Source organism: Pan paniscus, chromosome 3 (genome assembly GCF_029289425.2).
Source record: "Pan paniscus chromosome 3, NHGRI_mPanPan1-v2.0_pri, whole genome shotgun sequence".
NCBI classification, from domain to species: Eukaryota; Metazoa; Chordata; class Mammalia; order Primates; family Hominidae; genus Pan; species Pan paniscus.
Genome location: NC_073252.2, coordinates 184243771 through 184315859, shown reverse-complemented (window position 1 = coordinate 184315859; position 72089 = coordinate 184243771). Strand labels below are relative to the sequence as shown.

The following is a 72089-nucleotide window of genomic DNA, read 5'->3' as shown; positions in this document are numbered from 1 at the left end:
TCACTATGTTGACCAGGTGGGTCTTGAACTCCTGACCTTGGGTGATTCGCCTGCCTCGGCCTCACAAAGTGTTGAGATTACAGGTGTGAGCCACTGCGCCCAGGCCTGTGAATTTTTTCCATGAAAAACAAAGTCTAAACCAGAATGGAATCGTCTTTGTGAAATTTGCTCTAATATGGATTCAATTTTCAGTGACTGGGGTAAATGTAAGGCTTAGGTTTGCTGTCCATCAGGCCCACTGGAAAACCCTCCCGCCCCCCACGCGCCACCTCCCGTCCTCTTCTGGTTGATGGGCTCCCCTGTCGCCACAATCCCCACTTTGACTCAAGTCTACTGCATTGGGTCAGTAGCTTTCTGAAGGTCAACGCGGCTGCTCTTTCTCTTTGGCCGACTGGCGTTCCCTATACATTCTGACAGCTCTTCGTGAAAGGCATTAGGCTCCATTTCAATTAGTGCACCGGCGGGGGGAGAGCTGTTTGTCAGAATCTAATTTCCTCGCTAGCAGTTTACTGCCTCTACCGCAAACAGAACGAGCCACTTGAATAGAATGGCAAGTACTTTTTTTTTCCCCAAGCGAATCTCTGCTCGTGTGAACACTTAGGCAATTACTGCACTTGTCACTGTGCCGTTAAAGTGTGGGTGTGTAGGAGCTGCATTTTCCAGTGATGCCAGACTTGAGGAGAAAGAGCGTGTGTGACACATTTGAATGAAAATGTCATCACACCAAGTATATCCTGTAGGGAGCTAACAGTGCAGGTCTCTATAGAAGAGATGTTAAATATGAGCTCAGGCCTGGCTCAGTGGCTCATGCCTGTAATCCCAGCACTTTGGGAGGCCGAGGCGGGCGGATCACCTGAGGTTGGGAGTTCAAGACCAGCCTGGCCAACATGGGGAAACCCCGTGTCTACCAAAAATACAAAAATTAGCTGGGCGTGATGACGCATGCCTGAAATCCCAACTACTTGGGAGGCTGAGGCAGGAGAATCACTTGAACCTGGGAGGCAGAGGTTGTAGTGAGCCAAGATAGTGCCTCTACCCTCCAGCCTGGGTTACAGAGTAAGACTCTGTCTCAAAACAAACAAACAAAAAAGATAAATATGAGCTCAGATTCCTAAATTCCAAGCATTATCCAATTATCTCAAGGGATAAAATAAAATTCTCAAAATGTCTAATGACTATCACTTTGCTTCATTTTTTTGTTTGTTTGTTTCTTTGTTTTGAGACAGAGTCTCACTCTGTCACCCAGGCTGGAGTGCAGTGGCATGATCTCGGCTCAGTGCAGCCTCTGCCTCCCGGGTTCAAGCAATTCTCCTGTCTCCTCCCTAGTAGCTGGGACTACAGGCACGCACCGCCATGCCCGGCTAATTTTTTGTATTTTTTTTTTTTTAGTAGAGACAGGGTTTCACCATCTTGGACAGGATGGTCTTGATCTCCTGACCTCATGATCCACCTGCCTCAGCCTCCCAAAGTGCTGGGATTACAGGCGTGAGCCACCGCGCCCGGCCACTTTGCTTTGTTTTAATGTTCATGAGCTCTACCTAAGTTTCAGCATAAGGGGAGAATATGGAGAGAGGAACAAGGGCTGGCCCCGGAGGCTGTGTGGGCTCTTCCTGCCTGTCAGCCTTGGAAGCACAGTTCCATGTCTTTGTCAAGTTCGAAATGTTAGCCCACCTGCCAAGTAGGTTTACAAACGCATTTTTAGATGATGCTCTTGTTTTGTGATTGGTGTTCTTAAAATTTTAATTTGAAATGAGTATTTTTCTCTTCTTTTGAAAGAAGAGAAAGTATACTTTTTAAAATTATACCTATTTAAGGTATACGTGATGTTTATTTACATATACACACAAACACGTAGAAGTTTACTTCAGTCAAGCAAATGACATGTGCACCGTTTCACATAGTTACCCTTTTTGGTGTGTGTGGTGAAAGTACATAAATTCTACTCTCTTACTAAATTTCCAGCATACATGATGATTTGGATGTGTGTCCCCACCAAACCTCACATTAAATTGTACACTTCATCGTTGGAGGTGGGGCCTGGTAGGTCACTGGACCGTGGGGGTGGAGTTCTCGTGACTGCTTCAGCACCGTCCGCCCCACAGGCCACCCCCGGGTACTGCACAGTGAGTTCTCTCAACATCTGGCTGTTTAGGTGTGTGTAGCACTTCCCCCCTCTCTGTATTCCTCCTGCTCCAGCCGTGTGAGAAGCCTGCTCCCCCTTCCCCTTCCACCATGACTGGAAGCTTCCTGAGGCCTCCCAAGAAGCAGAAGCTGCCATCTTCCTGTACAGCCGGCAGAACCATAAACCTGCTAAACCTCTTTTCTTTATCAATCACCCAGTGCGAGGTTTCTTTAGAGCAATGCAACAACTGACTGATACACATGACGATATTATTCACTGCAGTCTTCATTCTTCACATCTCCAGGCTTATTCATCCTACATAGTGGACACTTTCTACACTTCAACCTCCATCTCCTCAATTCCCGCCACCACCCCCCACCCCACCACCGCACCCAGTGGTCCCTGGTAGCCACGGTTCTGCTCTTGGCTTCTGTATGTTTGACTTGTTGTTTGTTTAAATTTCACATAGAAGAGGGATGATGCAGTGTCTTTCTTTCTGTGTCTGGCTTATTTTGCTTATTTTGCAAAATGTCCTCAGGTTAATTATAAATTATATTATAAATCACAGAATCTCCTTTTGTATAGCTGAAAAAAAATATTCTAGTGTGTACACATACCACAGTTTCTTTGTCCATTCATCCATCAATGGCCCCACGGGTTGTTTACATATCTTGGCTCTTAGGAATCCTGCTGTGATAAACAGGGGTACCGATATTTTCATGAGGTGGTGATGTCATTTTGCAAAGAGGGATTTCTGGGTCGGGGCCGCATACTGTTTTCCTTAATGGCCACACCAATCTACAGTCTCACCAGCAGCGAACCAGGGTTCCCCTTTCTACCCACCCTCACCGACATTTGTGATCTCCTCTTTTTTATCATAGCCATTCTGCCAAGTGCTCATGTGGTTGTAATTTGCATTTCCTTCATGATTAGTGCTGTTGAGTACCTTTATCATATACCCATTGGCTGTTTTTATTTCTTCTTTGGAGAAATGTCTATTTAGGTTCTTTGCCTTTTTTTTTTTTTTTTTTTGAGATGGAGCCTCGCTGTTGTCGGCAGGGGCTGGAGTGCAGTGGTGCGGTCTCGGCTCACTGCAACCCCCACCTCCCGGGTTCCAGCAATTCTCCCACCTCAGCCTCCTGAGTAGCTGAGATTACAGGCACCCACCACCTCACCTGGCTAATTTTTGTATTTTTAGTAGACACAGGGTTTCACCATTTTGGCCAGGCTGGGCTCGAACTCCTGACCTCATGTGATCCACCCCCACCACCTTGGCCTCCCATAGTGCTGGGATTACAGGTGTGAGCCACCGCACCCGGCCCTTTGCCCATTTTTAATTGGGTTATTTGGTATTTTGCTACTGAATTGTATGAGTTCCTTATATTTTTCAGATATTAACCCCTTATCCAATATGTGGTTTGCAAATATTTCCTCCCAATCTGTTCGCTGGGTTTTCATTTTGTTGGTTATTTTCTTTGCTGTGCAGAAGCTTTTCAGTTTGATGTAGCCCTACTTACTTAAATATTTTCTCTTTTATTGCCTGTGCTTTTGGTGAGATATCCAAAAAATCCTTGCCAAGTTCAATCTCAAGAAGCTTTCTAGCTATGTTTTCTTCCAGGAGTTTTATGATTTCAGGTCTTACATTTAGGTCCTTAATCCATTTTGAGTTGATTTCGTATATGGTGTAAGATAAGGATGCATTTTCATTCTTTTGCATGTGGATATCCAGTTTTGCCAATACCATTTATTGAAGAGACTATCTTTTTTCCATTGTGTCTTCTTGATTGCTTAAGTATACTTTAAAATAGATACTTCAAATTAGTATGCACAAAAGAAAATGTTATTCATAAGCCTTATTAAAAACAAATTGTTCTAATTAAATAAACAATGATCAAGATGCAAAAACTTCTCCAACTAAAAGCTCTTATTGGATAGAAATGGTTTTTAATAATAATTTCTTAAAAATGCTGAGTTTTAACTTCTAGTGGGGAATTTCACAAAATTTAAAAATACACAGAGGTCCTTGAAAACAGGTCATACATACCATGTGCTTGGAGCTGTTACCGCTCACACTGAACGCAGGGCGGGCTCTGTGCTTTTTACCAAAATATCAGCGAACTCTGCTGAGTCTGTGCACAGGCTCTGTTCAGTAAGCTTTAGCTGCAGTTCATCCTTGGGCTCTGGTGGCTGAGCCCACGCCAAGTCCCTCTGCTGCACCTGGTGGGGTTCCAGTTTCACCGCTGAGTGACTGTGACCACACCTATGGCTGGGTAGCTGCACAGTCTCTGGGTTTGATTTATTTAATGGATCAAAGTTCAGTCCATTCTCTCTGTTGGTCAGAGTTTTGCATTTTAAAACCACGTACCCTCAGGGTGCACTTTCAAACTCCCAGGCCTTTGGGCACCAGTGGCAGGCAGGGACGGCCGGCTTCCGAGCACACACCTAAGTTCAAAATTGTTGAACTCTGCAGTCTTTTTTTTTTTTTTTTTTTTTTTTGAGACAGAGTCTCGCTCTGTCTTCAGGCTGGAGTGCAGTGGCGCGATCTCGGCTCAGTGTGACCTCCACCTCCCGGGTTCAAGCAATTCTCCTGCCTCAGCCTCCTGAGTAGCTGGGACTACAGACATGCACCACCACCACCACGCCCGGCTAATTTTTTTTTTTTTTTTTTTTTTTAGTAGACACGGGGTTTCACCATGTTGATCAGGATGGTCTCGATCATCTGGACCTCGTGATCCACCCGCCTTGGCCACGCAAAGTGCTGGGATTCCAGGCGTGAGCCACTGCGCCCGGCCCGCAGTGATTTCTTAGCTGGAGGATGTTGAACCAACTGCTTACCTTCTAGTTAACTTAGTTTCCGCAGCTGAAAGGAATATGACTGACACCTCACAGCAGTTTTGTGAGGAATCAATACTAACAATCTCATTGAGAGCTGTTCTCTCTCTCTCTGTTTTTTGTGGTTTTGTTTGTTTTGTTTTGTTTTTTGAGACAGAGTCTCGCTGTGTCGCCCAGGCTGAAGTGCAATGGTGGGATCTTGGCTTACTGCAACCTCCACCTCCTGGATTCAAGCAATTCTCCTGCCTCAGCCTCCCGAGTAGCTGGAATTACAGGCGCCCGCCACCACTACCATGCCGGGCTAATTTTTTGTATTTCTTTCCTTTCTTTCTTTTTTTTTTTTTTTTTAAAAAGAGAGACGGGGTCTCACTCTGTGGAGCAGGCTGGTGTGCAGTGGTGCGATCACGGCTCACTGCAGCCTCAAACTCCAGGCCTCAAGCAATCCTCTCACCTCAGCCTGCCAAAGAGTAACTGGGACTACAGGCATGCACCACCATGCCCAGCTAATTTTTTTAAGTTTTTTTGTAGAGACAGAGGTCTCGCTCTCTTCCCGAGGCTGGTCTCAAACTCCTGCCCTGAAGTGATCCTCCCACCTATGCTTTCCAAAGTGAGCACACTTTGGGAATACAGGCATGAGCCACTGTGCCTGGCCGTAAGAGAAGTGTTCTTATTGAATGCTCCTTACATACTAAGCATTCTACAATTACTAACTTCATCCATCCAGCAACCCTCCTCAATATCCCCATTTCCCAGATCAGGAAATCGAGGCACAGAGAGGATAAGACTTTTTTGAAGGTCACACCAGAGGTCAGTGTTGACACTGAAACTCAAAGCCCTGGCTCTGGCCTCAAAGCCTGTCCCCTCGGGCCTCCTCCCCGGACAGTCCCTTGTGGAGTGAGCCAAAGGGCACAAAGGTAGAGCCCCTCACACCGGGGCTTTTGGCACAAAGTAGATGGGCAATAAATGTTTTATTGTTTTGTCACTGTTTCCCCCCATCCCATCCCAATCTTCAAACATGCATTTCAATGAATTTCAATATTGAAATTTCAATATTTCAATAGTTAAATATTATTAAAGTGCGTCCTAAGAACATTTAGTTTTGTAAGCGCCCTTTGAGAACACGCCGCATGTCAGCATTTTCTAAATGGCTAGTTTAGGTCATTTGAGGAATCATTCGCTAGTCCGGAGGAGCCCTGGCGTCGAATGCTTGTTATTTTCACCCATTCGGTGCGTCCAACACTGGAGACTAGACAGGGTGTGGGGTGCGATGAAGGCTCAGGGGTCTGTTCACAAATGACTGTTCGCAAGTGACTCTTGCTGTTCATTTATTCAAATATTCTTTCTGAGTATGTGAAGCATTCTGTTTGCCATTAGTGAAGGAGGAACCAGGTCATCCCTGCTCCTTTTTTTTTTTTTGAGTCGGAGTCTCGCTCTGTTGCCCAGGCTGGGGTGCAGTGGCACGATCTCAGCTCATTGCAAACCCCTGCCTCCCGGGTGCAAGCAATTCTCTGCCTCAGCCTCCTGAGTAGCTGGGATTACAGGCGCCCGCCACCACGCCCGGCTATTTTTTTTTTTTTTTCTGTATTTTTAGTAGAGACGGGGCTTCACCATCTTGGCCAAGCTGATCTTGAACTCCTGACCTCATGATCCACCTGCCTCAGCCTCCCAAAGTGCTGGGATTACAGGCCTGAGCCACCGCACCTGGCCTGTCCCTGCTCTTTATGAGGACTAAGATAAAGATGTACAGGGTCAAACTCACCACTTCCTAGGATAACAGTGAAAAGGAGGCTGGGCATGACCAACTCCATTTTGCTCCTCACCCACCCCGTCCCGCCCCGCAGTGATACCATTTAGGTTAACTGCTTTTGCTGATCCCTGCACATAGGCCAAGCTCACTATGGGAGAAACTGAGTGTACAGTTTAACTTTAAGGCAAGGATGATAGCAGTCCCTTCCCCTAACTAACCCACGCAGAGATAAGGAAGGCCACACAAGTAGCAATGTTATGTTAAGGATTTACAGGTGCACTGTGGCCTGACCAGGGACAAAGAGGCTTCACAACCCCCTTGGACTCTTGCTAGTGTCCAGATGTCTGTGGTCATCAGTCACCTCTTGACCTCAACTCCCTCCCTCTTCTCCCTTGCCCTAACATAAAAGGAGCCTGAAAATTTGCATTCCCACCAGATGGTTCTTTAGGACACTAATCTGTCGACTTCTTGGTTTGCTGGCTCTTCCAAATAAAGTTGCCTTCTGTGCCCCAGTACCTTGCCTTCCAACTTATTGGCTGTCATGCAGACAGCAGTGCCACAGCCTGGACTCGACTCCACTAGCCCATGCCCTCATTTTCTCACCAGCTTCATTTCACAAAATAAAAATCTCTCTCCCTGCCTGGCGTGGTGGCTCACGCCTGTAATCCCAGCACTTTGGGAGGCCGAGGCGGGTGGATCACAAGGTGAGGAGATTGAGACCATCCTGACTGACACAGTGAAACCCCGTCTCTACTAAAAATACAAAAAATTAGCTGGGCATGGTGGCACGGGCCTGTAGTCCAGCTACTTGAGAAGCTGAGGCAGGAGAATCACTTGAACCCAGGAGGTGGAGGTTGCAGTGAGCCAAGATCGTGCCACTATGCTCCAGCCTGGGTGACAGAGCCAGACTCCATCTCAAAACAAAACAAAACAACCACCACCACAACAAATCGCACTCTCCTCTTGGCTCAAAGCACTGGTGCTGCTGAGGCTCACGCACTCTTCCTCCCTCTGCGTCTTGTCTCTTCCATTCATTCTTTCATTCACCCAGTTCAGTTTACTTGGTGGGTTGCATTGATAAGGTATTAGTTTAGTCTGTGCCCTTTGTTATGCCCTGTGCACATAAAAGTGAACAAAACTTGCTTAGTAGCAGTCATGGCCTTTAACTGAGAAAGAATCGTTTGCTATGGTCAGGGAGTTATGTGCTGTGAAGCAACAGGTTTAATAAAAACTGAACTGTGGTGTTTATGGCTTTTTTCTCCCAACTCCTAAAAAGCCCTCACATACGTAAGTGCTGAAGTAACAGTTGCATGTTTGGAGTAGCAGAGAGTAAATCAAAACCGGAAAGTTTTCCTAATCACTTACGAATTTCCTATATGTTAACTCGAAATGAAAGCAGCATGATGCTCATTCAGCCCTGCATTGCTGCAGAACCTCAGGCGGGACAGTAATTGGGGGCAACAGGAATATTTGTAAGTAATTTGCAGTTCCAGATAGAGTAACAGACACAACGTCTGCTCTCACGGATTGCTGATGCTCTCATGCCTTCACAGAAAGGAAATATGAACACAGAGCGAAACCACTCCTCCTTCAGTCAACATGTATAATAGAGGCGAGGTTGATGGGCTTGGAATGTTAACGCGTCGTGGGAGAGGCGGACAGGGAAGTGCTTTTCCGTGGGAACTCTGCCGGTAGCGCTGTGCAGGCATCTGTAGCTTGTGCTGAATTTGCATGTGCCGAGCTCCAGATAATGAGTCTCCTTCCCCAGCACAGACACACACATCGCGATTCAGTTGCTTCTCTGTGTGGGAAACCCCCTAATCCACACACTCGCACTTCCTGGGTCACTAACGTTCAGACGGACTGAAATTTCCCAGAAGTGCCCAGTTTATACTTGATATGAAATCGCTCACAGAAGGCGGCTTGGGGCCCTAATGCAAGCTGTGGACCGACGTCCCTCACTAGGGGTTGAAGATGAGGCCTGAGCCTCTGGGGTTGAACTCGCGGCTCACAGTCAAAGTTACTCCGCGGAGGACGCAGCTGCTCTAACCTTGGACAAGTCTCTGCTGCTTTGGCGCAGGGAAATCCCTGATGGCTCTGGGCCGTGGGGGTTCGCTTGTGTGCTGTGTGCACTGCACTTTATCATTTGAGACAGTGAGCAACCCTCACATTTGATTGTGGCACCTTCTCCCTAGATTACAGAAAAAAAAAGTGTCTTGATGTATTTAACTCTTGTGTTCAGTAATGTCTTTGAGGAGCAGCAAATCCATTTGTAAAGAAATTAATGAGCCCATTTTCCACCTCTACTTGAAAAACAGATCCCTATCTACTGGTGACAGTGACAGATGAGCTCCTTCTCCTGCTGGGACCAGCTTATTCCTTTCCCTGCACTTAAAAAAAAATTTTTTTTTGTAAAGGTGGGGTCTTGCTATGTTGCCCAGAGTGGTCTTAAACTCAGGCTCAAGCAATCCTCCCACCTCAGCCTCCTGAGTAGCTAGGAGGACCACCACACCCAGCTAATTTTTAAATTTTTTGTAGAGACAAGGGCCTTGCGATGTTGCTCAGGGTGGTCTCAAACTCCGAGGCTCAAGTGATCCTCCTACCTTGGCCTTCCAAAGTATTGGGTTTACAAGCATGAGTCATCGTGCCCAACCTCCCTGCACCTTTGACGATGGCACACTTCTCTGTTTGAAATAGCACCCACATCCATTTTTTTCTGCCTGTCCAAAACTTTATATATTCTTACAATTTAGGAAAAACTTTCCTCAATTTTTTTTTCAGTTTTAAGTACCTATCCAGTTCATCTTTGCTATCAGAAATATGATTATAATACAAACTTTGAAACTTGATAATAAGTTCACTGGCATTCTTTTCTATGTGCTCAAATTGCCTCCCCAGAATCACCAAAAGGCATAAATAGACCCTGCGGTGCCTTCAACTGCCACTGTTCTTGAGCGGCGAGTAGGAGAGACTTTGAATCAGGCGGCCGGTCCTAGGACCTTCTCACCAAACCAGCCCTAACTTGCCAATTCCTATTCCAGGCAGTCTGTTTTTACACAAGAATTATGGGCACCTGTATTTCATAACCACCATCATAGTGCACAGAGTAGGCATGGTACCGAGCTGCTTTGGGCCTGTATTTTTACGTATGTCAGTGGGAAAACTTGAATTATTTCTAAGTCACTTTTTTCTGCAGGCAGTGTTTTACTTGGGTTAGTATGAAATGAAACCTTATGAATAACATTAACTATTATTAAAAGATTATTTGTTTTATGGTATATTTAGGTCTTGAAATTAGGGTACATGTATATTTAGTGAAAATATATGTACTTTAAATAAAATTGAAATTCTCATGTTGTTTTATGTCTTCCAGAGGACTTAATGTAGTTCTCTCTTTATAGCAGGCAAGGAAATAAAATCCATATTAGCTCACTTTGTAATGGAACAAAAAAATTCTTTGGGCCGGGCGCGGTGGCTCATGCCTGTAATCCCAGCACTTTAGGAGGCCAAGGCAGGTGGATCACCTGAGGTCAGGGAGTTCGAGACCAGCCTGGCCAACATGGTGAAACCCTGTCTCTCCTAAAAATACAAAAATTTGTCAGGCGTGGTGGCATGTGCCTGTAATTCCAGCTACTCAGGAGTCTGAGGCACGAGAATGGCTTGAACCTGGGAGGCAGAGGTTGCAGTGAGCTGAGATCACACCACTGCACTTCAACCTGGGCGACAGAGCAAGACTGTGTCTCAAAAAAATACAAAAAACAAACAACAAAAAAATTCTTTGAGTGAAAAATGCATGTTCTCCTTCCTGCTATTGACTGGAGAAATAAACATGCGGAAAGTGTCTCCAGACTTGAGAGTGACAAACACATTAAAAATCCATGTGCCTGTCAAATAGTATCTTTTTCTGATAAATTAGAAGTTTCCAAATATGATGAAAGACATAATTTCATGAATATTTTGTTATTTTATAGCCACCAGCCAATAATGGATTCATGTATTCTCTCATTTTATTCAACAAGTACTTGTTGGCCAGGCATGGTGGCTCACACCTGTAATCCCAGCACTTTGGGAGGCTGAGGTGAGCAGATCACTTGAGCCCAGGAGTTTGAGCCTAGCCCGGGCAAGATGGCAAAGCCCTATCTCTGCAAAAAAATACACAAATTAGCTGGGGATGGTGATGCATACGTGTACCCTCAGGTACTTGTGAGGCTGAGGCAGGAGGATCACTTGAGCCCAGGAGGTTGAGGCTGCAGTGAGCTGTGATTACACGACCACACTTCAGCCTGAGTGACAGAGCAAGACCCTGTCTCAAAAATAGAAAAGAAAAGAAAAAAAAATGTAGACCGGGCACAGTGGCGTACGCCTGTAATCCTAGCAATTTGGGAGGCAGAGGTGGGCGGATCGCCTGAGGTCAGGAGTTCAAAACCAGCCTGGCCAACATGGTGAAACCCCATCTCTACTAAAAATACAAAAATTAGCCAGGCATGGTGGTGGGCGCCTGTAATCTCAGCTACTCAGGAGGCTGAGGCAGGAGAATCACTTGAACCCAGGAGACGGAGGTTGCTGTGAGCTGAGATCGCACCACTGCATTCCAGCCTGGGTGATGAGAAACTCCGTCTCAATAAAAAAGAAAAGAAAAGTAAAAATAAATTAATAGATTTACTATCAATATTTAGAGATAGAGAAACTATATAAAGATAGCAACAAGAGACAGTATGACCTTCAAACCTTCGAAGTTTATGATTAAAAGCAGGTACTTACAGCTACTTGCGAGGCTGAGGCAGGAAAATCGCTTGAGCCTGGGAGTCCAAGGCTGCAGTGAGCTGTGATCCCACCACTGCACTCCAGCCTAGGCGATAGAGTGAGACCCTGTCTCTAAAAAAATAAAAAATTAAAAGTACTTAAACAGTAGAGTAGTGAGATTTTAGTAAGTTAGGAAATATTTACGATTAAAGAGTTTTATAATAAGTTTTTAAAATGTTAATCCTGTCTCTAGCAAACGCTGGATTTTATAGACTGCAAATTCTCATCCTGTAACATTGTCGGAAGTACTGGGGTGAGGAATGCACACCTGCACGCACAAGAAAGTAAGAACATTTTGGCCGGGCGCGGTGGCTCACGCCTGTAATCCCAGCACTTTGGGAGGCCGAGGCGGGCGGATCACAAGGTCAGGAGATCGAGACCATCCTGGCTAACACGGTGAAACCCCATCTCTACTAAAAATACAAAAAATTAGCCGGGCGTGGTGGTGGTGCCTGTAGTCCCAGCTACTCGGGAGGCTGAGGCAGGAGAATGGCGTGAACCCGGGAGGCGGAGCTTGCAGTGAGCCGAGATCGCGCCACTGCACTCCAGCCTGGGCAACAGAGCGAGACTCCGTCTCAAAAAATAAAATAAAATAAAAAGAACATTTTCCAGGAGCCTAAAACAAAGAATAAATTGAAATACGAGAGCTGAGCCTGTGATAAGCCTGAGGAGCTTGTCCCTCAAAGGAAGCAAGGGACCTGAGTTTTAGTGCCCGTGTGCAACTAGGGGGTGAGTCAGTCCACGGTGATGCAGACAGCTGGAACCAAGTCCTCGCCCTCTGCCGCGTTCCCAAGGCCAGCATCCTCAAATAGCCACACACAGTGAAAAAATGGACCTGGTGAGGGGGGCTTGGTTAGGGGGAAATCTGCCTAGCCAAGGAAATTTGCTTGTTTCAGTTTTGAACGGAGGTAAATAAAAAACTCAGAAACGTCTTCTCTGAATTTCTGAGTGGCAAGAGTTCCACATTTATTTTATTTGCATGCTGGGGAACCTTCAACCCAAGACATTTACATAAAAATAATCCCTGCTAGGTGATAGTATGGAGTGTTTTGTAGAAGCAGCACATAAATAAAAGACAAAATGTACACCTAGAGGCTTGTGAAACAATAGGACACTAAAGAATAAGAAAAAAAATCTTGCAAGTAACAAGAGGGAAAACTGGATCACCTTTGAAGCCATGACAATTAGACTGTCAGCTGATTTTCCATAGAGCAATAGAATCCCTGAGGGAGTAATCCAATAATATTCTGTAAGTGCTGAGAAAATAGTAACTGTCAACTCAGAATTCTTTTTTCTTTTCTTTTCTTTTCTTTTTTTTTTTGTTTTTTTTGAGATGGAGTCTCGTTCTGTTGCTCAGGCTGGGGCGCAGTGGGAAGGTCTTGGTTTACTGCAAACTCCGCCTCCAGGGTTCAAGCAATTCTCCTGCCTCAGCCTCCCCAGTACCTGGGATTACAGGCACCCACCATCACGCCCAGCTAATTTTTGTATTTTTAGTAGAGACGGGGTTTCACCATGTTGGCCAGGCTGATCTCGAACTCCTGACCTCAAGTGATCTGCCCGCCTCGGCCTCCCAAAGTGCTGGTATTACAGGCGTGAGCCGCCACGCCCAGCAATTTAGAATTCTATACTCAGCTAAGCTGTCATTCAAAAACATGGGTGAAATCAATATGTATTCATTCACATAGAAATTTTTTAAAGAATTTATTATCAATAGATGCACTGTGATGATACTTTAGGTAAAAGGAAAAGTGAAATGTACAGAAAAACAGTGAATTAAGAAGAAAAACATGAAGGATGAGGAGGAGGGAAACACAATAAAGGGATCAATAAAAAGCCCAAAATTAAATGTTAGAAATAAGTTTCAGTACCTTAGTAGTCACAAAAAATGTAAAGGAGCTAAAGTCTCTAGTTAAAAGATATTCAGATAAAGTAGAGATAAAGAAGCTGTATGCTATTTACATGAAACTCACCCAAAACATTAGAGACAGACATTTGGGAATAAAAAGTAGGAAGGAGAGATAATCAGACAAATATAAAGCAAAAGGAAGAGGCCGGGCATGGTGACTCATGCCTGTAATCCCAGCACTTTGGGAGGCCGAGGTGGGCAGATCACCTGAGGTCAGGGGTTCGAGACCAGCCTGGCTAACATGGTGAAACCCCCTCTTTACTAAAAATACAAAAATTAGCCAGGCGTGGTGGCAGGAGCTTGTAATCCCAGCTACTCAGAAGGCTGAGGCAGGAGAATCCTTGAACCCAAGAGGCGGAGGTTGCAGTGAGCCGAGATGGCACCACTGTACTCCAGCTTGGGCAACAAGAGCGAAACTCTGTCTCAAAAAAAAAAAAAAAAAAAAGAGGAAGACTGATGCAGCTACATTTATGCCTCTGACAAAATAGACTGTAAGACAAAAAGTCTTATTACAAATTAAGAGGGATGCTACAAAATGATATGTTTAAAATCACCGGAAGACATAATAATTCTAAATTTATTTTTACTCCATAACATTGTCTTATGTGAAACAAACACCAACAGAATTACAAGAAAATTAAGAATCTACATTCAAAATTGACATTTTAACTCATTATTTTGAACATGTCAAATTAATTTATGTGTTATGCAATATCAATCAAAATTCCAAATGGGGGTTTTATGAAACTTGACAGGCTGAATTTAAAAAGAAGTTATTTGGAAGTGCAAAGAACCAAGGATAATAGGTATTACACATCAGGCCAAGGGGATAGGAAACCTGGGCTGAAGCATAAACAGGGTTGTTCCAGGTTAGCCAATCATTACCAACTCCCTGGGAAGCAGAACATTTTGGTGAAATAATTAACTCATGCTCTTATAGATTCCTTACAGTGACAAAATGATCTCTAATTAATTACAGATAATAATGTACTTCCTAGATCATGTTCTTCGGGGATGTTAAATATGATCTCTTGTCTTACAGTTTTGGCTGCAAATTTAAAAACCAAGAAAAATCCAACAGACTCTCCATTATTTTAACCTCCTAAAGCAAATTTTAAAGGCCACTTCTGTATGACATCTTAACACTCGTTCTGCCAGCATCAGCCCCTCAGCCACACTGTGGGCACAAACATGGAGAGGGAGGGAGAGAGAGAGAGAGAGATTGCATCCTGCACAGTTGGACATGCGGCATTTTCATTATCGTTCCATGATTACTATCATTATCATTTCAATAACAGAATATTATCAAGATATTTTCTAATTTCTGTTGCATTTATTCTCTGACACAACAATTATTTAGAAGTGTGTTGTTTAATTTCCAAATGGTTTGGATTTTTCTGGTTATCACATCTTTATTATTTCTAATTTAATTCCACATAGTCAGAGACTATATTCTCTATTATAATTTATTTATTTTCTTTTCTTTTCTTTTTTCTTCAGACAGGGTCTCACTCTGTCACCCAGGCTGGAGTGCAGTGGTGCAATCCTAGCTCACACAGCCTCAACCTCCTGGGCTCAAGCAATCCTCCCTCAACCTCCTGAGTACCCAGGACTACAGGTGCAAAACACACTGCCTGGCTAATTTTTAAATTTTTTTTGTAGAGACGGGGATGGGTCTCCCTATGTTGCCCAGGCTAATCTTGAACCCCTGGGCTCAAGCAATCCTCCCACCTTGGCCTCTCAAGGTGTTGGAATTACAGATGTGATCCACTGTGTCTAGCCTGATTTCCATTGAAAATTTTTTATTTTTATTTTTTGTAGAGACAGGGTCTCACTATGTCATGTTGCCCAGGCTGCTCTTAAACTCCTAGCCTCAAGCAATCCTCTAACATTGGCCTCCCAAAGTACTGGGCTTATGGGCATGAACCAACATATCTGGCCCATTTAAAAATTTTTATTGAGGCATTTTTTTTTATAGCCCGGCATATGTTTCTTTTTATTTTTTTATTTTTTTATTTTTTATTTTTTATTGATCATTCTTGGGTGTTTCTCGCAGAGGGGGATTTGGCAGGGTCACAGGACAATAGTGGAGGGAAGGTCAGCAGACAAACAAGTGAACAAAGTTCTCTGGTTTTCCCAGGCAGAGGACCCTGCGGCCTTCCGCAGTGTTTGTGTCCCTGGGTACTTGAGATTAGGGAGTGGTGATGACTCTCAACGAACATGCTGCCTTCAAGCATCTGTTCAACAAAGCACATCTTGCACCGCCCTTAATCCATTCAACCCTGAGTGGATACAGCACATGTTTCAGAGAGCACAGGGTTGGGGGTAAGGTCACAGATCAACAGGATCCCAAGGCAGAAGAATTTCTCTTAGTACAGAACAAAATGAAAAGTCTCCCATGTCTACCTCCCTCCACACAGACACGGCAACCATCCGATTTCTCAATCCCCTCCCCACCTTTCCCCCCTTTCCACTCCACAAAACCGCCATTGTCTTCATGGCCCGCTCTCAATGAGCCATTGGGTACACCTCCCAGATGGGGCGGTGGCCGGGCAGAGGGGCTCCTCACTTCCCAGTAGGGGCGGCCGGGCAGAGGCGCCCCTCACCTCCCGGACGGGGTGGCTGGCCGGGCGGGGGGCTGACCCCCCCCACCTCCCTCCCGGACGGGGCAGCTGGCCGGGCGGGGGGCTGACCCCCCACCTCCCTCCCGGACGGGGCAGCTGGCCGGGCGGGGGGCTGACCCCCCACCTCCCTCCTGGACAGGGCAGCTGGCCGGGCAGAGGGGCTCCTCACTTCCCGGTAGGGGCGGCCGGGCAGAGGCGCCCCTCACCTCCCAGACGGGGCGGCTGGCCGGGCGGGGGGCTGATCCCCCCACCTCCCTCCCGGACGGGGTGGCTGGCCGGGCGGGGGGCTGACCCCCCCACCTCCCTCCCGGACGGGGCGGCTGGCCGGGCAGAGGGGCTCCTCACTTCCCAGTAGGGGCGGCTGGGCAGAGGTGCCCCTCACTTCCCGGACGGGGCGGCTGGCCAGGTGGGGGGCTAACCCCCCCACCTCCCTCCCGGACGGGGCGGCTGGCCGGGCGGGGGGCTGACCCCCCCACCTCCCTCCCGGACGGGGCGGCTGGCCGGGCAGAGGGGCTCCTCACTTCCCAGTAGGGGCGGCCGGGCAGAGGCGCCCCTCACTTCCCGGACGGGGTGGCTGGCCAGGCGGGGGGCTAACCCCCCCACCTCCCTCCCGGACGGGGCGGCTGGCCGGGCGGGGGGCTGACCCCCCCACCTCCCTCCCGGACAGAGCGGCTGGCCGGGCAGAGGGGCTCCTCACTTCCCAGTAGGGGCGGCCGGGCAGAGGCGCCCCTCACCTCCCGGACAGGGCGGCTGGGCGGGCGGGGGGCTGATCCCTCCACCTCCCTCCCGGACGGGGCGGCTGGCCAGGCGGGGGGCTGACCCCCCCACCTCCCTCCCGGATGGGGCGGCTGGCCGGGCGGGGGGCTGACCCCCCCACCTCCCTCCCGGACGGGGCGGCTGGCCGGGCGGGGGGCTGACCCCCCCACCTCCCTCCCGGATGAGGAGGGAGGACGCTCCTCACTTCTCAGATGGGGTGGCTGCCGGGTGGAGGGGCTCCTCACTTCTCAGACGGGGCGGTTGCCAGGCAGAGGGTCTCCTCACTTCTCAGACGGGGCGGCCGGGCAGAGACGCTCCTCACATCCCGGACAGGACGGCAGGGCAGAGGTGCTCCCCACATCTCAGACGATGGGCGGCCGGGCAGAGACGCTCCTCACTTCCCAGATGTGATGGCGGCCGGGCAGAGACGCTCCTCACTTTCCAGACTGGGCAGCCAGGCAGAGGGGCTCCTCACATCCCAGACGATGGGCGGTCAGGCGGAGACGCTCCTCACTTCCCAGACGGGGTGGCTGCCAGGCAGAGGCTGCAATCTCGGCACTTAGGGAGGCCAAGGCAGGCGGCTGGGAGGTGGTTGTAGCGAGCCGAGATCACGCCGCTGCACTCCAGCCTGGGCGCCATTGAGCACAGGTAAATATTCCTGGTAAATATTCCATGTACAATTGAAAAGTCACGCTTGTTGATAGCATTGCTCAGATCTTCTATGTCTACTGACTTTTTGTCTAGTTTTCTATCATTGCTAGGGCAGGGATGTTATAATTTCCATTTATGATTGTGAAATTGTCTATTTCTACCTTATATTCTGGCCATCTTTGCTTTATGTATTTGAAAACTATGTTATTGAGTACATACAATTTTTAAAATTATTGTTGTTTCCTGTTGAATTGACCCTTTCATCGTTATGATGTGTCTCTCTTTATCTCTGGTAATACATTTTGATTTAAAATCTATTTTACATCAAGATCCATTTTAAATCTGATATTGATATAGCCACTCTGGCCTTTTTGTGCTTACTGTTTGCTTTATGTGTCTTTCATATGGTTGGAATTTGTGTCGCCGCCCAAATTTCATGTCGAATTGTAATCCCCAGTGTTGGAGGTGGTCTTGGAGGGAGGTCATTGGATCATGGAGGTGGATTTCTCCCTTTGGTTTTGTTATTGTGATAGAGTTGTCACAAGATCTGGTTGTTTATAAGTGTGTAGCACCTCCCTCCTCTCTCTCTTCCTCTTGCTCTGGCCATGTAAGATATTCCTGCTTCCTTTCGCTTTCCACCCTGATTGTAAGTCTCCCAAGACTTACCTAGAAGTCGAGCAGAAGCAGCCATGCCTCCTGTACAGCCTGTGAAACCGTGAGCCAATTCAACCTCTTTTCCTTGTAAATTACTCAGTCTTGGGTATTTCATCCACCATGGGATTACACAACGAGAAGGCTTTCACAAGGTGCAGCCCCTTGATCTTGGATTGCCCAGCCTCCAGAGCTGTAAGAAATACATTCCTTTTCTTTGTAAATTACCCAGTCTGTGGTCTTCTGTTATAGCAACACAATGAGGGGTAAGACCAATGGCAAAAGGGACTTTCAGATATAATTAAGGCTATGGAATTTCAGATAGAAAAATTAGCCTGGGTTGTCTAGTTGGGCCCAATCTAAATCCACATGCCCTTAAAATAGAGAACTTTCTCCAGCTAACAGCAGGGGAGATGAAGCAGAATATAAAGTTAGAGAAATTTGAAGTGTGAGTGGGACTCTGCCCACCATTGTTGGCTTCAAAGATGAGAGAAGGGACCATGAGTCAAGGAATGCAGCCAACCTCTAGAAGCTGAGAATGACCTCAACCTTACAACCATATGAAACTGGATTCTGCCAGCAACTTGAATGAGCTCAGAAGTGGATTTACCCTGAGAACCTCCAGAAAGAAACAGCTCTACTTCTTTGTGGTTTTATCCTCATAAGACCCTAAGCAGAGGGCTCAGCTGAGTCACTTTGTACCTGGACTTCTGGTCTGTTTAACTGTGACATAATACATGGATGTTGTTTTAAGTCTCCAAATTAATTTAATTAAGGTAATTTGTTAGGACAGTAATAGAAAATTAGCACAGTTTCTGAAGAGAAATCAGCCGTTAGTTGGATTAATTGCTAACCAGTACGTAATATGTAACTTGACTTTAATTGCTTTTTATCTTTGGCTTTTAGCAGTTTGACTATGCTGTGCCTTAGTATGCTTGTTTTTGTTTATTCTGCTTAGTATTCATTTTGCATGTACAAATTTATGTCTTTCCTAAAATTCAGGAAAATTTCAATCATGATGTCTTCTAATATTTTTTCTGCACCATTTTATTTCTACAGCTAGTATTCTAATTAATATAATCTATAAGAATTGTAAGCTTTGTTCATTTTAAAATATATCTTTTCTCTGTGTTGGACAATTTCTGTTGGTTTATCTTTAAGTATACTTACTCTGTCATGTCCATTTGGCTAGTAAGTCCATTGAGTAAAGAATTAATTTCAGAAATTGTATTTTTCAGTTCTAGAATTTCCCCTTCGTTCTTTTTTACTGTTTCTATTTCTTTCATGGGAGTTCCTATTTCTTTGCTGAGATTGTTAGTTACAACATTTGGCTCATTTAGGGACTGGATTTGATTGATCTTATTGTATCTTAAAGAATGTGTTTAGATAGATGATAGGTAGATAGATAGATAGATAGATAGATAGATAGATAGACAGACAGACAATGTTTTCATACGTTAAATAATTTTGAATGTACCATGGACATACGAATCTTACACTGTGGGTATTCTAGATGCTATTATTTTTCTCTGTTGAGTTTTCTTTGTCTCAGTAGGCAGTGTTCTTGGCTAGGCTGGAACTGGAACTGTTTTCTTGTGTGGCAGCTCCAACCTCAGTTCAGGCCTTTTGCTCCAGTTGCTTCCTTTGGGTCTATTCCTCACGTGCTGGGTTCAGGGATGCTGGCAGTCAGAGTCTGGGCATTCCCTCTCTGGGTCTTTGTTTTCCGGGATTTCACCATCATTTTCAGTGCTCATGGTTTCCCAGCTTCACCTTTCTCATTCCCCAGGGAAGAAAGTTCATGAATGTTGTTATGTGCACCCCACCATTATGTATGCCACCCCTTTTGGGGGAGAGTTAGCCATCTATGCCTTTGTATTTCATCTGTTGATTTCACAAATTTGTGTATCAAAACACCAAGTATAGGAGTTTTACCTGTGACAAACAATGCAGGGAGAAATAACTGTGTGTCCTGACACATGTGGACACTGTTCAATTGTTTTCTATTAGTAAAACGACTAGCACCATCTATGCAGTTTGAAGACGTTCATATCTGGTGCACAGGAATGCTTTTTCTCCACGTGTTTCAAACCACACTTGGTACTACCAATATAATGTTTTCTAAAGTGATCGCTGGAATGGAAGCTTTCTCTTTTTTTTTTAACTTTTTTGCTAAAAGAAGTTACACATACATTTTTAGTTTTTATCTAATTATGACCTTTAAATATATTTCTATTTTTTTCCTTAGCTCTTTATATAATTGTCTTAGTCTGTTTTCCATCACTATTAAAGAATACTGCAATACCTGGGACTGGATAATTTTTTTTTTTTTTTTTTTTCTGAAGCAGAGTCTCTCTCTGTCGCCCAGGCTGGAGTGGTAATTTTTTAACAACCCACTCTCACTGTAACTAATCCAGTCCCAGGAGAGCAAGAACTGACTCATGCCTGCAGGATTAACCCAGTCAGACAGAGTGCCATAACCCTCTTGACCTGATCGCCTCTTGAAGGCCCCGCCTTCCCCTGGGGACCAAATTTTCCACACACAAATTCTGGGGACATACTGAAACCATAACAATAATGAAGACCATTAATGCTTCATCTCTTAGATATGTCACAAATCATTTCCCCAGTTTCTCTAGCTTTCACTTGTGTGTGGTATTTTTTGAATATAGGACTTTTAACTTTTCTGTAGTCAAATCTGTCACGACTGAGAAACACTATCACTTAGTAACGAGGCTCCTTGCTTGGCAGTCAGAGAGACCTGAGTTCCAATCCTGCCTCTACTTGTTACCAACTGTGTGACTTTGGTACATTGCTTAACCTCTCAGCACCAGAGGTTTCTCGTCCATAAAATGGTCGCAGCAGTGCCAGACCTTCTGGAATTGTTAACACATTGTGCAAACAATGGTTGTAAGATACTGATGCCAGAGATGGGAAGTGACACACGCTGTCCATGGCAGCTGCTACCTGTTCTATGGTTAGGATTATTTCCTGCCTATCTTTTTTCCAGGCTTACAGAGTGCTTCTCCACCTCAAGTGATATGTATATTTACCTACATTTTCTTTAAATGCATTTTTGTTTTTGTGATCTATCCCAGCCCTACTGATTTGAACTGTTCACTTTATAAAATCTTTATTTTATATGCTTTTTCAAATTGTTTATGAACTCAATACTGTTTTAGTTTAGTTTTTTTTTTTTTTTGAAACGGAGTCTCATTCTTTTTGGCCCAGGTTGGAGGGCAGTGGCGTGATCTCAGCTCACTACAACCTCCGCCTCCCGGGTTCAAGCGATTCTCCTGCCTCAGGCTCCTGAGATTACAGGCACCCACCACAATACTTGGCTAATTTTTGTATTTTTAGTAGAGACGAGGTTTCACCATGTTGGCCAGGCCAGCCTCAAACTCCTGACCTCAGGTGATCCACCTGCCTCAGCCTCCCAAAGTGCTGGGATTACAGGTGTGAGCCACCGCGCCTGGCCTTTTTTTTTTTTTTTTTGACAAGATTTTGCTCTGTCACCAGGCTGGAGTGCACTGGTGCACTCATAGCTCACCGAGCCTCAAACTTCTGAGCTAAAGAGATGCTCCCATTTTGGCTTCCCAAAGTGCTAGGATTACAGGTGTGAGCAGCCGTGCCTGGCATACTTATTGTAATTTTTTTTTTTTTTTTTTTTTGAGACAGAGTCTTGCTCTGTCGGCCAGACTGGAGTGCAGTGGCACAATCTCGGCTCACTGCAATCTCCGCCTCCCGGGCTCAAGCGATTCTCCTGCCTCAGCCTCCCGAATAGCTGGGATCATAGGCCTGTGCCACCATGCCCGGCTAATTTTTGTATTTTTAGTAGAGACGGGGTTTCACCATGTTGGCTAGGCTGGTCTTGAACTCCTGACCTCAGGTAATCCGCCCACCTCGGCCTCCCAAAGTGCTGGGATTGCAGGCGTGAGCCACCGCGCCTGTAATCCCAGGCGCCACTTAATTGTAATTTTTAATGAACATTTTGATACTGGTAGGTCATACTTCTCTCCTATTCATCTTATTCAAATCCTTTTCCTACACTTTCTTTTTACTCTTTCAAAGAAACTTTAGGTTATTTGATATTTTTCTTGGTCTGGCATAAAGTATATGAGGAAAATGAAAATTTCAGGCTTCGAAGCTAGGAACACTGTATGTCTCTCCGTTTATTTAAATTTCCTTTCATGGTTTTCATAAAGTTTTTTCCTCACTGCACACAACTGGTTAGGCCATTTCCTAGCACTTTTACATTGCTGCCATGTGTCCGATCCACCTAAGTGTGCTTTCTTTCTCATTTTTACTGGTACTTACAGAAGTACATACATTTTTATCATCTGCAAATATTGAGTTTTACTTTTTTCTTTGAAAATGTCATTTCATTATCGGAAACATCTAGCACCATCTTAAGCGGTGCAATACACAACGGAAGACAGTCCTTGGTTTTTTCACATTTTACTAATTATGAGGCTAACGGGTGAGATAGTATTTTATTCCCATTTTGCAGATAAGGAAGATAAGGGCGGTGGGGCACACAGCTGGTGAACTCGCCCCAATCCCATTTCGCATTTGAGCCCAGGCAGCCCGGCCCTGCTGGGTGAAAAGTCCCATCCCAGAGAAGAAACACAATGAACGGCCTCGCCGTGCGCCCACGAGGAGAGGCCTCTGGGACACCGCCCCCAGGGCGCGGCGGCTGGGCCCGGCTTCCCGCAGCGGGGCGCTGTCGGCCCGTGGTGCGGGGTTCGAGCTGCGGGCGGGGAGTCCAAGTGGGCTCGCGGCGGACACCAGGTGTCACCTGGCTGTGGCGTCCGGCGCGGCGTGGGCGTCCGGGGGCGCGGCGTGGAGGAGCGCGCGGGATGGGGCGTGGGCGCGGGGAGCGCCGGGCGGAGCCTTAACAAGTGGCCGGGCGGGCGGACGAGGCGGGCGATGGCCCCGCGGCCGGGACGCGCACAGGGACCATGCAGGGCAACGGCAGCGCGCTGCCCAACGCCTCGCAGCCCGTGCCCGGCGGGGACGGCGCGCGGCCGCAGCCCTCGTGGCTGGCGTCCGCCCTGGCCTGCGTCCTCATCTTCACCATCGTGGTGGACATCCTGGGCAACCTCCTGGTCATCCTGTCGGTGTATCGGAACAAGAAGCTCAGGAACGCAGGTAGGGCCCGCGCCGCCTCCCCTGGGCCAGCGCTCCGGACGCAGCGCCTCTCCGCGGGCAGCCAGCCTTCCCCAAGCACTTGGTTCTTTTTCCTAAACGCTGCGGACTTGGAGTTATTTTTCTTGTTAGAGAGGACTCTTCTCCAGCCTGCCCAGTGAAAGTGCCTTTTCATAAGACGCGGAGTCACAGCCCCTAAGAGGTGGGACACTCCACCGAAGTCGGGTTCTCTTTCCTATGGGGACACCCCCGTCTGGTTGTCCTGTCTGAGGTTTATTAGATTGAGAAGCCTCAGGTCCCTGCTGCAGAAAGTTCCTCAAGCAGCCTCTGCAACGAACTGATCAATTGCTTGGTCTTAATATGTGATTTAGTTTTCCCAACATTGTTAAAATATGGAAACATAGAAGCTGGCAAAATGATGGAGCAGCCGCCGTGGTTTTGCTGTTCGGGAGTAGTCTGCAGTTACGAGCCTACAGTGGAAAGAGAGGCTCCCAAACGTGCTGTGTCCTGCAGGCCGCGGCTGCTCCAAGTAAACAAGTTGACACTTTACAAACGGAAGTTGTTGTGTTAGAGTAGGCAGGTAGCCAGGCGTGAGCAGGAAAGAGTACACTCACGTATAATATGCAACTACAGATAATTGTGTGCTTGAGTTAACTTGCTTTTTCCTCCGAGCAATGCATTGAACTGGTTTGTTCTGGTGGGAACCTGTGGACCGTTTGTTCTTAGGATGCTGGATGTTCAGACCTCTGAGTGATGGTTAGATGCTTGGTTCTCTGAAGAAACTAGTTTTTTATTTGGAGGCACTTTTGGGAGAAGGGGTGGGGAAGGAAACGTGCACTTAACATGTCTGCCAAGATCAGTATTTTCGTTTTAACCAGGTGGTTAAGAAAAGCTCTAATTTTGCTTAGCTCCTTTTGGGCAGGCTCACCCCTGCCCTGCCTCCCCCACCCGCCCCCAGTAATGCTTTTACAGTTTGTAGTTTGAGAATTAGTTAGTTAAGCACTTAGTAATATGAATTGAGTTTGAGTCAGTAAATTGAATAAGCTCACTTCGTAGGTGATTGATATAAACTGGAGGAATTCTGCCTTCGAGAAGAGGCTCTTTCCTTCCTAGCAATAAAAACGACTTTCTCTGGACCAAACAGGTTGTGAGCACTGGGTTAATTGAATCCTGGTGCAGCCTTGTGCTGTGGCGCCGTTGTTAACTCACCTTACAGAGGAGAAACTGGGGCTGCAGATTGTTCCCAGGGACTGTAAGTGTGAGCAGGGTTGAATTCCCAGAGCTGGCCTCCAGAGCTCGCCTTGCTTCCTTGCTGTCAACACCTGCAGCATTTGGGAAGTTTGAATCCTGCAGAACCTTTAAAAAGTGTTCACGGCTGGGCGCGATGGCTCACGCCTGTAATCCCAGCACTTTGGGAGGCCGAGGTGGGTGGATCGCCTGAGGTCAGGAGTTCGAGACCAGCTGGCCAACATGGTGAAACCCCGTCTCTACTAAAAATACAAAAAATTAGCTGGATGTGGTGGCCCACAGCTGTAATCCCAACTACTTGGAAGCCTGAGGCAGGAGAATCGCTTGAACCCGGGAGGCGGAAGTTGCAGTGAACAGAGATCGTGCCATTGCACTCTAGCCTGGGCAACAAGAGTGAAACTCCATCTCAAAAAAATAAAATAAAATAAAAAGTAAAAAATGATCACACCTGAACAATTTTACTTCTTGTGTTTTCTGAAGAAGAACTTAAGAACTCCTTACACACACTTTGTATTTTATTTGCTGAGGCATGCTCTTAAGAGGATATTCCTGTAGCTGCATGGGAGACCCTTAGTGAGCTTTAATCCGCACAGCTTTAGAAGTTTCATATTTTTATAATAGGGATTTTTTGTTTATATGTGCGGTTCAAGCCATTTGAGGATTTCTGGAATGGATGGTAATTTGAAACAGTGATAAGGATAGCTGATTCAAACATAAGTTTTGGTATGCTTATTAAAAGTTTTGATGATTTTCAGACCTCTCATTTCAGCTAAATTAATTTTGTTGGCTTTAAGGATGAAATGTTGGGAAGAAGAGAATGGAAGAAATGACAATGTGAAGGCATCCAGGCTTTGAACCATCACTTTCCTTTGGAAAGCTTGGTATAATTGTGGTGATTTACGCCACCTTCCTCTCCTCAAGGGACTGTGTTGACATTTGACTTCCCAGCGAATAAATTAAAAATGGCTAACAATCTGCATGGTGGGGACAGTGGACAGCCACAGCCGATGCAGGCTGCAGACAACCACTGGTATCTGTGGTGCCAACAGAATATTCGCTCTACTCTTGTCCACAATTTGATAATAGAAGTGAAGCTACCATATCATATCTTCTGAGTAAATTTGATAGCATAAGGGACGATTCCCACAATGGAACGCTAGGATTAGATCCTTGCTGTGCTCCTTCTGATTTCAGAAATCAGTGAAGCTAAATACCAAACTTCATTTTCCACATTTGTTGAATTGCAGGTAATACCCAACCGCTTAGCCTCATAAGAGTGTTGCAATGACTGCAGTGAAATGGCGCATATGAGAATACTTTGAAAAGGATAAAACACGTAATACTGTGTTGGCTTGTTTGTTTTCTGGGTACACCTAACAAGGGCATGCTCTGTTTGCTGGAAATCATTGCACTATAGACCTATGATTCGTGCATTTTTCTATATGTACATTATACTTAAATAAAACTTATTTTACAAAATATCAGGCAAGAATACAATACTATCTTGCCTATTCAAAATTCAATTATCTGGCAATCTAACTGAGGTAGAGTACAGCCAATAAATGGAAATTAGCAAAAATGACAGGCTCTCACCTACAGCGGATTTGTTCTAACTTAGAGTGCCACAAAACTGTGATACTGGTGTCTAGGTCCCTGTAGATTATGAGCAGGAAATTAGGAGGAAGATTGACACATTTAAAGAAATAGCATGTAATAGCAAGCAGTATGGGTTGAAATAGACTCATTAAATGCAGATCTGAGAAACAGAACAAGCACAACCTTTTGTGCTTACATTGTGAAGATGTGAACAGCCCTGCTCACCATTCACGGCTCCTGAAACAGCACAGTGCAGTAACATATGTATTATCATCACCTGATTCATCAGCGAGAGATGTCATCATGAGTGGTGTGTTCTACTTAAGAAGACAGGGATATGATACATTTTAGAAAGATACCTGTCAAAAGCAGTTTATTATTATTATTATTTAATCTGTGTGCACAGTAGGGTAAACTTGTCAGTATATGTTTTAAAAAATGGTTTCCCAGAATGGCTCTATGGCTGGATGGCTGACACTGTGTTGAGCCTCTCTTGCACTTGTTTCTTTCAGGTCTCTATAGAATGTTATATTTATTCATTCTGCATTACCACTCAGAGAGGATGCATAGAGTATGGAGTGAATGTGGACTTTGGGCCTCAGAGATCTGGTTCAAGTCTCGGATGTACCACGGCTGTTTAAGATGCCACTTATCTTACAGGGATACTAGAAGGATAAACTTAGATTCTGCCTATCAGTCCACTTACCTACCCATCCACCCACCTATACGTCCAACCACCCATTCATCCATCCACCCACCCATCGTCCGTCCATCCATCCATCTATCCATCCATCCACCTACCTACCCACCTATCTATCATTATGAGGTACAAATAATAGTATTATGATGTTAATACTAGTATGCATCTGGTGATTAGTTCTTTTTAGATTGTTTTTATTTTTTAAGTGTATGTTTAAAAAAAAAACAAGTAGACAATATGAACTGGAAAACAGTGAAATCAGCCAGAAATGGAAGGTTTAGAATCTAATTCCCATTTGTGACATTATGCAAAATACACAAAATCTCCATTGTCTGAGTTTTCCCTTTTGTAACAACCATTATCTCTCTGCAGCAAGAAGGCCTGAGATTTAAACACTGATTATTTCGATATTCAGCTGTTCTCTCATTTTAAGTGAATCAGCTCTAGAAGCTACAGTAGCTTCCTTGGGCAAGCAGGCTACCATTCAAAAACCTGCGACGTAACTTGTACTGTACAGACTTGGAAAATGATTTCAAGCTAACCCCACTTCATGCGATCTCCAAGCCGAGAGGTTTCTTGTTGGCGCTGCTGTCGTTTCCCTCCTGTTGCTTTCCACAATATTTGAAATTACCGATTCAAGGCAATTTTTTTACTTTAGAGACATTTTATTGATTTTTCCCCCTTGTATTCTTAGCTGTTGTTCAGATTTCTATGACTTTCTTTCCTGGTTTGTATAGTGCATTGTTATGAACCCTAAGTTTTTACAAATATGTCAAAGTAATTCCCAGAATCCCCTGTAAATCTTATGACAGTAGTTTCAGACTCTCAAATACATGATTGAATTTGTCTGATCTTTCGTTCCTCCGGCTATTCATTTCGTAAGAAAGTATTTCTGGCAGGAATTTTCAGTGTTAAATTAATCACAGATAAGATAGAGCTTACTCTTGCTTGCTTTCAGCATCATTTTTCTCTTGGCAATTTTGGGAGTTAACCTAGGATAAAATAGTCCTAGATTAGACCTCCTTCTATTAATATTTACTGCCATTTGATGGTTCTGTTTTAAAAAGCATCTACACTGAAAACTATCATGCCTTGGAAGTCACTTTAAATCTCCAGAGTCTTTGGAGCTCATTCTGCCCATTCTTCCTTAGCACCTTTTAAAAATAATCACCAGAATAACTGAAATGAATGGTAAGATCTTTACAAGGTGCCTTAAGCTTTCCCTTTTTTCTACATATTTGTAAGTTGCCTCGCTGACAGAAATACCCTTTCTTCTAAAAAGGAAACTCACATACTCCTTCAGAGTTTTCTAGTACCAAAAAGGCAATTAGTGGATTGTTGTTAAAGAAGCGTTTTTATGAATGCACAGAACTCTGCACGGTATCATTGGTGCCATCTCTGCCTCTTCATGAAGATGATCAGCAGCCTCACTTCTGCCCCTCTCAAATAATCAAGGTGCCCAGAAACCTGAGGGCTGTATGTGATATCTCTGTGATTTTTAGTGCAGTTAAATAATGCTGCAGATAAGAAATAAACTGCTGGATTCTCTGGATGAAGTGCTCAAACACTTGTCTTTCTGCAGAGCTGTACACTTTCGGCAATGCCATTGAAGGAATCCGTCTCAGAAGAAGAGACGGGAGAGAAAATGCATATGCATGGCGCTGAATATTATTTAGGTTAATGGAGGTGAATTTGAGTTGTTAGGGTGCACGGTTTAAAAGCGTGCTCACTTGCTTTGATACCGAGTAGTTTTGGTGCTTATTGAGCTGAACATTTACCTGGATAAATACTTACTGCTTTCCTAGAGTACAAGGCAGAAGGTAAATGGTTGGTAAATTTTTGAGGGTTTGTCACAATTCAAGGTCCTGTTCTAAGCGTGGGTCAAACGTGGCTCCGACTTGCAAAGAGATTACTTTCTATCGAGGCACTTTAGAAATGTGTGTTCTTCTTATTTTCAAACAAAGAGAAGACGTGGAGTACAAAAGTATGAAAATAGGAGCATATTTATACAGCAGAAAACTTTTTCAAGAGAAATGCGAAAGTTGGCTGGTAGATGGTAGCTGGAGCTTAAAGCAATCATGAGAATTTTTTAAAGTTGTTATCTTACGAGGAAAGAACAACGTAATAACTGGGAGATGTGAAAACTAGTTCACATGTGAAATAGCAGCAGATTGAGACAGAATTAGTGAGAGAATTTCAAAGAAACTGATCAGTGGTAGAGACGCGGCATAACTATTAGTGAAGAACACACTGGCTGCAGGTCTTTCGAAGAAACGCCTGCTGGAGAACTAGCCTGCTAACTTACATTTATACTTGTTTTCTCACATAGTTATTAAGTGGTGGATTATAAAAATGTGTAATCAGGAATTAGTATTTCCTCTTTGATGATTTTCTGAACATATTTAGGAATATAAAACTCTTATGATCTTGGAAGGGATAATGTCCTTTCATCTTTCCTGCATTCATTCCCTCCTTCTTTATTTAAATGCTTGCTGGATGCCTCCTATGTCCATCTATAGGAGCTTAGGACACGATTTTGTTTCAAGAGAAAATTCTGGTTCACTCATTTTTATTTTAAAATGTGGTTTAAATTGCAATTTTTACTTTTAAGATTTTTTGCCAGTTAGTTTTCATTCCATTTTTTCCTTTTATTATTTACTTATCTTTTTTAGCTCCTTTCGTTGTTCCCTCTGAATTTGGAATACTTCCAACTGTTCTCATTTGTGTATATGTCTGTGTAGGTATCATATAGTCTTTTACCATGTACTTTTTTAAAAAGATTGTTTTACATATATAGTATATATATATATATCTTTATAGATTAAGCATTCCTTATCTATGGAAGATTAGTGCTATTATAGGTCATTTTTTTTGGGATGTGTCCCTCTGAAACACATGGCCTCTGGAACCAGATGCCTGGAGTAAAACCCGGGCTTTGCCATCTCATGCGTGTGACATAGGGCAAGTGACCTAATTTGCTCAGTTTCCTCACTTGTTAATTTGGGACAATACTAATATTGTAAGGACTAAATGGCTTGCTGTATACTTAAAGTGCATTATGAATTAAATATAACATTCCCAGCAGCAGAATAAATTCCTTTTGTTAGTTAGTATTCTTGGTGTAGAGTTCTGATGTGTAAACATATTTTTATTTTTAAGGCAGAATGCAATATTTCACACTTACAGGTCTTTAAATACTCTGTAAGTACATAAAAATAGAGTCAAAGTTTTAACTTTTAAAAAGTTACTTTTATGAGAATATTATTTTATACTTTTGTAGTGTTAACGTATTTTCCTGTCATTGATTTAACTTTCATATATAAATAGGGTTCTATTATGATTATACCATTTTTAATAAAACTCTCTTTTGGATTTAGCAATTTAGAGTTATTATTTAGTGCAGTTAATCTGTTTATTTAAGATGGGGTTTTCACTGAGTCCTTCAAGGTTTGGAAAAGTGCCTAAGGGAAAAAAGATTCCTACCCTAAAGAGAGTTGATATAGTTTTTTTTTGATTGCCTGTTAATGTCGCTGAAGGATTATGATTTTGTTTTTGTTAAAGTTTCATCCTAAATTCTCTAAGACGAATAAAGGTACAGTATCAGTAATTCGTCTTCCGTTTAAGGGTGAAAGACTGAACCAGTCAGGCTGTACTGTGGATGTTTTACAAGTTACAAATGCCTCACTAAACCACCCTTCTCAGAAGACAGTCACTGGGCATAGAAAATGAGCAGGATTATTTGCAGGATGTTACATCTTTAACACTGACTGAAATCCAGATGGGAACAAGCAGGAATGTGTATGACTTCTTAAAGACACCTCAGGTGCCTTTGGTCTCTCGTATTGTATATACAGTGTATATGCAACACAGTGTACAATGTAAAGTGTACAGTGTACAATACCGTGTATAATAGAAAGCAGTGCCAAGGTCTACTAGTTTTCTCTACAGCAGCAGTCAGCAGTCAAGTTAGAGACCAGAAGGGGAACTAGAGACAGAGTGGGATAGAGAGAGAGAGGGATGAGCCAGGAGGACACGTGGAATCCAGGAGGCAACGGAGCCCTGAGGTGCTCAGATGGAACAGGGTGTTCAAACAACAGCGAGTACCGTGAACCAGGTGTGGGAGGATGGTGTGTCCCATGAACAGGGTGTGGTGTGGACAGTGTGTCCCATGAACAGGGTGTGGTGTGGACAGTGTGTCCCAGGAACAGGGTGTGGTGTGGACAGTATGTCCCATGAACAGGGTGTGAGGACAGTGTGTCCCATGAACAGGGTATGAGGTGGATGGTATGTCCTCTGAACACTGTGTGAGGTGGATGGTGTGTCCCTTGAACAGGGTGTGAGGTGGACGGTGTGTCCCATGAACAGGGTGTGGTGTGGACAGTATGTCCCATGAACAGGGTGTGAGGACAGTGTGTCCATGCACAGGGTGTGAGGACAGTGTGTCCCATGAACAGGGTGTGAGGACAGTGTGTCCCAGGAACAGGGTGTGGTGTGGACAGTGTGTCCCAGGAACAGGGAGTGAGGACAGTGAGTCCCATGAACAGGGTGTGAGGACAGTGTGTCCCATGAACAGGGTGTGAGGACAGTGTGTTCCATGCACAGGGTGTGAGGACAGTGTGTCCCATGAACAGGGTGTGAGGTGGATGGTGTGTCCCTTGAACAGGGTGTGAGGTGGACGGTGTGTCCCATGAACAGGGTGTGAGGACAGTGTGTCCCATGAACAGGGTGTGAGGACAGTGTGTCCCATGCACAGGGTGTGAGGACAGTGTGTCCCATGAACAGGGTGTGAGGACAGTGTGTCCCAGGAACAGGGTGTGAGGACAGTGTGTCCCATGAACAGGGTGTGAGGACAGTGTGTCCCAGGAACAGGGTGTGAGGACAGTGTATCCCATGAACAGGGTGTGAGGAGGACAGTGTGTCCCATGAACAGGGTGTGAGGACAGTGTGTCCCATGCACAGGGTGTGAGGACAGTGTGTCCCATGAACAGGGTGTGAGGAGGACAGTGTGTCCCATGAACAGGGTGTGAGGAGGACAGTGTGTCCCATGAACAGGGTGTGAGGAGGACAGTGTGTCCCATGAACAGGGTGTGAGGAGGACAGTGTGTCCCATGAACAGGGTGTGAGGAGGACAGTGTGTCCCAGGAACAGGGTGTGAGGACAGTGTGTCCCAGGAACAGGGTGTGAGGACAGTGTGTCCCATGCACAGGGTGTGAGGACAGTGTGTCCCATGCACAGGGTGTGGTGTGGACAGTGTGTCCCATGAACAGGGTGTGAGGAGGACAGTGTGTCCCATGAACAGGGTGTGGTGTGGACAGTGTGTCCCATGAACAGGGTGTGAGGACAGTGTGTCGCATGAACAGGGTGTGAGGACAGTGTGTCCCATGCACAGGGTGTGGTGTGGACAGTGTGTCCCATGCACAGGGTGTGAGGACAGTGTGTCCCAGGAACAGGGTGTGGTGTGGACAGTGTGTCCCAGGAACAGGGTGTGAGGAGGACAGTGTGTCCCATGAACAGGGTGTGAGGACAGTGTGTCCCATGAACAGGGTGTGAGGACAGTGTGTCCCATGAACAGGGTGTGGTGTGGACAGTGTGTCCCAGGAACAGGGTGTGAGGAGGACAGTGTGTCCCATGAACAGGGTGTGGTGTGGACAGTGTGTCCCATGAACAGGGTGTGAGGACAGTGTGTCCCATGCACAGGGTGTGAGGACAGTGTGTCCCATGCACAGGGTGTGAGGACAGTGTGTCCCATGAACAGGGTGTGGTGTGGACAGTGTATCCCATGAACAGGGTGTGAGGAGGACAGTGTGTCCCATGAACAGGGTGTGAGGACAGTGTGTCCCATGAACAGGGTGTGAGGACAGTGTGTCCCATGAACAGGGTGTGAGGAGGACAGTGTGTCCCATGAACAGGGTGTGAGGAGGACAGTGTGTCCCATGAACAGGGTGTGAGGAGGACAGTGTGTCCCAGGAACAGGGTGTGAGGAGGACAGTGTGTCCCAGGAACAGGGTGTGAGGAGGACAGTGTGTCCCAGGAACAGGGAGTGAGGACAGTGAGTCCCATGAACAGGATGTGGTGTAGACAGTGTGTCCCAGGAACAGGGTGTGGTGTGGACAGTGTGTCCCAGGAACAGGGTGTGAGGACAGTGTGTCCCATGCACAGGGTGTGAGGACAGTGTGTCCCATGCACAGGGTGTGAGGACAGTGTGTCCCATGAACAGGGTGTGGTGTGGACAGTGTGTCCCATGAACACGGTGTGAGGACAGTGTGTCCCATGAACAGGGAGTGAGGACAGTGTGTCCCATGAACAGGGTGTGGTGTGGACAGTGTGTCCCATGAACAGGGTGTGAGGACAGTGTGTCCCATGAACAGGGTGTGAGGACAGTGTGTCCCATGAACAGGGTGTGAGGAGGACAGTGTGTCCCATGAACAGGGTGTGGTGTGGACAGTGTGTCCCAGGAACAGGGTGTGAGGAGGACAGTGTGTCCCATGAACAGGGTGTGAGGACAGTGTGTCCCATGAACAGGGTGTGAGGACAGTGTGTCCCAGGAACAGGGTGTGGTGTGGACAGTGTGTCCCAGGAACAGGGAGTGAGGACAGTGAGTCCCATGAACAGGGTGTGAGGACAGTGTGTCCCATGAACAGGGTGTGAGGACAGTGTGTTCCATGCACAGGGTGTGAGGACAGTGTGTCCCATGAACAGGGTGTGAGGTGGATGGTGTGTCCCTTGAACAGGGTGTGAGGTGGACGGTGTGTCCCATGAACAGGGTGTGAGGACAGTGTGTCCCATGAACAGGGTGTGAGGACAGTGTGTCCCATGCACAGGGTGTGAGGACAGTGTGTCCCATGAACAGGGTGTGAGGACAGTGTGTCCCAGGAACAGGGTGTGAGGACAGTGTGTCCCATGAACAGGGTGTGAGGACAGTGTGTCCCAGGAACAGGGTGTGAGGACAGTGTATCCCATGAACAGGGTGTGAGGAGGACAGTGTGTCCCATGAACAGGGTGTGAGGACAGTGTGTCCCATGCACAGGGTGTGAGGACAGTGTGTCCCATGAACAGGGTGTGAGGAGGACAGTGTGTCCCATGAACAGGGTGTGAGGAGGACAGTGTGTCCCATGAACAGGGTGTGAGGAGGACAGTGTGTCCCATGAACAGGGTGTGAGGAGGACAGTGTGTCCCATGAACAGGGTGTGAGGAGGACAGTGTGTCCCAGGAACAGGGTGTGAGGACAGTGTGTCCCAGGAACAGGGTGTGAGGACAGTGTGTCCCATGCACAGGGTGTGAGGACAGTGTGTCCCATGCACAGGGTGTGGTGTGGACAGTGTGTCCCATGAACAGGGTGTGAGGAGGACAGTGTGTCCCATGAACAGGGTGTGGTGTGGACAGTGTGTCCCATGAACAGGGTGTGAGGACAGTGTGTCGCATGAACAGGGTGTGAGGACAGTGTGTCCCATGCACAGGGTGTGGTGTGGACAGTGTGTCCCATGCACAGGGTGTGAGGACAGTGTGTCCCAGGAACAGGGTGTGGTGTGGACAGTGTGTCCCAGGAACAGGGTGTGAGGAGGACAGTGTGTCCCATGAACAGGGTGTGAGGACAGTGTGTCCCATGAACAGGGTGTGAGGACAGTGTGTCCCATGAACAGGGTGTGGTGTGGACAGTGTGTCCCAGGAACAGGGTGTGAGGAGGACAGTGTGTCCCATGAACAGGGTGTGGTGTGGACAGTGTGTCCCATGAACAGGGTGTGAGGACAGTGTGTCCCATGCACAGGGTGTGAGGACAGTGTGTCCCATGCACAGGGTGTGAGGACAGTGTGTCCCATGAACAGGGTGTGGTGTGGACAGTGTATCCCATGAACAGGGTGTGAGGAGGACAGTGTGTCCCATGAACAGGGTGTGAGGACAGTGTGTCCCATGAACAGGGTGTGAGGACAGTGTGTCCCATGAACAGGGTGTGAGGAGGACAGTGTGTCCCATGAACAGGGTGTGAGGAGGACAGTGTGTCCCATGAACAGGGTGTGAGGAGGACAGTGTGTCCCAGGAACAGGGTGTGAGGAGGACAGTGTGTCCCAGGAACAGGGTGTGAGGAGGACAGTGTGTCCCAGGAACAGGGAGTGAGGACAGTGAGTCCCATGAACAGGATGTGGTGTAGACAGTGTGTCCCAGGAACAGGGTGTGGTGTGGACAGTGTGTCCCAGGAACAGGGTGTGAGGACAGTGTGTCCCATGCACAGGGTGTGAGGACAGTGTGTCCCATGCACAGGGTGTGAGGACAGTGTGTCCCATGAACAGGGTGTGGTGTGGACAGTGTGTCCCATGAACACGGTGTGAGGACAGTGTGTCCCATGAACAGGGAGTGAGGACAGTGTGTCCCATGAACAGGGTGTGGTGTGGACAGTGTGTCCCATGAACAGGGTGTGAGGACAGTGTGTCCCATGAACAGGGTGTGGTGTGGACAGTGTGTCCCATGAACAGGGTGTGAGGACAGTGTGTCCCATGAACAGGGTGTGAGGACAGTGTGTCCCATGAACAGGGTGTGAGGAGGACAGTGTGTCCCATGAACAGGGTGTGGTGTGGACAGTGTGTCCCAGGAACAGGGTGTGAGGAGGACAGTGTGTCCCATGAACAGGGTGTGAGGACAGTGTGTCCCATGAACAGGGTGTGAGGACAGTGTGTCCCAGGAACAGGGTGTGAGGAGGACAGTGTGTCCCATGAACAGGGTGTGAGGAGGATGACGTGTCTCATGAACGGGTTTTGAGGAGGTCGGTGTGTCCTTTGAACGGGGTGTGAGGTGTGTGACGTGTCCCATGAACAGGGTGTGATGTGGATGGCATGAACAGGGAGCGAGGCGGATGGTGTGTTGTATGAACAGGGTGTGAGGCGGATGGTTTGTTGTATGAACAGGGAGCGAGGCGGATGGTGTGTTGCATGAACAGGGTGTGATGCGGATGGTGTGTTGTATGAACAGGGAGCAAGGCGGATGGTGTGTTGTATGTACAGGGTGCAAGGTGAACAGAGTGTCTCATGAACAGGGTGTGATGTGGATGGCATGAACAGGGAGCGAGGCGGATGGTGTGTTGTATGAACAGGGAGCGAGGCAGATGGTGTGTTGTATGAACAGGGAGAGAGGCAGATGGTGTGTTGTATGAACAGGGAGCGAGGCGGATGGTGTGTTGTATGAACAGGGTGCAAGGTGAACAGAGTGTCTCATGAACAGGGTGTGATGTGGATGGCATGAACAGGGAGCGAGGCGGATGGTGTGTTGTATGAACAGGGAGCGAGGCAGATGGTGTGTTGTATGAACAGGGAGCGAGGCAGATGGTGTGTTGTATGAACAGGGAGCGAGGCGGATGGTGTGTTGTATGAACAGGGTGTGATGCGGATGGTGTGTTGTATGAACAGGGAGCAAGGCGGATGGTGTGTTGTATGTACAGGGTGCAAGGTGAGCAGAGTGTCTCATGAACAGGGTGTGGTGTGGACGGCATGTCCCATTAATGGGGTGTGATGTGGATGGCATGTCCCATGAAGAGGGTATTGTAGTTTGGAGAGTTTAAGGAGTTAAAGGCTGGGAGAAGGAGTCACCAAGAATGTCGCTGAATACTGCAGGGCTATTGAAGCCTGGGCATTGCGGGGTGATGTGCTGTCATGCGTGCTGTGGAGAGCCGTGTGTGGAAGGGGGAGGGGAGCAGTGAGGCTGACGGCAGGAGGGGCGGGGGATGAGAGGAGGCTCATGGGCTATGGAGAGACCCCTGTTCCATTGCAGGGATCAGGGAGGATCCTCCCTAGCAGGGACTGTGTGCCAGGGAGGAACCTTCCATGAAGCAAGACGTGTGGTTTCCATCACAGGGGAACAGAAATAAGACGTGAGTGAATAATCCTGCAAAGGAAGATGGGCCACACGCCCTCAAATCCTCACCACGGCCCTAAGCAGCTTGATTTATTCCATATTAAGAGACTGAGGCTGTGGGAAGCTGTGACTTACCTGAGGTCACGTTAGCAAGTGGCATGGCTGGGATCTGAATCCGGCTTTTGTTTCTACACTCATGGTGCACACTGCCTCTAGTAATCTGAAGACACTTTTCTAAGGTATAGTCTCTTTACATTTAAGAATCTAAAACATTGACTGTGTGCTTTGATGCCTCGAAGTAAAGCCCTTCCCTTTCCCTTGTACTGCCAGAGAATATTCCCTACACAACTGTGGTAGCTCAGCTTTCTCTTATCATACAGGTAACATGTATGCACGTGGAATTTTAAAAAATACAAACCAAGTTTGTAAATAGTTCTTTATTACTGGTCTTCGTGATGCTTAAGCTCAGGCACACTCAGTTCCTTTTAGTCTTCGTGAAGAGTACTATTCAGGGGGCCTCTAGTCTTGCTTTCCACATGGTTAAAGTCCAGGCTGAAATGAAAGAAGGAGTGAATATTGACCTGCTGGGAAAAACCAACATCTTAGTGGATATGAGCAGAAGAGCAAGTAATTTCTGCTTTTCTGAGGGAGTAGTTCAGAGGCCAAAGCGTGCGTTAATTCAATCAGCAAATTATTTCCGAGCACCTATTATGTGCCAGGCTCTGTGCTCACCGTGAGAATGTGAAGGTTCATGTCCACAGTGAGGACCTGAGTCTCAGAGGGAGACAGACTGCTGTGTGAATGTGTGTGTTTTCATGTTGCCTTGATACTGGGAGCAGATGCACACGTAGTGAGGTTGGAAGCATGGAAGAGCAGTGCCGGGAAGCAGCTACAGCCTGTAACTCCTACCCGGTATGGTTGGCTCGTGTCTGTAAGACACCATAGTAAGTAGCTCCTTTTTTCTATCTAGAAGCCAGTGACCTCTTTAGGAAACCACCCAACCTCATCACAGAGCTGAAGGTCTATTTCAGGTTCGCTAGAAACAGAACCTGAGACAGAGGCTTGGTACTCGTGCTTTGCTGAGGGAGCACTCTCACGGGGAGCTTGTAAGACAGAGAGGAGAGCAGATCAGGGCAGGGGAAAGGGTCAGGGAGGGATGGGGTCTCAGGGAAAGCTGAGACTTGGCCTCATCCATAAGTTGGGGCCTCTGGGCGTAAATCCAGTGGAGTTGCCATTACTTGAGGCAAAGGGACTGGTCGTTTGTACCCCATTCAGTGGCTCTTTGATCAGTGAAGGCAGTCTCTGGGGAAGGATCCAGTCCTTGCCAAATGAAGATGCCCAGAACTCACAGCCACTTTGGGGAGAAATGCACCAGCAGCGTCTACGACAACACCTGTGAAAGACAGAGGATGAGCAGAAGCCGCCTGGAGCCCAGGCTTGCTGTGGTAATGGGCCCTGCTAACCCACACGCAGAAGGAAATAAAGTGTCCGCGGAGTTAATCATTGCACAGATTTGGAGATTATCAAATGAGGAAAAAGATGGCTAGAGCTGTAGAAGCAGAAGTTTTTCAGAAATACACATTTTCATTGTTCATGAAAACTTCAGACACAGGGTCCACACTTTGCACAGTGTCAGATAGGTTGATAGATTTCTGTGTAATTCACAAAAAAAGCCAAGTGATGCAGAAGTATTCATTCAAATGCAAATCAGCCTGAGGATTGCAGTGTGGGATTTCTAAAAAAGAGCAGAAATGACTGATCAAAGGTAAGAGTCTGGCCCAGGATAGGAAGTTCCTGTAGATTTACTTAGTTAAGACTTTTACTAGTTAATAACGGCATATCTAGCATAAAAAAGCGTTACACAAATGGCTGCTGCAGGCCGGGCATGGTGGCTCATGCCTGTAATCCCAGTACTTTGGGAGGCCGAGGTGGGTGGATCATGAGGTCAAGAGATCGAGACTATCCTGGCCAATATGGTGAAATCCCATCTCAACTAAAAATACAAAAATTAGCTGGGCTTGGTGGCGTGCACCTGTAGTCCCAGCTACTCAGGAGGCTGAGCCCAGGAGAATTGCTTGAACCCAGTGGGGGTGGGGGACGGCAGAGGTTGCAGGGAGCCAAGATCACACCACTGCATTCCAGCCTGGTGACAGAGCCAGACTCCATCTCAAGAAGAAAAAATGAAAAAAATAGCTGCTGCTTCATTTCCACCTTCCAAATCTTATACAAAATTCTTTTGTGGGTGAGGCTATCCTATAATTATGCAGAAAACAGAATTCTAGGGAGCATAGTTCCAATTTAGCTAAGTTGACACAATACTAATTCAACACAGTCCACCCCTTGACAACTTGGGTTCTAGCTATATCTTTTAACCATATTTAACTTCGAAATAAAGGAAACATCAAAATTATGCTTCCATCTAACAAAGCAACTATCCCGTGTAAAATTGAAAATACATTAACCCTCTTTGTAAAAGAAAATACAGTCTATTTATGCAACTTTACATCATTTTTATTATTCTAGTTGAGTCACATTCCCCATTTGATATCCTATAACTTAAATTCTGAGATACAAGGTTCACTATTAACACATCTTATATGAGATGGTAGGGGAATAGCAGAGGGAAAGAGACACAAAGTTATTACTATATTCACAAATTGTTCATGGTAAAGCAAGCAGGAAATACTCATAATTATTTTAGCCCTCATTTCTGCAGTTGGCCAGGTGGCCATAGTGGGTATTTGGAACTACCATTCCCTCCTCATTTCCTCTGCCCTCTGGCTCTTTGCATGTTCTGGTGGCTGAAGCCTTCATTCCTAACACTCTGGGACACTGGCATTCCTGCCTGTATTGGGTTATTTTGGTTTCCCATTGGCTTCAATCCCAGGGCATGGGAGTACTGAGACACGCTAGCGATTTCTGGCATGCCAGATCTATACTTCCTTGCTCTTACTGTGCAATCATAACCCAGTTTCCCCTTGATGATCAGGACTAAACACGGTAAGCACAGTAACCCCCCTCCTTGTCTACTGATTCACTAGAATGAGGAGCCCCAAATAGCAGGTGGCACTCTCAACCTCCAGTTTTCTGGTTTTCTTTTCTTTGAGACAGGATCTTGCTCTGTCGCCTGAGCTGGAGTTCAGTGGTGCCATCATGGCTCCCTGCAGCCTTGAACTCTTGGGCTCAAGTGATTCTCCCACCTTAGCCTCCCGAGTAACTGGGAATACAGACATGCACCTGCACGCCTGGCTAATTTATTTTTTGTAGAGATGGAGTTTCACCATGTTGCTCAGGCAGGTCTTGAACCCCTGGGCTCGAGTGATCCACTCACTCCAGCCTCCCAAAGTGCCAGGATCTGTGCCTAGCCTCAATTGCCAGTTTAATGAAACCAAAGGGGTGTCTCCTGGTGGAAGCATTGCTCCCTTGGGAACTAAGACTTTAGACCAACAGAACCTAAAGTTTCACAGAAAGGAAGCAAACATTCTGCTAGGGTATCACCAGGGTAATATGAGAGGATGAGCTGCCATTTTCACCCTTGATTTTCTGATCCATGAATCCTGGCCATGGGATGAACAACATTCTATGTTAACCACTGATTTACAGCAGGTGCCACATGATAGGGATCTGTACCCTAGGCTCACCCACCTGGTGCTGAAACTGAACCTTCAAAAGCCATTCCACCAACATATCAGGTCAGCTGTTTTGAGATGGGAAACCTGGTAAGGGCAGTGAATTCCCAGGACATGGCCCCATTGCTATATACTTCATTTGCTGTCAGAGGAATTCCTTAGTCAAAAGCAACGCCATGAGGAATACCATCATGGTGGAGAAGGCATCCTGTACATCCGTGGGTGTTAGGTTGCTGGAAGATTTAAGGGCCTGAAAAGGTAGGAAAGGCACATCCATATTCAGAGTATGCCTCTGTTCCAGCCAGAACAAACCACTGCTCCCTTTGATGATGGAAGTGGTATGTAATCCACCTACCAGCAGCGTCTGACTGATTTTCCCAGGGAATGGTGCTCCGCTGGTGTTATCTCCACTCTTGGCAGGCTGGACATTCAGCAGTGCAGCAGTGGCTGCATCCAGATCAGTTTTCATGAGGAGTAATCTGATGCTGAGCTCATGAATAACTTCTATCCTTGCTGCCATGACAACTTTGTGAGCCCATTGGTCAAGGACTGGTGGCCAAAGACAGATTAACCGATATACACAGGTTGCATCATCAAGACACAAATATCTTCACACCAAGTGTCCATTCTGAGAGGTCTGTGTGCTACGTCTTCCCCAGAGCCCCGTAACCGGTTTTCTAATTATGTTTCTTCCAAATCATTGCCCATCTAGCTCAGTGGTCCCTAACCTTTTTGGCACCAGGGACTAGTTTCATGGAAGACAATTTTTCCACAGGACAGGGTGGGGGAATGGTTTCGGGATGAAACTGTCCCACCTCAAATCATCAGGCATTAGTTAGATTCTCATAAGGAGTGTGCAGCCTAGATCCCTCACATGGAGTTCACAATAGGGTTCGCCCTCCTATGAGAATGTGATACCGCCGCTGAGCTGACAGGACGGGGAGCTTAGGCAGTAATGCTTGCTCCCATGCCGCTCACCTCCTGCTGTGCAGCCTGGTTCCTAACAGGTCACGGACCCAGTCTGTGGCTAATGGTCAGCTAGAGCAGTGGCTAATGGTCAGCTAGATCAGGCGTCTCCAACCTGATCAAGCTGACCATTAGCCACTGCCCATGAATCTAGCTGACCATTAGCTACTGTCCCCATCAGGTTGGGGACCCCTGATCTAGCTGACCATGAGCCACTGCCCATTAATCAGTGCAGATCTAAACCTGTGGCCCTCTCTCCTTCCAGGAAAAATGAACAACCAGTTTGAAGCATTGCTCAAAGTTCTGTTTCCTGGGAGGGTCTTCCTCCATGCTTGTTTTTCAGGGCTGTACTGAATTGGGTCTGTAGTGCTGCAACCATCCAATTTCAGGTAGTGTCAGTAGGTCATGAAAAGCCATGTGGACACCAGGCAAGAAGGTTTTTTTCTTTCATATTCAGCTGGTCAGGGGCACATCCTCATGAGGCCATAGGAGCATGCTGAGGGAATGGAGGCAGGGTGGTGGGAACGCGGGCTGTGGCCTCTGAGCCACTTGCTCTTGCATCTTCCCTGTGCCTTCAGGAGCTGCCGGAGCCAGATCTTGGATGTGCGGCTTCTGTTTGATGCTGTGATGGGCAACTTTGTGATTTGGTGATTTGGTGGGTCAGACAGACAGCACCTGGTCCTTCAGTCAGACAGCACCTGGTCCTTCAGTCAGACAGCACCTGGTCCTTTAGTCAGACAGCACCTGGTCCTTCCTTCAGTCAGACAGCACCTGGTCCTTCAGACAGACAGCACCTGGTCCTTCAGTCAGTCAGACAGCACCTGGTCTTCCTTCAGTCAGACAGCACCTGGTCCTTCCTTCAGTCAGACAGCACCTGGTCCTTCCTTCAGTCAGACAGCACCTGGTCCTTCAGTCAGTCAGACAGCACCTGGTCCTTCAGTCAGACAGCACCTGGTCCTTCCTTCAGTCAGACAGCACCTGGTCCTTCAGTCAGACAGCACCTGGTCCTTCAGTCAGTCAGACAGCACCTGGTCCTTCCTTCAGTCAGACAGCACTTGGTCCTTCAGTCAGACAGCACCTGGTCCTTCCTTCAGTCAGACAGCACCTGGTCCTTCGGACAGACAGCACCTGGTCCTTCAGTCAGTCAGACAGCACCTGGTCCTTCAGTCAGACAGCACCTGGTCCTTCCTTCAGTCAGACAGCACCTGGTCCTTCAGACAGACAGCACCTGGTCCTTCAGTCAGTCAGACAGCACCTGGTCCTTCAGACAGACAGCACCTGGTCCTTCAGTCAGTCAGACAGCACCTGGTCCTTCAGACAGACAGCACCTGGTCCTTCCTTCAGTCAGACAGCACCTGGTCCTTCAGTCAGTCAGACAGCACCTGGTCCTTCAGTCAGACAGCACCTGGTCCTTCCTTCAGTCAGACAGCACCTCGTCCTTCAGACAGACAGCACCTGGTCCTTCAGTCAGTCAGACAGCACCTGGTCCTTCAGACAGACAGCACCTGGTCCTTCCTTCAGTCAGACAGCACCTGGTCCTTCAGACAGACAGCACCTGGTCCTTCCTTCAGTCAGACAGCACCTGGTCCTTCCTTCAGTCAGACAGCACCTGGTCCTTCCTTCAGTCAGACAGCACCTGGTCCTTCCTTCAGTCAGACAGCACCTGGTCCTTCCTTCAGTCAGACAGCACCTGGTCCTTCCTTCAGTCAGACAGCGCCTGGTCCTTCAGTCAGTCAGACAGCGCCTGGTCCTTCAGTCAGTCAGACAGCACCTGGTCCTTCAGACAGACAGCACCTGGTCCTTCTGATAGACAGCACCTGGTCCTTCAGACAGCTTTCAGATCACATGGTCACTTGGGGGTCCATGTTCGAGCATTCAGACTCTACCAAGGCCAAGTAGGAAGTAAAAAACGGTATCTGCAAAGGAGAGCACAGATTTGCTGCAAAGTACTAAGGGTCTGTGTTATGAGTCATCTGAATGTGCCTGCTAAGGCCTCCTTACAGCCTTCCTATTAACATGCAGTGGTCCCTCCATATCCATGGGTTCCACCTCCAGGGATTCAACCAATCATGGATTGAAAATACAATATTTGAGGGATGTGGAACTCAAAGACATAGAGGGCCAACTTCACATATTCACAGGGTCTGCAGGGCCAACTGTGGGACTTGAGCATTGATGCGGTTTGGCTGTGTCCCCACTCAAATCTCATTTTGAATTACCATGGGTTGTCAGGGACCTGGCAGGAGGTAATTGAATCACAGGGGCAGGTCTTTCCCATGCTGTTCTCGAGATAGTGAATAAGCCTCACAAGATCTGATGGTTCTATATGGGGGAGTTTCCCTGCACAAGCTCTCTCTTTGCCTGCTGCCATCCATGTAAGATGTGACTTGCTCTTCTTTGCCTTCCACCATGATTGTGAGGCTTCCCCAGCCACGTGGAACTCTAAGTCCATTAAGCCTCTTTCTTTTGTAATTGCCCAGTCTCGAGTATGTCTTTATCAGCAGCATGAGAATGGACTAATACAAGCATCCATGAATTTGGGTGTCTATGGAGATCCTGGAGTCAGTCCCTGCTGATACCAAGGGACAACCCTATAAACAATTCAAGCCCCACTGGTGTCTTAATCTGTTTCTGCTGTTATAACAATGTAGACTGGGAAGTTGTAAATAACTGAAATGTGTTTCTCACAGTTCTGGGGGCTGGGAAGCCCAAAATCTAGGCACTGGCAGATTTGGAGTCTGGTGAGGGCTGCTGTCTACTTCCAGGATGGTGCCTTCTTGCTGTGTCTTCTGGAGCAGATGAATGCTGAGTCCTCACATGGTGGAGAGATGAACAACTCCCTGGCACCTCTTTTATAAAGGCACTAATCTTATCTGTAAGGGCTCCACCCTCATGATTTAATGGCTTCCTAAAGGCCCCACCTCTCAATACTATCACACTGGCGATTAAGTGTCAACATATAAATTTTGGGAGAGACACATTTAGACCATAGCCATTGGATCAGATGGATCAGGTGGCTGAGCAGCCTTCAGGGCCTTGTTCTGGGCTCCAGTCAACACTGACAGCTTTTTGAGTCACTCAGGAAATGGGTTGGTTTAATACGTCCAACCCTTTGTATGGTTGGTATATTTTGTTTTTCGTCTTAGTGGTTGGAGGGTGATGCAATGACATTGTTTTCACCTTGGAAGGTGAATGCAGGTGGTCTTTTTTTTTTTTTTTTTTAATGGAGTCTTGCTCTGTTGCCAGGCTGGAGCGCAGTGGCACGATCTCAGCTCACTGCAACCTTCGCCTTCTGGGTTCAAGCGATTCTCCTGCCTCAGCCTCCCTAGTAGCTGGGACTACAGGTGCGCACCACCACGCCCAGCTAATTTTTGTATTTTTAGTAGAGATGGGGTTTCACCATGTTGGCCAGGATGGTCTTGATCTCGTGACCTCGTGATCCCCCGCCTCGGCCTCCCAAAGTGCTGGGATTACAGGCATGAGCCACCACACCCGGCCCAGGTGGTCTTTTAAGGAATTCTTTTGCCCCTGCAGGCCGTGACTACCAGTGTCCCTTAACTACTGGAAATAGGGTTTCTAAAACTTTAAATCTAGTCCTATTACAGAATCAACTGCAGGTAAGCCAAAACCAATACAGAGAAACCATCCTGAAGGTTCTCCTTGGTCCACTTCCAGAACCAAATTCTGTATCAGTCTGGGTTCAATCAATCCAAGAAGCAAAATTGTTAGAGCAGTTGTGTGAGCTGATTAAATAGCGTATTTGAGGTTTTAGCTTCTGTGTCTGGTGCTGCTGTCTAAAGTCCAAGGAGTTAAGAAGGAAAGCTGGATGTTAGGAGGGGACGCAGGGGAAGCTAGAACCTGGGAAGAGGGACTGGAGCTCTGGAGGATGGTCGAAACTCAAGCCAGGAGGAGGTGAGCAGGAGCTGGAGAAGCTGTGAGCACACTGCCGCCACCCACCCCCTGCAGGGCAGCAGATGAGACTCGGAGTGCCGAGCTTCTGGTGGCGTCTGGCACTTGACAGACATACTGAGGGCAGAGAGCAAGCTACTGCTGCACTTCCGCCTTCAAAATCTCACGCAATTGCCTCTTGTGGGGAACACTAACCCGGAGCGGTGCAAGGAAAAGTCTTTTCAGCTTCGCGAAGTTGACACAATATAAACCCACTGTGCATCGATTAACCCTCGGCCAGGTACTGTTCAAGGTGGAGGGAGAAGATGTCTAAGACAGGCGGTGTCCTCACCGAGGTGATAGCTGGGGCTGTGGGAGATGGGGAGAAGTAGAGACATAATCGCGATAAACAGAAAAGCAACGTCGTGCTGCTGTGTCATTCCCAGAAGGGACTCACGGGACTAGTTCTGAGGAAGGTACTCCCAGCAAGCTGACATTTTAGTTGTCTGTTACCTTATTTTATTCATATCTGTGCCATATTTCACTTCCAATTTAAGGTTTTATTCCTGGGAACAAATATTGACTGTGCATTTTATAGTTGGTGCCTTTAATCACCTCAAGGCTGATCGCTGTTCGTCTTGTTGCCAGCATACTGACTTAGGTGTTTTCCTCCCCTATCTTCTCTTTAGAATGTTCTAGTTCAAATACGCTTCTTTAGAATTGTGCCTGGAGAGGCTGTAAGCCAGGACGTAGCCACAGGGCCCAGTTTCTGAGTCTCGTATCTGTAGGAGCACAGGAGCTTTCTCAGGGAAATAACATTGAACAACACTCACCAGTTCATAGCATTGGTATAATCCTGACTCTTTCACTAAGTAGTCGTACGACTTCATCCAATTTAACTCTATATTTTTGTTTTCTCATCTTTAAAAAGCAGGAATTATTCAGGGAGATCATTAACCCATCTCTCAATTTTAACATCCTATGATTCTATGATTCTGCCACAGTAAGGATTGGAACTATATTCAACAGAGAAGAAATTGTTAGACATGAACAGACATTATTTTACATTTCAGAATGCATTATTAAGCTTGTTGCATACAGTCCTGGATATCTGTAAAAATGGGTAGATTGTCCATATGTCTGGAGTTACATAGATTTGAGAATGGAATAGATGAACTTATAATGTGTATAATTATAATTAGATGATTTAATGACTCTTATCTGGTGAAGTTCATAAAAGAAAAAAGGAAATTCCCTTTTTCCTTCTCCCCCCAGACACCACACACCCCCCATGCACACATGAACACCGGTGCTAAAGCTTTATGTGAGCTACCTGACAGCCGCACCTGTGGGGAGTCTGTGGCTTAATTAATTTTCACTAAGATTTGTAAAATGGGATTAATTCAAAGAATTAATGATCTAATTAATGTAATTGCTTGAATTGTAATGCAACATAATTACTATAAAATAAATGAGGCAGGGTATTCGAGCCATGAAAGAAATTTATGACATCATTTGTGATTTCATTTTTAAGCTCTTTTAAAAATAAATCCATATTAGGCCAGTTTGTCATCATGACACTCTGGGAACAAATGTGCTGTTACAATGACAGTTTGATTTGGAACAGAATTTCACATATTATAGATACTTTTAAAGCATTAAACATTTTGAGCTAAATAATTTATTAAAATACACCTCTTAGGAATTTAAATGTTTCAACGCTAATTGAAAGTGATCTGTGGGAAAATAAATTTGCCTTTGTAACTTTAATTTGGACGAATACAACCAATTTTTAAAGTATTTGCTTTTATGACAATTTATCTGAAATTCCTAAATAAATGGCACAAATTTTACCTTTCTCTCATCTTGACTGCTATGGGCTGTCTCATTTCAAATATTGGGAAGTGACAGTTTAATGAACTCATTGAGTGTATGAGCAAAAGTCACTGTATTTATTGGGTGTGGTCTAGGACGCAAATATGAGGAAATGTACTCACGAGGGCCAGCATCTGGAGACGCAGGGAAGCCTGGCCTACAGGTCAATAGAATAGAAGGCGAAATCTTCTGTCCTTCCACCTGGGGCTCCCTCTGTCCCTGTCCAGCGCACCCCTTTCCTCACTGCTTCTGGTCTGTGCATGCTCTGGTGCTGCTGCTTACTCTAGTGTAATTTTCTTTTTCTTTTTTTTCTTTTTTTTTTTTTTGATACGGAGTTTTGCTCTTGTCACCCAGGCTGGAGTGCAATGGCGCGATCTCTGCTCACTGCAACCTCTGCCTCCCAGGTTCAAGCAATTCTCCTGGCTCAGCCTTCCCAGTAGTTGGGATTACAGGTGCCCGCCACCACGCCCGGCGAATTTTTGTATTTTTAGTAGAGACGGGGTGTCACCATGTTGGCCAGGCTGGTCCTGAACTCCTGACTTCAGTTGATCCACCCACCTTGGCCTCCCAAAGTGCTGGGATTACAGGTGTGAGCCACTGCGCCCAGCCACTCTAGTGTAATCTTTTTGGCTTTTCCTGTCTCTCAATTCCTGTTTCCCCCTGCACCAAATATATGCATTTAATATGTAAACTGAATTGAATTTATTATAATTTAATCTGAGTAAAAAGCAGTATAAAGTGCTTTAAGACCCTTCAAAGGAGGAAGCTCTTACCACTAGGTGGGCAAATGAGCAAAGGCTTCTGGCATTTCTATTTGAGATAGACTTGGGAGAATGGGCAGGATTTAGAAAGTTGATGTGAGGAGCCATTCGAGGCAGAAGGAATAGTAAGAAACAGAGGCAGAAGAGCCGCAAAAGAAAAAAACCATATTTGCAGAACATCTCATAATATTTGACTAATGTAGCTGGGAGCAATGGCTCACACCTGCCATCCCAGCACTTTGGGAGGCCGAGGCAAGTGGATGGCTGGAGCCCAGGAGTTCGAGAGCAGCCTAGACAAAATGGCAAAACCCCGTCTCTACAAAAATACAAAAACCAGCTGGGTGTGGTGGTGTGCACCTGTGGTCCCTGCTGCTTGGGAGGCTGAGGTAGGAGGATTGCTTGAGCCCTGCAGGCGGAGGTTGCAGTGAGCCAAGATCGGACCATTGCACTCCAGACTGGGTGACAGAACAAGACTCTGTCTCAAAAAAATAAAAATAAAAAAGTGACTAGGGTTTTTTTTTTCTGTAATTAAATATGTGTTGTTATATTAATTGAGAAAATTAACAGACTATTTAGGGTTTAAGTTTTGTAACGTAAGTTCTTTATAAGATCTCAGAGAATTTCTGCATTTTCCTTTGGTTCAAGGTGAGGGAGTCGTAGAATAAGAACATTTCTATGGTGTAAGACACGGTACATGGCGCTCACCACAGATAGTCTCATCTCGTGCTCACCACAGCCCTAAGAGGAAGCTGCTCATTATCCCATCATCCAGGGGAGGAGGCAGGTGCTTGGGGAGATCAAGTAACTTGCCCCAGTTGGACAGTTAGTAAGGAGTGAAGCCATGTTCTCATCCAGACGGCTGACGACAGATCCCTCTTGCCCTTAACTCCCCCTCTATGGGATCAGCAAGAACAGAAGCTAGAGGCCCCCTGAGAGCTGCTGAAGGACTACAGAGGGAATGAAGACTTGAACTTAAGGAAGTTGTGGCTGGCTTGACATCATATGAGATTTCTCAGGTGATGTAGAAGGCTCCAGAACAACAGATGGCGTGCAAGCATTCTGATCTCAGGACTTTTTAAGAGATGAGAAACCGAACGGTTTGAAAGACAGCAGTTTTGAACATGGGACAGGCCCTGTTCTGGGGAGGTGGGAATGTGTGAAGAGCGGATTCGATGTGTCAGGAGCGGCAGGGGACTGGCGTCCTGTGAAACGGCCTCCACTTCATTTGCAGTGCGGCCGCCGCTGTGACGTCAGGTCATCGGAGCGGCAGAAGCAGCTCCTTCTTTAACAATTGTAACAGAAAACCCACTGTGAACTGGTATTCACTGTATTTTCTAAACGATTCTCTTTCAGGAAACATCTTTGTGGTGAGCTTAGCGGTGGCAGACCTGGTGGTGGCCATTTATCCGTACCCGTTGGTGCTGATGTCGATATTTCACAACGGGTGGAATCTGGGCTATCTGCACTGCCAAGTCAGTGGGTTCCTGATGGGCCTGAGCGTCATCGGCTCCATATTCAACATCACCGGCATCGCCATCAACCGCTACTGCTACATCTGCCACAGTCTCAAGTACGACAAACTGTACAGCAGCAAGAACTCCCTCTGCTACGTGCTCCTCATATGGCTCCTGACGCTGGCGGCCGTCCTGCCCAACCTCCGTGCAGGGACTCTCCAGTACGACCCGAGGATCTACTCGTGCACCTTCGCCCAGTCCGTCAGCTCCGCCTACACCATCGCCGTGGTGGTTTTCCACTTCCTCGTCCCCATGATCATAGTCATCTTCTGTTACCTGAGAATATGGATCCTGGTTCTCCAGGTCAGACAGAGGGTGAAACCTGACCGCAAACCCAAACTGAAACCACAGGACTTCAGGAGTTTCGTCACCATGTTTGTGGTCTTTGTCCTTTTTGCCATTTGCTGGGCTCCTCTGAACTTCATTGGCCTGGCCGTGGCCTCTGACCCCGCCAGCATGGTGCCTAGGATCCCGGAGTGGCTGTTTGTGGCCAGTTACTACATGGCGTATTTCAACAGCTGCCTCAATGCCATTATATACGGGCTACTGAACCAAAATTTCAGGAAGGAATACAGGAGAATTATAGTCTCGCTCTGCACAGCCAGGATGTTCTTTGTGGACAGCTCTAACGACGTGGCCGATAGGGTTAAATGCAAACCGTCTCCACTGATGACCAACAATAATGTAGTAAAGGTGGACTCCGTTTAAAAAAGCACCACGTTCCGGGTGAGATGCACGCGCTGCGCAAGGCCTCGCTCTTGACAGATGTCTGGAAAAGCGGAGTGGTGGAGGAAACTTCCAACTTTTACCTGGCTGCTGCCATAGTTTCTGAGCTAATGTGCTGTCAGCGTTATAAACCCCTCCAATTCTACTAGTCAAGAGAAGTACAGAATGTATGGAGAGTTACATGTTAACTGAGGAATGCGGTTCAGGGCTGGGGTGAGAGTAAGCTGCTGAATGCATTCAGGGGGAGGAGTGTGCAAACTTTTATTGTAAATGAGTGCCACAAAAGGGGTAATTGCATTCTTCTTCACTTTTTGAAGATTTCTAGCAGAAAAATGAATAGAGAATTTTATTTATAAATGAGCAAATGGAACAATTTTTTTTTCTGTAAATGGAACAAACAATGAAAGTGGGGTGAGTGCCTCTTATTACAGAGGGAAAGGCTGAACATAAATCAGTTAATGGCTCATCAACAATCACAACCACAACCAACACCACAAACCTTTCAGTTGGCAGAGTTAGCATTGGGTAGCTATACTCATGGTCATAAATGTTTGCTGCTCTATATTACAAGTTGTGCATGCAACCAGATAAAGAACTAAATTATAGGCTGGGCACAGTCGCTCACACCTGTAATCTCAGCACTTTGGGAGGCTGAGGCCGGCAGATCAACTGAGTTCAGGAGTTTGAGACCACCCTGGGCAACATGATGAAATCCCATCTCTAACAAAATACAAAAAATCAGCTGGGCATGGTGGCACACGCCTGTAATCCCAGCTACTCAGGAGAGTGAGTTAGGAGAATCCCTTGAGCCCCAGAGGCAGAGGTTGTGGTGAGCCGAGATCACGCCAGTACACTCCAACTTAGGCTACAGAATGAGACTCTGCCTCAAAAAAAAAAAAAAAAAAAAACCATTTGACCCAGCCATCCCCTTACTGGGTATATACCCAAAGGATTATAAATCATGCTGCTATAAAGACACATGCACACATATGTTTATTGTGGCACTATTCACAATAGCAAAGAGTTGGAACCAATCCAAATGTCCAACAACGATAGACTGGATTAAGAAACGGTGGCACATATACACCATGGAATACTATGCAGTCATAAAAAATGATGAGTTCATGTCCTTTGTAGGGACATGGATGAAACTGGAAACCATCATTCTCAGCAAACTATTCCGAGGACAAAAAACCAAACACTGCATGTTCTCACTCATAGGTGGGAATTGAACAATGAGAACACATGGACACAGGAAGGGAAACATCACACTCCGGGGACTGTTGTGGGGTGGGGGGAGGGGGGAGGGATAGCATTAGGAGATATAGCTAATGCTAAATGACGAGTTAATGGGTGCAGCACACCAACATGGCACATGTATACATGTGTAACAAACCTGCACATTGTGCACATGTACCCTACAACTTAAAGTACAATAATAATAATAATAAAAAGAACTAAATTATATTACAGAGCTCTTATTCAGGTGTCAATTACCCTGGGATTTTAAAGCAGCAGTTATGTATAAAATTTTATTTAACTTTATTAGACATTGGGCTTGTTATTATTGTGTCACTGAGCAGCTCTTTTGAATTGATCTCTGTTAATTCATTAATTTGTCGAATGAGCTCAGTTAAAAATGACAAAGGATCAAGTTGCTGTAGACTGTTTGATACGGTGCTGACTGTGTTCTAGATGGACACTTCAGTTGTGCAAGTAAATAACTGAAACCAGATAGCTTTTCTATTATAGATACTGCAAAACAATATTCTTCAGTAATTCATTTTAGAATTTCACTGCCCTAATAGTACTGAAAGTCTGAGAGAGAAAAAATGCATCACAAAACTATGGTTTCATAAACTTTGGCAGCAGTTTACCCCAAATTGTTATTTGAGACTACTGTGAGATATGTCGTATCAAGTGTTTTGCTACAGATGATAACCATGTTTTCTTGTATTTTAAAAGTCTGTAGCAAAGTGTCACATACTAGAATAAATTGCTGATTTGCAACTATATATGTAAGACAAAAAGTTATCTGGATATATTTGCTAATGATTCTTTTCATTAAGCATATTTGGAAAACACCAAATTATGTTTGTCATTATTGGTGTATGTGTGTGTGTGTAAATTGTCTCCAAAACTTTACCCAAGTCATTTATGTGTAAAAGTTCTGAGTTCTTATCAAAATCACATTTAAATATTAAAGATAATATTTAGGCCAGTGTTCCAAATTTCAGATAACCGAAAATTAAAAAATCAACCATGCTCAACTGAGCGCTTTTTGCAGTTTATTTTACACTCTTTTCTTGATGCTTGGTATGAATTACTATGTTGCTAAGTGTACACAGTATGATTCCTTTGTTCTTTATGGAATTTTATGTCTTTATTTCTGTATTGTACTATATTTGAATTGTATGTCAGCAAACATAGTGAATAGAAAACTGTGCCCTTTAAAAAATTGCCAAGAGTAGCTCACCTGAAAATCAAGTATGTAACTTTCAAATATTGAAATGATTTTCCACTACCATCAGATAGTTAGAATATTGCCAATGAAACAGCTACTCATAAAGATCAAAGTAAAATACCCAGGTTTCCCCTACTAGAATCCCCATGTAGAAGTCTCATAATCATTCGAGGTGTTTTCTCCGGTTCCTCACTGTGATATCAATAAGTAGAGCATCCTTATCTCTGTGTTTTTTTCCTCTTGAAAAACTCAGATATGTAATCAGTTGTGCTTGATATTTTCAGTGTACAAACTATTTTGTAGTCTGTTTGGAAGATTAACTCTTTCAAGACCATTAGATTAGGACTTACCAAATGACTGTTGCATAGTACTAATGGGCACCTGGGTAGTATTGTGTAGCATCACTGGACACGTGCTCCTTATTCAAGGAAGCAGACTTTTTCTTTTTTTTTTGAAACAGAGTCTTGCTCTGTCACCAGGCTGGACTGCAGTGGCACAATCTTGGCTGACTGCAATCTCTGCCTTCTGGGTTCAAGCAATTCTCCTGCCTCAGCCTCCTGAGTAGCTGGGACTACAGGTGTGTGCCACCATGCCCAGCTAAATTTTTTTTGTATTTTTAGTAGAGATGGTGTTTTACCATGCTGGCCAGGATGGTCTCGATCTCTTGACTTCGTGATCTGTCCACCTCGGCCTCCCAAAGTGCTGAGATTACAGGCATGAGCCACTGCGCCGGCCAGGAAGCAGACTTTTTCATGAAATCTGCTAAGCTGTGTTAATGAGCTATCAACCTGTATTGAGGTAAGTATCTGCAGTCTATCAGAATCACTTGTTTCCAGTGTAAAGAATCTTTGCCAGTCTCTCCTCTGCCTACGGGAGTACTAGTGGTGATGTGAGGGTTGACATAAAAGAGAGAACGATATTTTCTGTGGCATATTTGCAAATTCGAGGATTATTTGCATGTGTCTATAGCTGGGATTTCACTGTCTAGGCTGGAGGCTTTGTGAGGCCAAAAATAGTACCTGTGTTATAACAGGGAAAAATGCCCCTTTTCAAAAGCACTCAGTGGGATCTGAGACTCTGGTTAGGCAAAGTCTATACAAGGCCATTTGACGTGGAATAAGGATCAGCATCTATCATTGTCTTTTCTTCTATCAGTTACTGGAATGCTGTGCAATTATAAGCATTCCATAATTTAAGTACCTACACTACCATCCAGTTGGATTGCATAGACAGAAACATTTGACCATTCTAATTTACATAAATTATTTGAATATTATCACTGCAGAGCTTGCTTCAATTGTATTCTCCTATGGAAAATCTAAACCATGTAGGATTATCTTTTTTGCCTTTAGTGAATGTAACTTTTAAACATATATTGTTGTATTTTTCTTATACCTGTTGGAACAGATTAGTTTGGGACATACTCCATATACTATATTCTGTAAGCTTCATAGTCTTATAAAATATGGTTTTTCCATCATTCTCAGCAAACTATCGCAAGGACAAAAAACCAAACACCACATGTTCTCACTCATAGGTGGGAATTGAACAATGAGAACACATGGACACAGGAAGGGGAACATCACACACCAGGGCCTGTTGTGGGGTGGGGGGAGGGGGGAGGGGGGAGGGATAGCATTAGGAGATATACCTAATGTTAAATGACGAGTAAATGGGTGCAGCACACCAACATGTATACGTATGTAACAAACCTGCACGTTGTGCACATGTACCCTAGAACTTAAAGTACAATAAAAAATAAATAAAATAAAATATGGTTTTTCTTTGTTTAAAACTAAAGAGTTAATGGATACTATAGATTGGGGAAAGGAATAACTTCAGTTTGCTCTATTGTATGTCTCATTACCAAATGTGTGTATGTGTAAATCATTGACATGCATAAGCAATCACATATTTTTCTGACAAAGCAGCAGAGCAACTTGATTTTAAATATTCTGGGAGGCGATTTGACTGGATAATCAGTCTTAGATATTAAATCCATAATTGCTTAGTGATTAAACACATTCAACATGAATGTTAGGTAATGAATTTTGATCATTTTTTGGACTACCTCTGATTCATCACCAAATATTTCACTGTGAATAAGCAAACACATTTGGAATATGTTTTTAAGTCATCTTAAAGGACTGAATTATTATATTGGAGAATTACGTGAGCATAATCTATAAGCAGCTTTTTCTTTTGAAAACATAATTTTCAAAATTTCTTGTTCCATTCTTCCTTTTACTTTTTTCTACTTTTATGCTTGAAAATAAAGCATCTCTATTAAAAAAAGTTATTGTGTACAGTATAAAAATGCTCTAGGCCAGGTGTAGTGGCTCACGCCTGTAATACCAGCACTTTGGGAGGTCAAGGCAGGCAGATCACCTGAGGTCGGGAGTTTGAGACTAGCTTGACCAACATGGAGAAACCCCGTCTCTACTAAAAATACAAAAATTAGCTGAGAGTGGTGTCAGGCACATGTAATCCCAGCTACTCAGGAGGCTGAGGCAGGAGAATCGCTTGAACCCAGGAGGTGGAGGTTGCCGTGAGCCGAGATCGAACCACTACACTCCAGCCTGGGCAACAAGAGCGAAACTCCGTCTCAAAAAAAAAAAAAAAAAAAAGTGCTCTAATCTTTGCAATGGTAGCACCCACTTTGCTATGTTGATTACAAGTTTTTGGAAATCTCCAGAACTTGTAGGGGGAGAATTTAGGGAATAAATGAAAGTGATTTTAGTTGTGTCCAATATTTATGTTGCTGATAAGCATGTACTTATTTTTCCAAAGGTCTTTTAGAAGACCAAAGATTGAATGTAAACTAAATTTGTAAAATACAGACAAAGGCCAAAAGGTAGAGATATCTAACCAAAGTCTTAGTATCCACATAATGTAATGATCATTGACAAGGTAAACGTTTAGTAAGACACTAAATGAGCACCAAGAGACTGTTGTGGCGGTTGCAGTGTCTAGAGGGTTGCGATGGAAGCTCTTGTGCTGTCAACTTAATGCCTGTTGGGGCATCCCTAACTGGGGTCACCTCACGCTTGTCTACCCCCAGAAGAACAATGGAGTCGAGTGTGCGGCCACCTTGTTTGAAAGTGTAAAGGAAAATTTAAATTGATGGGACCACAATCATAAAAAACATATAAAGTTAATGATTTTAGAATCATGACCCCTAATCATATATATTATTGTATTTTTCTTCTCTGGAACAGAAACAGTTTAATAGAAACAACTATTTAGGAGTGTTTTTTACTGTTACAGAGTTTAATGTGAGAGACCAAGTTTGTGTATGGTTGTGTGTCTGTGTGCGTGTGTGTGCATAGTGTGTGTTTTAGCCAGCTAGCTGCTTTTTTTTTTTCAATTGTAATGTTGTTGATCTTAGGCAATATGAATAGCCTCTACAGCTTTGAAGAGATAAAAGATTATTTAGGTGCTGTGCTGTGTTGTTAGTAATAATGAAGTAATGCTATGTTCCTAGAAAAGAGTACCTTGATTATGAGGACACATTTCTGTGTTCCGATTACAGGAGAATATGATGAACGTGGCTGTTTTAAAACCAATTGATTACCATTGCTTTTAGAAAGGAGACACTTGTCTTTGTCCTTTTATTGTGATAATCTGGTGCTCTAATTTCTGATAGAACTGTTATGTTGCAGTGTGTGAAGCAGATGTGTCTAGTTTGCTAAGGAGAAGTAGAGAAAATTACTTAGAATAAAAAAATGAGTGGTAGCTTCTCTTTCTATGATGATGTTGAACAAGCCTCTAAGGACTCTTGAGTTTTGGTGCACAAAGGGACTAGTGATTATCCACCAAGCACCATTCTAATAAATACTGGATGAGCCTCAATGCTTACGATACAAGGATAAGAATCAATTCAACTGTTTGGTTTGCATAGTAGAACATAACTGATTTCTGCCTAGAAAAATTGTATCTCCATTAACTCTCTGACCATTGTGCTGGAGAATAAGTGTTTGCTTAGACAATGTTTAGGAAACTCAAAGTAGTTAAATATAAGATGTTAACTTGAGTTCTGATATGGTTTTATACTGGTAACTATTTTCTTGCAGTCTGGATATAAATTTTAATAAAAGTTGAGGAAGCTTGTTTTTCCAAAAGATGATTTGATTTTGTATTTTTGAAAACATAGCCCATGATGTAGTAAACTTGCATGTTTTTACTACTTTTTACTCATATCTGTACCTTGTTACTGCCAAGGATGAACTTTAATGGGATCTTTGCTTGTGTATATTTGTTTTAATAAAAGTTATATGTGTACACATGTGTATATATGGAAAAAGATGAATATTATTTTATGTCATTATTTTCAAGGTGGACAGTTTGTTTTTCCTGTTATTTGTTGGAAATTAAACAAAAGTTGGTTAAGAATGGAAGGTTGCTGGGTGTGGTGGCTCATACCTGTAATCCCAATGACCCAGGAGGCTCAGGTGCAAGGATCTCTTGAGGCCAGGAATTTGAGACCAGCCTGGATGACAAGGAGACCCTGTCTCTTAAAAAGCAGAAAATTAGCCAGTAAAGATGAGATGTACCTACAGTCCTGGCTACTCAGGAGGCTAAGGTCGGAGGATTGCTTGAGCCCAGGAGTTTGAGCTGCAGTGAGCTATGATTGCACCACTGCACTCCAGCCTGGGCCGGAGAGCAAGCCCGTGTTTCTAAAACAACGGCAACAACAAGAAAGATGGAGGGTGGTTTTATAATTACTTAATACATGCATTTGTTTATAGACAATAGGCCTGTCTCTTTGGTTTTGGCATTTTTCTTAGCAGAATTTAAATTAGTTATTCATATGTGTTCATGTGCATACCTACATTATAATATATGTATTATATTGTTATATTCTAGTCCATCATGGAATGGAACTGAACATGATTGAACATTGCTTCATTTTGATATATGTAACCAACAAACGCTACTCTATTCTAAGTACAAATTTATTGCCCAAATCAAATGTGTTTCTGCAAAAAGAAAAAAAAAAAAGTCCCCCCAGAAAACATTTCTTGGTCAGTATATATGCATGGGATGGAATTCTTTAGTTCTTGCAACTTCTGGAGGAAAAAGACAGCCTATCTTCTTGACCTTTGCATGACCATGTTGTAGAATCATTCAAGGGACATTAGGGGCCATGGTAATGCCAATCCCTTCATTTTACAGACTGTGAAAATAAGATTCACAAAAATTAAGCATCTTGTCCATGATCTATTAGAGTTAGTAGAAGAGATAAGTCTGAACCATGAGCTCCTGTATTCACTAAAAATTTAGATAATATTGGATCCCTTGGTTTTCCAGAAACGGTGCTCGGTGATGGGGAGAAAGTGATGAACACAACATGTATTATCCCAAGTGCTTCCCGTGTAGCAGGAAGGGGACAGAACACACCTAATGAGAATGTAGTGCAGCTGCTAACATCAGCAAAAGAAACAACTAGATGCAAATACACACCACCATCTAGGAAGTAGTCTCCCCTTCCTAAAACTCCAACCTGAATCTGATTTAACTAGAAATTTTCAGGAAATGCAGGGAGCAAGAAAGCATACTAGACAACATCGCAGGAGACAATCAGCAAAATCCAAACTCTACCCAAATCTTTAGTACAAAGAAACCACTGTAACACGTATTTGAAAGAAGAAAAGATAGAGGGGGGAGCAAAGATTAAGAGACATATCAATTACTTTGTAATGAATGGGTTTGTTTAAGACAAACTATGCTTTTAGAAATTATATAATACAGAAGAAAAATGCAAATACATGTATGAAAAGGAACTCGGTGTAGGTTACGGGTGGGACTTCATTTTAATGATTGAAGATAAGTGTCATTTTTTTTTTGGATAATGTGGGAAAACTGACTAACTCTAAAAAATTAAGTTGGATTCCTTCTTGTGACCACATACAAAATAGAGATGGATTAAAGACATAAATCTGTGAAGATATATTAACGACATTGATAGGACAGTCTCCTCTATTTAAGAAACACATGGAACTCAGCAACAGCAGATAAACAGTTTTCTCAAGTCCACATGGACCATTCTCCAGGATAAACCACACATTCGGCCATAAAACAAGTCTTAATAAATTTAAAAAGGTTAAAATAATAATACAAAGTATCCTTTCCAACCACAGTGGAATGAAACTAGAAATCAGTGGCAAAGGAACACTGGAAAATACGCAAATATATGGAAATTAGCACACTGTTAAACAGTAGGTCAGAGAAGAAATCACAGGAAAATTAGAAAATAGTTTGAGACAAAATAAAAATGAAAACAACATACCAAAACTTCTGGGATGCTGTGAAAACGGTGCTGAGAAGGAAATTTGTAGCTGTACATACCTACAGTAAAAAAGAAGAAAGATCTCAGATCAACAATCTAAACTCACACCTCGAAGGAATAGAAAACGAACAAACTAAACTCAAAGCTAGCAGAAGAGGGAAATAATAAAGATTAGATCAGAAATAAACTAGGGAATAGAAAACAACAGAGAAAAGTCAATGAAACTGAGTTGATTTTTCAACAAGATCAACAAAATTGAAAACTTTTAGCTAGAATGACTAAGATACAAAGAGAGAAGACTCAAGTAACTAAAATTGAAAGTGAAAGAGGGGATATTATAACCAATTTAGCAAAATTAAAAGGGCTTATAGGAGAGTACTGTGAAAAATTGTGCATCAACAAATTGAATGGCCTAGATGAAGTGTTCACATTTCTGGAAACATATGACCTACCAAGACTGAATCAGATTAGAGTCATTCATTGTCTTCGTCTGTTGTTGTGTTACTATAAAGAAATATCTGAGACTCTTTAGTTTAATTAGACCCCATTTGTCAACGTTGGCTTTTGTTGCCGTTGCTTTTGGTGTTTTACCCAAAGGAATATAAATCATGCTGCTATAAAGACACGTGCACATGTATGTTTATTGCAGCACTACTCACAATAGTAAAGACTTGGAACCAACTCAAATGTCCAACAATGATAGGCTGGATTAAGAAAATGTGGCACATATACATCATGGAATACTATGCAGCCATGAAAAATGATGAGTTCCTGTCCTTTGTAGGGACATGGATGAAGCTGGAAACCATCATTCTCAGCAAACTATCACAAGGACAAAAAACCAAACACCGCATGTTCTCATTCATAGGTAGGAATTGAACAATGAGAACACTTGGACGCAGGAAGGGGAACATCACACACCAGGGCCTGTTGTGGGATGGGGGGAGGGGGGAGGGATAGCATTAGGAGATATACCTAATGTAAATGATGAGATAATGGGTGCAGCACACCAACATGGCACATGTATACATATGTAACAAACCTGCACGTTGTACACGTGTACCCTAGAACTTCAAGTATAATTAAAAAAAAAAATCTGAGACTGGGTAATTTTAAAGAAAAGAGGCTTACGTGGCTCACGATTCTGCAGGCTGTAAAAGCGGCATGGTGCCAGCATGTGCATCTGGTGAGGGCCTCAAGCCTCCTCCATTCATGGTGGAAGGGGAGCTGGTGTGGGCAGATCACATGGGGAGAGAATGGGGGTGCGGGGTGGGGGGATGCAGGGAGGTGCTAGACTCTGTAACATAAAAAGACCAATAAACATAATAATGTCTAAATAATTGCTGATGCATACTTTTAAAATTAATAATCATCAATGAAAATTTCAGATTATTTTAATGTAAACATGTTAAAGTTTTCCTCTTAATTTTTTGGACCTGAATTCTATAAACCAATAGAAAACATAAAATGTATGTTAGAAAATTTGATGGTAACTACTAGACAAAAAAAATAGCATAATAAAACAACAGCAATAACAGCCAAAGAAATAACAGAAATTCATTCAATCCAAATCAGTAGGAAAAAAAGGGAAATGAAAACAGAAATTCTTGTTCTGCTTTGAGCACTTTTGGTCAAGCCATAGGTGCTCACCAATCAGACACGAAGGGGCCGACCAAGCTCCCGAACTGAGTTTTAAGGCACCCGCACCGTAGGAAAGATAGTCAAGAGGATGGATTTGTACATGACATAGGCAGCCTTCAGAATTCACGGGAATTATGTTTGGAAGTTTCCTGGGCTGTAAAACGGCCTGCCTGTTGCCTACAGAATCGGCGTTTTATTGTTATTTGGATTCTAAGGAGAAATGCCATCCCTGAAAACTGGAAAAAATATTTGGCTATGAGTTGATGAAGTTTTCAGAAATGTGTGTAGACTGCTGTAACTTTTAATCCACCTACCCGGTCTTTTTCCTGATTACAAATGAGAGAAAAAAAAACGGAGCAAAATAAATAATAATTTCAACAAAGGTATTACTTCCTTTAAAGGTGAGAATCTGGGAACTCAATTATTAAGTACCATAATGGCTCACACAAAAATAGGTGCTCTTCAGAGGCTCTTGAAAGAAATGTCTTCTGTCAGAAAATTTTCTCCCAGCATCTTAAAAATACACAAATTTTCTTGTGATAACCATATCATAAGCATCTGCCCTACTCCAAAACTGTCCATAGAAACTGGAAGGTCATGAAGGACTGGTGAAAGTATTGGTGGTTGCTAAGGTTATTAAGTAAGAAATCCTAATGGGCTGCTGGCATTTCAGGAGGACTCTTTCCTACCAAGACTCATTATCTCAATATAACCTTTTCTGATGATAAAGAAATTTAAAAACCACGTGTGCTCATATTGGTGGAATAAACATTGATGAATAAGCTAATAAGAATGCAAGACAAGAAAAAATTTTCTTTCTGAGAATTATTGATAATAAACATTTAAAAGCATCTTCACTTTTGAGGAAAGAAATGCAAAAAAGTGCGTAATTTGATTTAGAAAAATTATTTTATCCCTTGAAAACCTCTTCATTTTTGCTACTCATTTAGCATCGTGTTTTGAATCTTTTCAGAGATAAGTGTACTTGAATCTATGATATCATTTAACGTTTTTAATCAGACTTTAAAAAATAAACATAAGTACTGTATTGGGTTTAAAACTACACATTTAGCAAAATTTTAAGAAATATGAACGATTTATAACCAGGCTGAGCTAGGTGCTAGAGACATAGAAGCAAAGAAGACATTTTCTCCATGTTCCAGGAGTTTATAGTTTAGTGAGATGACAGAAATAGAATAAGGAATTCATTTGACTGAAATTGCATTTTGTTCACAGTATGAAGTATGTAGGCGAACACGAAAAGGAAGTTTTCAGAAAGGGTAACATGTAAGCCAAGACTCCAAGCAGGAGAGATCTGGTGACCTTCTGAGGAATGATGCCTTTATTGTGATTATCCTTTATGTTAGCTCTTTATTTTATTCCAGCTTAACAAGGTTTATTGGAAAAAGAACTGTGGACACAAATGTAGTTTAGGGATCGCCTGGAGACGATGGGACCCTATAAAATGAAGATTAAGGATATATACATTTTACCTCCTTAAAGTGATGCACTTATCCTGGTTTAAACTTAAATTTAGAAATACTGAGTTCTTTTTAATTGTTGACATAGGTCCATTTCAGAGAGCATTTTTAAAATTAGAGTCATTCATTGTCTTCGTTTGTTGTTGTGTTACTATAAATATCTGAGATTGGGTAATTTATAAAGAAAAGAGGCTTAGGCGGCTCATGATTCTGCAGGCTGTAAAAGCAGCATGGCGCCAGCATGTGCATCTGATGAGGGCCTCAGGCCTCCTCCATTCATGGTGGAAGGGGAGCTGGTGTGTGCAGATCACATGGGCAGAGAAGCAGAGTATGTGGGGAGGTGCTAGACTCTTTTTTAACAACCAACAATCAGGTGAGCTCTCTCCAAACCTACTAGAGCAGGTCACCCAGGGGAGTGCAGTGGCACGATCATGGCTAACTGCAGCGTCAACCTTCTGGGCTAAAGTGATCCTCCTGCCTCAGCCCCCCAAGTAGGTGGGACTATAGACAAATGCCACCACACCCAGAACTAGCACAGGAATATACCAGGAAAGCCAAGATCATCCACAGACTATTTGAAGAAGGTGGATCTCCACTACAGGCTCCCTGAGACACTGAAAAACTGTGAGTCCGCTTGCTTTCCAAGAGGGGAGGCTGGTGGTCTGGGACAGGTTCTCAGTCCTGGCTACCAGCTGCCCAGAAGTAGACGTGGTGCTGTTGGGGGTTCACGATGGAAGTGAGACCAGCCTTTAGGACTGCCAGCTGCGTGGGTGTGGGGTGAGGCCCGTGACTGCTGGCTTTCCCCAACTTCCTGGGCGACTTGTATGACTCAGCAAAGGTAGCCATAATCCCCCTGGGAATGTAACTCCATTGGACTGGGAACCACACTCTCATCCCCCACAGTAGCGGCAGCAAGCCCCACCCAAGGAGAGGCTGAGCTCAGACAGGCCTATCCCTGCCCTCACCTGGTGGTGTTTCACTACCCGCCCTGGTTACTAAGACAAAGGTCATCCTCTCTTAGGAGGTCTATGGCCCTGCCCACTGCATGGGAAACCTGAATACTTAGCCAGGTCCCCCTAGGGCAGGTCCGCCTCCTCCCTATAAGACTGCAGCTGATGTGCTCTTGAAAGCACCACCTCCTGGCTGGAGGCCAACCAATACAAAACCAGCGCACTCAACAGAAGCACAACCAACACAAAACCAGCACACTCAACAGAAACACAACCAACACAAAACCAGCGCACTCAACAGAAACACAACCAACACAAAACCAGCGCACTCAACAGAAACACAACCAACACAAAACCAGCGCACTCAACAGAAACACAACCAAGGAGCCTCACGGAGTCCTCTTCACTCCTTTGCTACCTCCACTGGAGCAGGTGCTGGTATCTGCGGCTGCAAGACCTGAAGATGGATGACGTCACGGGGCTCTTTGCAGACACTCCCGAGTACCAGACTGGAGCCTGGTAGCTCCGCTGCATGGCTAGAGCCAGAGGAGCAAGCACAGTCACTACAGTTCAGCTCTCAGGAAGCCCCATTCCTAGCGGAAGGGGGAGAACACCACATCAAGGGAGTCCCCCATGGGACAAAAGAATCTCAACAGCAGCCCTTGAATCCCAGATCTTCCCTCTGACATAGTCTATCCAAATGAGAAGGAACCAGAAAAACAATTCTGGTAATATGACAAAACGAGGTTCTTTAACACCCCCAAAAGATCACATCGGCTCACCAGCGATGGACCAAAACAAGACAAAACCTCTGAATTGCCAGGAAGATAATTCAGAAGGTCGATTATTAAGCTAATCAAGGAGGCATCAGAGAAAGGTGAAGTCCAACTTAAAGAAATCAAAAACACTATAAAGGATATGAAAGGACAATTCTTCAGTGAGAGAGATAGCATACATAAAAAACAATCACGGCTGAGCACGGTGGCTCATACCTGTAATCTCAGCACTTTGTGAGGCCAAGGCAGGCAGATCAGGAGGTCAGGAGTTCGAGACCAGCCTGACCAACATGATGAAACCCCATCGCTACTAAAAATACAAAAATTAGCTGGATGTGGTGGCACACACCTGTAGTTCCAGCTACTTGGGAGGCTGAGGCAGGAGAATCGCTTGAGCCTGGGAAGCAGAGGTTGCAGTGAGCCAAGATCGTGCCACTGCACTCCAGCCTGGGTGACAGAGTGAGACTCTGTCTTAAAAAAAAAAAAAATCACAACTTCTGGAATTCAAGGACACACTTAGAGAAATGCAAAACACACTGGAGAGTCCCAGTAATAGAATTAAACAAGTAGAAGAAAGAACTTAAGAGCTCAAAGACAAGGTTTCGAATTAACCCAATTTGTCAAAGACAATGAAAAAAGAATAAAAAATGAACAAAGCCTTCAAGAAGTTTAAGACTACGTTAAATGTCCAAACCTAAGAATAATTGATGTTCCCAAGGAGAAAGAGAAGTCTAAAAGTTTGGAAAACATATTTTGGGGAATAATCAAGGAAAACTTCCCCGGCCTTGCTAGAGATCTAGACATTCCAATACAAGAAGCTCAAAGAACACCTGGGCAAAATTCATCGCAAAAAGATCATTGCCTAGGCACATTGTCGTCAGGTTATCTAAAGTCAAGACAAAGGAAAGAATCTTAAGAGCTGAGAGGCAAAAGCATCAGGTAACCTATAAAGGAAATCTTATCAGATTAACGCAGATTTCTCAGCAGAAACTCTACAAGCTAGCAAGGATTGGGGTCCTATTTTCAGCCTCCTTAAACAAAACAATTATCAGCCAAGAATTTTGTATCCAGTGAAACTGAGCTTCATAAATGAAGGAAAGATAATGGCCTTTTTTAGACAAACAAATGCTGAGAGGATTTGCCACTACCAAGCCAGCACTACAGGAATGCTAAAAGGAGCTCTAAATCTCAAAACAAATCCTCAAAATAAACCAAAATAGAACCTCCTTAAAGCATAAATCTCACAGAACATATATAATGATAACACAATGAAAAAAAAAACAAGGTATTTAGGCAACAAATAGCACAATGAATAGAATAGTACCTCACACCTCAATACTAACATTGAATGTGAATGGCCTAAATGCTCCACTTAAAAGATGCAGAATGGCAGAATGGGTAAGAATTCACCAACCAAGTTTCTGCTGCCTTCAGTAGACTCATCTAACACATAAAGACTCACATAAACTTAAGGTGAATGGGGTGGAAAAAGATATTCCACGCAAATGGACACCAAAAGCAAGCAGGAATAGCTATTCTTATATCAGACAAAACAAACTTTAAAGCAACAGCAGTTAAAAAAGACAAAGAGGGACATTATATAATAAAAGGATTGGTCCAACAGGAAAATATCACAATCCCAAATATATATTTACCTAACACTGGAGCTCCCAACTTTATAAAACATTTACTACTAGACCTAAGAAATGAGATAGACAGCAACACAATAATAGTGGGGGACTTCAGTACTCCACTGACAGCACTAGACAGGTCATCAAGACAGAAAGTCAACAAAGAAACAACGGACTTAAACTGTACCCTAGAGAAAATGGACTTCACAGATATTTACAGAACATTCTAGCCAACAACTGCAGATAGACATTCTATTCATCAGTACATGGAACATTCTCCAAGATAGACCATATGATAGGCCACAAAACAAGGCTCAGTAAATTTAAGAAAATCAAAATTATGTCAAGTACTCTCTCAGACCACAGTGGAATAAAACTGGAAATGAACTCCAAAAAGAGTGCTCAAAAGCATGCAAATACATGGAAATTAAATGACCTGCTCCTAAATGATTGTTGGGTCAACAATGAAATCAAGATGGAAATTGAAAACTTCTTTGAACCAAACGATAATAGTGACACAACCTATCAAAACCTCTGGGATACAGCAAAAGCGGTGCTAAGAGGAAAGTTCATAACATTAAATGCCTACATCAAAAGGGCTGAAAGAGCATAAATAGACAATCTAAGGTCATACCTCTTGGAACTGGAGAAACAAGAACAATCCAAACCAAAATCCAGCAGTAGAAAAGAAATAAGCAAGATCAGAGCAGAACAAAACAAAATTTAAACAAAAAAATACAAAAGATAAGTGAAATAAAAAGCTGGTTCCTTGAAAAGATAAATAAAATTGATAGACCATTAGTGAGATTAACCAAGAAAAGAAGAGGGAAGATCCATATAAGTTAAATTAGAAATAAAACAGGAAATATTACAACTGATACCGCAGAAATACAAAAGATCATTCAATGCTACCATGAACACCTTTATGCACATAAACTAGAAAACCTACAAGAGATAGATAAATTCCTGGAAATATGCAACCCTCCCAGATTAAACCAGGAATAAATAGAAACTCTGAACAGACCACTAACAAGCAGCAAGATTGAAATGGTAATAAAAAAATTACTACCAAAAAAAGTCCAGGACCAGATGGATTCACAACTGAATTTTATCAGACATTTAAAGAAGAATTGGTACCAATCCTATTGACACTATTCCAAAAGATAGAGAAAGAGGGAGTCCTCCCTAAATCATTCTGTGAAGCCAGTATCACCCTAATACTGAAACCAGGGAAGGACATGACAAAAAAAGAAAACTACAGACAAATATTCCTGATGAGCATAGAAGCAAAAATCCTCAGCAAAATACTAGTAAATCGAATCCAATGGCATATCAAAAAGACAACCCACCATGATCAAATAGGTTTCATGCCAGGGATGCAGGGATGGCTTAACACAGCGTAAGTCAATAAATGTGATACACCATGTAATAGAATTAAAAACAAAAATCACATGATCATCTCAGTAGATGCAGAATAAGCATTTGACAAAATCGAGCATCTCTTTATGATTAAAACCCTCAGCAAAATCAACATAGAGGGGACATATCTTAAGGTAATAAAAGCCATCTATGACAAACCCACAGCCAAAATTATACACGAATTCAAAGATTCTCGCACAGATGAAGGAGTCAGGAAACAGCACCTTGGAGCTACACTGGAGGGCGATCTATGCTGCAGATTGAGTTCCCCAAGAGAGAAAGTCTAGTGTGCAAGAAATCTTCCTAGAAGTGTGCTCAGGCTAAACACATCGGGGGACTGGGCATTGAATTCAGTTGCAATGACATCACACAAAGGCCTTCATTGACCCCACAGGGAGTTCTGGAGCAGAAACAGATATTTAGAGTTGTCTCAAATTGTGCCAAGGGGTCCAGGCCTTTATACCCCAGCAGTCATGGGACATGGGGTGCTCTCTCGGGAAGAAGGCATGATCTCAGGTGGTGCAGCTCTCCTTAAGCTAGGGCATGGCCTAGAAAAGGACTCAGCTAGGAAGTGTGAGCTGTGGATACTCCCAGAAGCTAGGGGATGAGTGCCTTGGTCTTAGAGGAGCGCCTCTCTCCAGGGTGTAACACAATACCCCCTGCAGTCCACCCCTTGCTCCATGCAGATCTGTCTGCCACTGACAGGCTCTGGAAGCAGCTCCTACAGAATTCTGCTGGGCTTCCTTTCTGAGGAGAACTCCAGGATAGCGGGATGAAATGCATTGACAACCACTGGAGCTGGTTTTCAGGCAATAATTCACCAACTCCCTCTTCCAAGAGCCATTTCAGACCCTCCTTACCCTCAGCTGGCACTTCTTTTTGTTGCAGTAATTACTTGATAAGGTGACCCTGAGCCTCCTCCCTGAAGGGTCTGAGCCTCTGGTCACCATGGCCTTCTTGAACCATAGCTGCTGCACTTGTTCATTTACTGTAAAAATTGAACAAGGATGTATAAAAATATGCCCAGGCGGATCATCTCTGTGTCAACTCTATTTTCCCTGCCTGCAGCATAACAGTGGCCCTATGTCTACCTGTTGATCAGAAACAATTTCCCCTGCAAACCCCTCTCCTTCCCTGGTTGTCTCATCTAGATGTATGTCTGCATGTGTATGTATAGTTGTATTATTGCGGTAAGGTAAACACAACCTAGGATTGACCATTTTAACCATTTGTAAGGCACAGCTCTATAGCATTAAGAACATTCCAGTACTGTGGGACCATCACCACCATCCATCTCCAGAACACTTTTGTCTTCCTCGGCTGAAACTCTGTACCCATTAAACACCTACTACCCCTTCCTGGTGCCCCAAACCCTTGGAAATCTCCACCCTGCTTTCCATCTCTGTGAGTTTGACTACTCTACATATTTTATGTAAGTGGAATCATACAGCATTTGTATTTTCTTGGTGGGCTCTTGACCCCGGAGTATAAAGGGACACAGGTGGGACCCTGTCTGTGTCCTCTGGCAGAAGTTTCCCATTTGGGAACTAGTACATCTGCAGATCCTAGAGTTGCAGGTACAGAAACTACGTATTCCTCAAGTTTTCAGACATAATGGTAAGTGTTGTCATTCTACTTCCACCCTTTGGTTTCTGGACCCATGTATGTAATTTACTAACCCAAATCTAATAAATAATCAATTGTTTAAGAGGATACCATGTCTCAGGGAATGATACCGTATCCATTCAGGTCACCGATCTCCACACTGGTGAATCAGTGGCGTCTTCAATAAGCCATTTCGTTACTCTCTCAGGCTGGGGGTTTCTGGGTGGCAGGTATGCAACAGGACCAGTGGATTTCATGGTCATATACTGGCACCTTTTTACTGTAAAGTAGGGTTTTTTGCTGGAAAGTAGGGCAATATTATTCCAGACCCTGTGTCAGTGGGTTCAAGCATTCCGGAAAGTCCTCAGATGTTAGTGCCAGCTAACTGCCCTTAGGCAAGAAAGGGTGTATCTTGAGCATGTACCAATTTTAGTCAAGATGAATTGTGCCTTCCAAGCTCAAAAGACCATCAAGTGGCAGGATAGAGTCCTCAAGGGATGGCGCCATATCAGGGTCTCAGTATCTGTCTCTCTTGAAGGCAGGCTGGATGTTCAGCAGCAGCAGTAGCTAGATTAGCCTTGGTGCACGGGAGCTCATGCCAGCAGGTCCAGGCATAGCCTCCCGCCTTGCCACCACGGCTGCCCATTCATGTGCCTGTTACTCCTGAACATGAATGGCAGATGGCAGAGGCTGGCTGGTGTCAACCGGCCAGGTGATTCTCATTGGTAGTTTGGAACCTCTTCCCAGGTTGGCTCTCTGCTGGTGATTAATATGTGGTGCAAAGATCTGCACACTTTGTGCCCACTCTGAGGGCCATCCATTTGTCTCTTTCCCAGATCTCCTTATTCTCAATCTGGTGCTTATTTTCTTCCAGCCCAATCAACCAACCAAACCATTTGCCACACAGATAGCCCATGAACCTACGTATATTCCAAATTCCAGTCGCTTCTCTATCCACACAAAGTGGATGACTCATATTGGGAAGATTTCTCTTTATTGCTACAGTGGGGACAAGAATGACTTTATTTTAAATGGTAATCCACGTGACTAACCCTGAGTCTGGGAATGCCTCCAGAATGTCTAGTCAATGTGTGACTCTTTAGGTAGGAACACCTCTTTGTTGTAAGTGCCATGATGCCATAGCCGCCTACATATTCCTTCTATGGCGCATACAGTTTTCCCCAAGATATAAGCCCTGGATCTGGGGGGTTGAGGTGTGAAGATATACCTGTCTTGTGGCCACCCAAGATTACACTTCTGTCTGTCATTTCCTTCAATAAACCTCCTAATGCTGACAACCTGGATCAGTTACTGTTCAGGACTACCTGTGATGGGGGTGCTGTAGGGCAGCTGCAATCCATTTTCTGCTGGCACCCACATATCAAGCCAGTCATGTATGAACCAAGATCAGTCTTTGTTCTCCTCCATGAGCTGGTGGCCTCAAGCAGCCGTGGGTGTGAGCTGAAAGGGTGGCACCCTGATTGCAACAGTCATGAATAACACAGAGCTCTGGGCTATCTGCTCTGAGAGTTTCCTTGTGCCTTGTGACCTGTTGATGCCCGATCCTGGAGGTATCACTTCCATGTCGTGGTGGAATGCTCCTAGGCCCACCTGACCTATGACTCAGTGAATCTGGCAGAAGCCAGCTTCTACGAGCAATTCTGGGAGCACTGTCATTGTCTCATGGCCAGTTCTCCATGTTTGTCAGGGGACACTAACATGTTAGGAGTTCTTTTGAAAAAAGCATATAGCTCTACACTGCAGACAGCATGGGTGTGCCCTAAACCCTTGGGGTCTATGTGTGATTCTCCTACTGGGACTTGTCATAAACTCTACATACTTCCCATCACACCAGAGATATTGCCATAGTGGTGCATGCGGGGTTGTACGGCCCTGGAAGCAGAACCACTTACACTAAAGTCTGCAGCTGCCACCAGCCCATTTCTGCTCTAGAAACCACACAAAGGTGGCAGGTTGGTTGGTTGGTTTTTAATCAACGAATGTATGAGTTAGAGTAGCATTAGTATAAGGTAAGCTGCCTCCAGAATCTGAAGAGATCTGCCAGGAATTGTGTTGCCTTCCTAGAGGTGAGAGTTGCAAGGTATAAATGTGTCCTCTGTAGTGCAGACGGCTCAGCATGTCTCAGGCTGCTGGACCGCTGAAATCTTCACTGACCTGGTGCTCTGGCATGCATGTGTGTGATCAAATCATCCAATGTACTTGCCACTTCTTGCTCATCTAGTCCGATTAACAGTATGCTTTTCAAATATTTACCGGTAATTGGGATTTCCTCATTTGTGAAATGCCTGCCCAGGGGTTTGTCCCATTTTTCTAATGGGTCACTTGCCTTTTCTTATTGATTTGTTGCAGTTGTTTCTACATGAGTCATTTGTCAGTTGTATTTGTTGCAAATAGCTTCTCTATTTTGTGCCTTGTCTTTATTTTATTTATGTTATTTTTATTTTTTAAGAGATGGGGTCTTGCCGTCTTGCCCAGGCCAGTCTCAAACTCTTGGGTGCAAGTGATCCTCCTGCCTTGGCCTCCCAAAGGGCTGGGATTATAGATATGACCTACTGTGACGGGTCTGTTCCTTATCTTTGTACTCTCTTTATGCTGTGAACAGATGTTCTCAATTTAATATGGTCAAACATATTAATTTTTTTCTTTATGGTTAGTGACTTTGGTACCTTGTTAAAGAAAAAAAATTTCCCTACAATGAGATTATAATTTCCTATGCTATTTTCATTTAACAGCTTTATTATTTGCCTGTTGCATTTATGTATGTAATTCTGAGGTTGCTTTTTGTATAAAGTAAAGACCCACTGTCTTTTTTGGTATGGATACCTACCCGTCATAGTGCCAATTATTCACAGGACTGTCCTTCCCCCTTTTTCCCAGCACCACCTTATCACAGATCAGATGTTCTGATGTCAAGTGTGAGGCTGTGACTGGGATTTCAATTCTGTTTTAGTCTTGTGCTAATTCCACTCTATCTTAATTATTGTAGTTAATAAATCTTGATGGCTGCAAGAAATAATTTCTCTACCTTCAAGAGTGTCTTGGTAAGTCTTGGTTCTTTGCATAGAATAAACTTGTCAAGTCCCCTCCCCCCTCAAAAAACTGTAACAATTTTAGTTAAATTTTAATTGAATCTGTACACAATTTACATCTTTGCAATATTGAGTCTCTAAGTCCATGAAGAAGCATGTCTCTTGATTTATGAACTTTTCTTTAATGTCACTCAATAAAGTATAATTTCCTCCCTATCTTCTATTAGATTATTTCTAATCACATGCCTTTGTTTTTGCTGCTCTTGAGTGTGTCTATTTAACATTTAATTTTTTTACTGTTGGCCTCATCAGGAAATTAAAATTGATCTCTGTATGTTAATTTTGCATCCAGTAAGCTGACTGAACTCTGCGGTTGTTTTTGTTTGCTTGGTTTTGTAAAATTTATTGAAGTTTAACAATCATATAGGAACATGTACCACTCATAAGTGTAGTGTTTGGTGACTTTCCCAGAGTGACCCTGCTGTGTAATTGGCATGCACATCAAGAAACAGAACATTCCTTAACATTCAGAAGCCTTCGTGTGTCTCTGCAGTCATCCCTACCATTTCCCACACATGTAATCAGTCTCGTTACTTCCATCAGCAGGGATTGGTTTCACCTGTTATTGGCTAGATTGACATGGAGCCATGCAGTACGCACCCTTTTGTGTCTTGTTTCTTTCACTCATGTTGTATGAGCAAGGAGGTGAAAACTTGGGCGTGGTTCCCGGATGTTTGGGAGAAGGAAGCTGGCAGGAGCCGATTACTGCTGCGCCACAGCCCCACTCAGGGCACACTGAAGGG

General features: G+C 44.6%; 1 protein-coding gene across 1 annotated transcript; it reads left to right on the top strand.

Annotated features, from left to right (window-relative positions):
* The first annotated feature begins 22848 nt into the window (after positions 1 to 22848).
* On the top strand, positions 22849 to 51236 carry MTNR1A (melatonin receptor 1A). The gene is made up of 2 exons (XM_003823494.6): positions 22849 to 23240; positions 49094 to 51236. Exons 1-2 carry the CDS (start codon positions 23051 to 23053, stop codon positions 49960 to 49962), a joined length of 1059 nt encoding a protein of 352 aa, XP_003823542.2. The 5' UTR covers positions 22849 to 23050; the 3' UTR covers positions 49963 to 51236.
* The last annotated feature ends 20853 nt before the right edge of the window (positions 51237 to 72089 follow it).

What these genes read in the sequence shown, in the direction of transcription:
- MTNR1A (XM_003823494.6), top strand. Translation starts at nt 23,051, where the DNA reads ATGCAGGGCAACGGCAGCGCGCTGCCCAACGCCTCGCAGCCCGTGCCC. An exon ending in CAAGAAGCTCAGGAACGCAG is followed by an intron (nt 23,241 to 49,093) that starts GTAGGGCCCGCG and finishes ATTCTCTTTCAG; the next exon opens with GAAACATCTTTGTGGTGAGC.